Raw genomic sequence first — 52,846 nt, 5'->3', positions numbered from 1 at the left:
ATATATATATAATCATTGCATACCGCATTACTCTCATATTTGTAATCTTATTTATATATACTTTATTAGTTTTTTTTCAGTGGTATGATTTAGTGGTGACATTTTTTTGTGCCCCCCCAGTTTTGACTGTGGTATCTTATGTGCCCCCCCTATATATTGTTCCTAGAGTCGCCACTGTCCCACAGATATCAGACAGCTGTCTTCAAATCCCACAGACCTGCGAATGTCTCTGGGACACCTTGAGATAACTTACCTCCCAACTTTCCTTCATTTGGAGAGACCGGGGCCAGATTAACATAGGGGCGGGTGGAGCTCCCACTCTAGGCCCACTCCTGCAAACAGGCCTGGCTGACCTGACCCGAATCGTGGCTGGGCCGACCCGAATCATGGCTAGCCTGTCCCGAACCGAATCGCGGATGGCCCGATGGCAATCCGGGTCAGCCGCGACCAGGCAGCCACGGCCCTCTACTCAGGCATATTAGAGGGCCCTCTGATATGCCTGAGCAGGGAGCCTCATATGCTGCAGCCTCCAGTCTCACTGACCATCTGGAGCCCTCATTGACTTTCTGGAGCCTGCACTGACCACCTGGAGCCTGCATGACCATTTGAGAGCCCATACTGACCACCTGGAACCTGCACTGACCACCTGAAGCCCATACTGATCACCTGGAGCCCACACTGACCACCTGGAGCCCACACTGACCACCTGGAGCCCACACTGACCACCTGGAGCCCACACTGACCACCTGGAGCCTGCACTGACCACCTGAGAGCCCATACTGACCACGTACTGACCACGTAGAGCCTGCACTGACTGCCTAGAGCCCACACTGCCTGTCTGAAGCCCACACTGACTGCCTGAAGCCCGCTGCGACCACCTGGAGCCCACACTGACCACCTGAGAGCCCATACTGACCACCTGGCGCCTGCACTGACCACCTGGAGCAGGCACTGACCACCTGAAACCTGCTCTGACCACCTGGAGCCTGCACTGACCACCTGGAGCCCACACTGACCACATGAGAGCCCATACTGACCACCTGGTGCCTGCACTGACCACCTGGAGCCCGCACTAACCACCTGGAGCCCGCACTGACCACCTGAGAGCCCATACTGACTACCTGGAGCCCGCACTGACAGCCTGAGAGCCCACACTGACAGCCTGAGAGCCCGCACTGACAGCCTGAGAGCCCGTACTGACAGCCTGAGAGCCCGCACTGGGCACCTGAGAGCCCACACTGGACACCTAAGAGCCCGAACAGCTCCCTGAGAGCCTGCACAGCTCCCCTGAAACCCCACACAGGTCTCATGAGAACCTGGAGACATTAAGCCGTAAACCCAGAGCAACACAGAGTATGTAGCTTCATATTATTCTGCATTGCTGTAGAAAGTATTGCTGGGATTTGTAGTCCTCTATAGCTGGTGCCATTCTTCATTGCTTTACAATGTATTGCTGAGATTTGTAGTCCTCTATATCTGGTGCCATTCTTCATTGCTTTACAATGTATTGCTGAGATTTGTAGTCCTCTATATCTGGTGCCATTCTTCATTGCTTTATAATGTTTTGCTATGATTTGTAGTCCTCTATTGCTGGTGGTATTCTGAATTGCTCTGCAATGCATTACTGGGGTTTGTAGTCCTCTATAGCTAGCGGTATTATTCTGCATTGCTGTTTAGCTTATTTCTGGGATTTGTAGTGCCCTATAACTGGTGGTATTCTGCATTTCTGTGTAATATATTACTGGGATTTGTAGTCCTCTATAGTTGGTGGTATTCTGCATTGTTGTATAATGTTTTGCTAAGATTTGTAGTCCCTCTACAGCAGATCTACCAGGGTCACAGCTGCAACTGGGCTCTGGCACTCCACCACTAAATCCAAACTGTAGAGAGACTACACATCACAGACTGCACAGGAGGAAAAGGGCCCCAGTGACCGTCACCATTGCCATAAAAAGGTCCACCAAATTCCTAAGCACCAGGCCCCTGATGTTCTTAATCCGGTGCTGGGAGAGACTGTCCCTCATTTGGAAACAAATCCCTCTGTCCCTCTGAACCCTCCTCAGTTGTAAATCTTTTTTGGTCTGATGTGCACATACTGTATCTATGAAAAGGATCTATTTAACTACCAAAAGATGTTATTCTGCATTAAAACCTTTACCTTATCTCTTAATTATCATGTTTGTAATTTGGAAAAGCCAGTATAAAGGATAAGTAAAGGTAAAAAAAAAAACAATTCTGGGTTTAACCAATCATTTTTGGCAAAAAAATTCTTAATGCTATGCGTAACTGGTGGCGTGGCAGTGGTGTGTCCTTACCTAAGTACATCATGCTGGAAAGTCTCATTTCAAAAAGTTGGGAGGTATGAAATAGTCTTGTACCGCCATTTTGAAGGTATAAAATAGACAAGATGGTAAAATGTTTTTTGATAGCTTTTTTTAAGCTAAGTACATGGGGCACTAATGCACAGGTCCATGGGGCACTAATGCACAGGTCCATGGGGCACTAATGCACAGGTCCATGGGGCACTAATGCACTGGTCCATGGAGCACTAATGTGGCAAATGTGGCCATGGGGCTTTATTGTGGCCACTTTAGTTTAAAACACACTTATCTTTTACCATACAAACTGGGTTATTATTTGCTAGTCCTAAACTATCTTAATTTTGTGACAATGTGAACGTAAAAGAGAGGAAACATGTTATTCTGCTGGTCCTAATCAGGCTGAGGATACGGCGATATGGTGGTGTGGATATGTATATGGTGATAGTATGTAAATAACCTTTAATATGTAGATTTTTTCTACTGATGATGGAAAAAAATGTGTGGTCAATAGTTATGCAGGAAAATGGCGCTATATGAATGTGCCTAATCATAAATTTAGCCCTGCAAGCGTGTGGCTATTGTTGGAGATGCAACAGCATACTGATTGTGTTGCTGACTGTAACTATGCCTTTTGAGCACCAGATGGCGCTGTAGTGCAATGTTTCTGTATGATACAGAGGAAGTTATATCTGTATATATGTTTTCTTCTCTATGATCTATTTGTTTCCTGTTGATGCTGTATACACAGATGTAATCCTGTATACATGCATGCAATGTTCTTATAAGCAACTAAAACTTAATTCAGCATTCCTCAAGATCTCAGTCCTTCATCTAAACACATAACCAACAACTATTGCCATACCAAACTTTGTGACAGCTGTGGGGTCCAGAGGCACCGGGGGCCCAGCACTGTCCTGCTACACAGTATAGCGATAGGAAACACATTTGATGAATGAAATGTATAAACAATATAATGTGGACATCTATATGATATATATGAATATTATGAGAGCAGCTTGGTATTCTAAATCTCCAGAGGAAGCGTAGAGACAGGCAGCAATAATGGTTTTGCTATGGGACCCCGCCATACATAGTCACAGCTCTGCCAGGTCATATATTATTTTTGAATGGGGCTGTACTGGACTGTTCAGAGTGGCAATATATGATAATGCCACTCTGATGGGTGATATTGAGGTTCTCTGCGATGTATGGAAGTCTCGGAACACCCAGATACTGCTAAGCATTGAATGGTACAGATAGGGAGTGCCAGGAACAGTGGCGGAATTATCACCATAGCGACCCAGGCGGCCGCTATGGGGCCCCGGGCACAGGGGGGCCCGGCCAGGACGAGGAACAAAGGGGTCCACCTGATTCTGTGCGGGCCTCCTGGGTCACTATGGCATCGCAGGCTGCTGGCTGTCACTGGCGTCTGTGAGAAGGAATGCGCCGTTGTCCAGATCACTGACAACCTGTCAGTGATCTGTGCAGCGGCGCATTCCTCCTCACAGCCGCTGCTGAGTCAGTGACAGCCAGCAGCTACGATGGAGCAGGACGGGGCCCGTCGGCGGCAGCAGAGGAGGAGGCGGGGCACAGAGGCGGTGGAGGAGGAGGCGGGGCCCAGCTATGAAGGAGGCTGACAGGTAAGAGGTGTGCAGAGGTGTGACCAACCCACCTGAGACCCTGCAGAGCCCACCATAGAGAGTCTATGGTGGGCTCTGCAGGGTAACTCTGAGGTGGGCTGTGTGGGATCTCAGGTGGGCTCTCCAAGGAGCGTAACTAGAAATCACAGGGCCCCATACAAAATTTTGCTATGGGGCCCTGTGATTTCTAGTTACGCCCCTGGCCAGGATGTAAGACACTTGACACTTGGCAGCTAGACGTATCCACTCTGTGTTTGCATTTGCAAACATTGAATATCAAACAAAAAAGAACCCTATTATCCAACTGAATCTGTTTTACAGTATTACACCATAATTGTACATTTTTATTATGTTCCAACAAACCCTTGAACACCAAAAATCAAAAAACGAATGGGAAATGATCCAGACAGGCCCTACAGCAGTTCACAAAGCTGTACATTTACATGTTTCAGGCCCTGGCAACTGGCGGGCGAGTTCAGGCAGCTTACAATAGGAAGAGACTGCATGGAGCTTACAAGTGTGATGATGCTCATTTAGGCCTGATTCAGAACAAGGCGACAGCGTCGTTGCTGCACGTTGTTGCACATCTAATGCAATGACAATGACCATCAGGACAAAAAGAAATACAGACACAGGGAAATACAGACTACAATAAAAAACCTTGCAGAGATGTTAACCCCTTCCCTACTCTATACAAAATGAAAAAAATGTCTTTAAATACACATTAAGGTTTACCAAGAAACAGAACAGAGCAAAAGAAACAGAAACATAAATTAAAAGGTGTCTTTTATTTCCAACATATTGTTTCAGAACTTGAGCTCATATATACATTATAGTAGTAGTTAAATAAAGGCAAGATGGACACTGAAACATCCGGTATCCCGCCACAAGAGGGTGCTATGAGAACTAGCAAAAAGTAGCAAACCAAACTGCAAGAACAGTCAGCGTGAAATGACAATTGGTTCCCAATTTACAGTACAGCTTTTAAAGTCAGGATATAATTACATCAGGCGCCCTTATAGGACTGGCCGGGTATCCAGACAAAGTGGCAGTTTCTGATCAGCGTGGATCAAAATCTCTGCGATAAGCAGTTTATGAAGGCACAGTGTGGAATATTTTCATGGTACAATACATGATAGTGATTATATTAAAAGGGGGATCATTCTGTGTGCTGAATTTTACATTTACATTACATTAGACACAACAGGAGGACTGAGATATGACTGGAGGGAAGGCTGAGCTGAGTCCTCCGGGGAATATAGGAGTTTTTATGACAGGCTTGGGAGTGCATGGCCTACAGGTATGCCATTCGAAAGAAGCTTCCATTTAAAAAAAAATTGTTTTTTATGTACCAGGGATACAGGAATGCATGGGAAATTTTTTGGAAAAGGTAAACTAACCCTTTAAAGGAGAATTATGAGGCGAGTGATTCTCACTCAGCCTCATAATCTGAGATGAACTTTGACAATGAAACTGTAGATCGGGAAGTGAGCGAACACATACCGTCGCTCGCTCACTTCTCAATCTATTCCTGCAGAGAGCCGTGACTGTCACTCACAGCTCCGTGCAGGGATTCCCCCCCCCCCCTGTCTGATCCTCCAGCGCTGACTGGTGGAACGGACGGGGGAGGGCACAGCTGGCTCTGCCTCTGGATAAGCAGAGCCAGCTGTCAATCATGCAGCTGGGGGGATCTCGACAGTAATGTCAGGATCCGTTCGGGCTGCGGCGTCTCAGTATACTGCGAGCTGTAACTCGCGGTATACTGAGCTTTGGGTCACGGGATTACGCTAGTTTGTGTTCTACCGTGACCCTTAGGAGAACTATGGGGAAAGCCCTGACCCCATAGTTCTCCTTTAAAGTAGATCTAAACCCAAGCACTAAAATCTTTTGTCAGAATGTGTTTTTAATCTTTTTTAACCTGCATCATTTATGGAAATAATACCTGGTGACCCTGCCATTAAAACTATTGATCAGTCCCTCCCTGTTATGGGGCGACGACTGTCTGCTGCTTTTGTTCCTGCATTGTCACCCTGTCACATGCGTCCAGTTTTGGAGATTACAAGAGGCCATGCTGACTGACATGATCCACCTTTGTCACTGTCAGTAAGCTCACCCTAAGCAATCATGTGCAACTGACACAGCAATGTGTGCGTGTACACACCAAGTGACTGAAAGAGATCAGCACCACTGAGATGTACAAAAGGATAAATAAAAAAAAGATGAAAAGAGTATTTTATGGAAAAAAAGTGGCAATGGTTTATGATAAAAAAACTGCAATCTGCGCTTTTACTAATGCCTACACTGAAAGAAATGAACAAACCCCAATAGGCTGTGTATCAATATCAAACAGATATAATCAAAAAGAGTTTAAATTTAAAACATACAGGACATAAAACATAAATCGTTGTAACACATCAATAAAATAAAACATATATAAGGTATTCATCCACCATAATAGTGTCCATTAACAAAGTCAACACCCACAGACGAGTGGCCACATGCACAGAAGCAAGAAATGCGTGGGGTGCAGCATCCTGGACGTGTCTGAGTGCTGGGCTTAGCACTGTAGATAACTGCTGCACTCCTTACCAAATGCCCCCTGTGCTGAAAGGTGGGTGATGAAGCGACTGCGGATGGCGCCGCGCATCACAGTGTACATCAAAATGTCACCAGCACACCAATGGATGATGTCCAAAATAAAGCATCTTTTATTCACACATATTGTCACATCAAAAATGCAACGTTTCGGGGAATCATGTTAAGCTTGATAAAGGGGACCCTGCGTGGCCCCGAAACGTTGCATTTTGATGTGACAATATGAATAAAAGACGCTTTATTTTGGACATCATCCATTGGTGTGCTGGTGACATTTCTGATGTACACTGAATGGTGGGCTGAGCACTGTTTTTATGAGTTTTTTTATTTTCTTAATTATTCTAATAAAATATATTTTACTCTATGAGCACCTCTTCTTTTTTATGCTTTTATGTAAATTAGGTGGTCAGTAGCAAAGAACAGGATAGGACTCCATTGCCTGTGTATAACCGGATACATCATTAAACTTCTCATCTATATAGGGGGTCACTGGATTCTAGTGAATTTGCCCGCCATGGGGATACATATACATCCCATAGATTGAGGAGAGATACACTTTTTTTTCACAGAGTTCTCAAGCGTTGATTGTTCAGCACACCGCGATTATTTCAGTGGGACTTTGTTGCTGGACACTGGTGGATTGCATGTTTTACATGTTTTATATTTCATAGATGTGTTATATTGATTATAACACATGCACACACACTGCAAGGGTTCACTGCTCTTTTTTTATATAGAGGGATTCTGTAAAGCAGTTTTATTTACCTGATTCCCACTGAAAAGGTTGTTTATTTTGTTCTGGAAATAGGGTTTCAGCATATGCATTGCGTATTACTTTATTACTTACATATTAAAAAGTTGAAAAATAAATCAAGGCAACTGGACTTGCTGTATTTTTCTTGAAAATGTTTTGCTAGTCTGAATTGAGAAAGCTAGCCGGATGACCAGCGAAATGTCTTCAAGAAAAACACAACAAGTCCAGTTGCTTTGATTTACTTTTTACAGATATACCGTGACCTGGATGAATGAGAACCTTCACAGACATATTGATGGACTTGTGTCTTTTTCTTTCAACCTAACTATGTAACTTACATTATTCCTCGTTTTGGCACGCTCCAGTGCTATTCTCTTCTTTAAGGCACTCTGGCCTGTGGGCGGTCCCTCGGCATCATCACGTACTATACAAGACTGTTAGTCCTGCATTGGATGTGAGGAGGTAAGTGTTTGGCCACAAGCTGGAGCACCCTGGAGAAGAGGCTTCAGGGGAATGGTCACACACATGGAAGGAGTCAGTCGGAGTGAGAAATAAGGTATGTATGACAAACTATTATCCTACCCCTAGACCCTACAAGCATTTAACCCTTGCAGTTTGGGTGGGCACTGATGTAGGAGTATTTGTTCCTTGTGTTTAGAGCTGGGCTTTCAATGTCATAGAGTTAGGTTTTAGATCTACTTTTATTATATCCTCTTTGAAGGGACAGACTTTTAACAATTAGGAATGGGTCAGTTTTTCGAACTGCATTATGGGTCCAACGTTGCCTCATGTGCCATAACATCCTATGAACAGAGGCAGGAGCACCCCGAAATTGGAGCTGATATTATATTTGATATCAGGTTGATGTACAGATTGACTGCTGTCACCATGCTCTGGAGTTCATAATTCCACATGTTTATCCTTTGCTCAGCTGACAGTCACTGAGTCTTAGTTGAATGTATCTGTATTAATCATAAACTTCAAGACACTGCTGGTAGATAACCGTCACATAATTAATTTCTATTGTCTTGGATAACATTTACAATTAATACTTTGATTCTACTCCTAAAATAAGTTAATACCAAACTATTTCCTAAACACAGTTTTCTGGTTCACATTCTCTGTCTTCTGTGAGTATTGGGCAGGCCGTTCCATTGTTGGCTGCTTTCATGCGTATGTACCTGGTCCTGGTCTTCAACCCCTTGGACCCGCAGCTGCCTTTACAGAGACCCCAGGAGGACCAGACAGAGACCTCACAATCCAGAGGTGTTCCTGAAACACACAAATGATATAGAGATTGCCAGGGGTACAAGGAAATTAGGCACGCACCAATAAAATACTGCATCCTGTCACTGGGTGGAGCTGAAAACCAAACCAAAATAATACCACCTCATATAGTAAGGAACTCAGAAATATCCAGCCAGGATTTTGGTAAATGTTTATTTGTACTTTGGGTTTTTGTATGGGTGTAAAATTTAGATGACTTTAAAGCTGAATTCTGGGATAAGCAAATGTTGTCTAAATACAAAAGTCATGTGTATTCTTACTTGGGTCTTGGTGGGCTTTGTGTATTTCTTCCAGATTTGTGCAGCTATTGAAGAATATATTTGAATGAAAGTTTTTGTGGCCCGAGATCAGCAGTGCACGGCCCGATTTATGCTCTGATGGGCCTTAAGTCCCATTCTCCACCTTATCCAGTGCCACAAATTACCCAACTTGCTGACCATATCACTGATTACATGACCAGTAGGGTTTGCATTCATTTTGTGCATTGCATCCATTCGCAAACAATGAAGCCACTGGCCGTGCAAATTATTTATAAATAGACCCCAAGTGTATCTGGAATAACCCTTGTGTTCCATCTTAACCTAGCAGAACGGTAAGTGGTTTACCTGAGATATTTTCGTCTATTTCGTTTCCTGTATTCGTCACGTTTGATGTGATATCAAGAAAGGACATTATCTTGCCTTTGAGTTTTGTAAATGTCACTTTTGCAATTGGCGGTAGGCTCTTTAGTCGGGGATAAAAGAATGAGTTTGCCGGATGATTTGGTAAGGAAGATGTAATCTGCCAATGAAAGAGAATGATTTTGACATTTGCATTTTTATTTCACAAAGTGATAAGACGGAACTTCAAACAACTATGAATACTCTAGACATTTTGAAGCTCTTTCCGTGGTGAGCACGATAAAATTCTGCAGGAAACGCTCACATATAATTATTCTACAGCATACCACGCAAGGGCTAAAACAATCTATTCTGGAGCAGATTTATATGTTCAATCCATAAAATAAATGTACATGTTATGGAAAGTTCGGGAGATTTTCAAGGAAAAACTTCTGTTAGCAAAGAAAAACTTCATTTTGTGCAATGCATAACTAATGTGCAACCTGTAAAAAGTATTTCTGTGCAGCTCAATAAGACACAATACTTTCACCAGGGCATGATCATTTCAATGCTACCACCACCAAGCAGCCTCCAGAGCCGCCCCAGGGGCTGATTTGGTAATGCAGCCATTTATGGGCATCCTTTAAGAGACCCTGTCACCAACTTAAAAAGTTCAGGTAAAAATTACGGTTGGACCCTTGATTTTAATGGGGTTATATCCACGCGGCAATCGCTGAAAAGAGGTACCTTTTTCCACAACACACTTTTTTTGAGCCTCATTCCTGCGTGAGTGCAGGGGCGGAGTCGCGGCAGAAAACCATGCAATCTGTCTGCCGCAACTGGAGTGCCATTAGAAAAGAATGGCACCGCCAGAGTGATCAGCGGTAGTGTGCGATTCGGTGACAGCGCGGCCATCCACGTGGTTTCGTGCACAATTGCCACGCGGGCACAGATCGCCTAAGCGTGAGTCGGGCCTTACAGTGTTTATCCTTTCCATAAACATTTCTTTTACTTATAATATGCCTTTGAGTTTGCTAGGGTATTGACTTTCTAGAACAGCCTATCACAACCAGGCCTTGATCCTTCCTCAGGGATGAATTTTCAAACATCATCATTACTCTTATGTAAAGAGATCACCCAATTTATAGGGGTGGCATGATAAGAAAAAAGGGGGGAGCTTGAAGTGAAGGGGGGATCCTAATGTGAAGAGGGGCTTCTTTGTGAGAAGAGGTGACTCTGATGTGAATGGAGGGGGCTCTTGATATGAAGAAGGGCTCTTTGTGTGAAGGGAGACTTTCATGTCAAGGGGGGAAACCCCATATGTTTTGTGTTTTTGCATGTGGCTCCCCCTTAAAATCCATACCAGACTCATATCTCAGATAAAGGTCTAGTATGGATTTTTGAGGGAGGGACCACAGTTTGTTTTCTACATTTACTTTTTTTTACATTTTAGACTGGGACTGAAAAAAGGTTGAGAAATGCTGCTCTAGAAAGTGTCGGGTACCTAGCCCAGTGCCCTCCCTCCTCCCTCCATTATGAAACCATCAAGACTTATCTGATAAAGGATGCGTCACTGCTCTGACTAATTCACTTGTGTATGTATATTTGAGCTTGAGCTACTGGGCCTGTAAATAACAACATTTATTCAACAGGCAGATTGTAAAGGGATTAACATATGGAAACAAGTCCAAGAGAAACACTTGTTAGCTTAAAAACAAATTAATATAAAAGTAATAATATCCAACACGTAGGGATGAAGGATGTGCCATTGCTCTGACTAATTAACTTGTGTATGTAAATTTGAGCTTGAGCTACTGGGCCTGTAAACCAACAGGTTGTAAAGAGATTAACATATGGAAACAAGTTCAAGAGCAACACCTGCTGGTTTAAAAAAATTGTATAAAACTATTAACATGCAAAACTTCATATTTAGCAGACAAAAATGTCCATAATTAATAACCCCTATACATTCCTTTTAACGGAAGTAGAAAATTAAGTGCTTTTGATGCTTGTATGTTTTTCCGTACTTCATTTTATGAGCTTTTCCTGTACCTTGTTTGTACAGTTAAAGTGACTCTGTCACTAGATTCTTCTATGAAAGAAAAATGATGAATACTTGCAGTACCTGAACAGCCACCCACTTCACCAACCTTCACTCAAGCCTAAGCTTGCTGAAGAATTTTCTGAATTTGGCACTCCTGGCAGTGTCAGGTCCTGTCAGTTTTCCCTCCTGGAGCTGTAGTTTCTTCTTCCAGCTCCTACAGCACAACAGGATCTATGGGGACCAGACATCTGACACACCCGGAAGTACTGGTTGCAGAAGATACTTCAGGAAGCTTAGCTCTTCAGAAGAACATAGAACGGGGGGTGCCACGACCGGTACGTATTCTTTTCTTTGAAAGAACGACTTTAAAAAAAAAAAAAGTTTTTTTAATCTAGTCATATATTTCCATCACTGGAACCGTACACAATATTTGGCTTGTAAAAGGACACCTGTCTTTCGAGAGCACCTCTTTGATGCAGAACATTTTCTTTTTTTACCTGCCCAGAAAATCCTCCTCTTTGTCTCTACCGGCTATCAGGAGGCGCCTACTGTGCCTGATGGTTTATTATGGCCTTTACATAACATACCTCTGTGACAGTTCCCTGGGGGATGGTGGCGTAGTTTGGAGAAGAGAAGGTGAATCCACTGTCTGTTCCAGCATCGTAGGGATGGAGGTCTAGTGTTATGGACTGTTTCCATTGTTTCCCGTCACACAGGTTTAGGCTGTCCACTCCCACGAACCAGTCTGGACTCGGTACAATCCTCACCATGAAAGAAATCTAGTGGTGGGAGAACAGAGGATCAATGACTGAGATTTAAAAATGAAAAATAACACAATATATAGGAATTAGAAACTATTTAGAAATTATAGAAATTATGAAGGAAACCTTTCCTGAAACTGCCATTGATGACTTCCCATTGTACAGTCACGGTGATCCAATGGCTTCAACATCTTGAATTACTTCACCCAGGACAACTATACAAATAAGGAATTCTGACTTTGCTTTGGCTCCCTTGATCTGTATGCTCGTTTCAGGCCATTCTCAAGGTATTGAGTCAATGTTACCATAACAGGCAGGCAACTAGGATTTCCAAAGGTCAGCAATGTCAGCCCCTACTGCAACTGGTTTTGATGCTATAAGTATTTTGAAAATGGTGTAGCTATATATATATATATACACATATATACACACATACAGTATATATACACAGTATATACTGTATATAGTTATGAAATCTAGTTCAGATAACTGAAATCCGTCTATATGTCTATTTGCCACAGTCGAAAATTAAAAACAGGCTTGCAGTGGTTACAATGTGTGTTACTGGTCTGCTGTTTTTCTCCAGTATTCCTAACAGAAGGCTCGAGATCAGGAAATGGCATAGAGTCTGCAGAAGTGCAGGTTCTCAAAACTGTTGTCACCTTCCTCATCTGTACTCTGCAGCTATATAGCACTGAAAAGGAGGATGATTAACACACAAAAAACACATAACTTGTAAAAATATGAATTTTGTTATTGAGTTCAGGCCTTCATTGTAGTGGTGTAGTTGTTATGTACCAATGTTTCTCATATAGTTGTATTGGTGTAGTTTTGGCCACCATTGCGAGAGGGGCGTTCTTCCCACTGGCCACCAATGCAAAGTGGATTCCCCTCACTGTCCACCAATATAACGGACATTTCCCCCACTGACCAATGTAAGGGGCATTCAACCCACTGACCACGAACATAAGGGGCAATGTAAGGGGCATTCTCCCTACTGTAAGAAGGGCATTCTTCCCACTGACCACCAATGTGAGGGGCATTTCCCCCCCTGGCCACTAATGTCAGGGGCAGCCTTCTCATTGACCTCCAATGGATTCATTTTAGCAGGGTTTCACTGACACCTGAAATTATTTAAGGGTTCCTCTGGGTTAAAAGGATGAGAAAGACTGGTCTAATGTTCTTATTAGGAACTGGAGTGATTTCCCCACAGCCACCAATTAAATCCAAACTTCCAGGGCAGCTCTGATGCTAATTGGTGGCTGAAGAGAATTAAGAACACATTGCCCCTAAGTGACCACAGCACTGGGTTCTGAGTGAGTGACATTTCTTGAGGCCATTTGACTGTATTGGATGAATAGTGATGAATATCAGAGGAAGGAGATGCTTGGAGACAGTTGGTGAGCCTGGTTGATTGGTGTGAGCTGGCACCAATGGACCACAGCAATCAGAAAAGAGAATTTAGAAACCTAATGAAGTAAGAACAATGTAATGGAAATAGAGAAATAGACCTTCCAAGACACAGATGAGAATCAGCCTAATAATGGATCCTAGCAATGAAGAGCATCGGCAAAGTGCCAGTGGAAATATAGAGGAATCAGACGGTCACGTCTTCCTTCTGGTGCTGAATTTTACAGGATAGGAAATAAGCATAGGGGGCCACAGCTGGTCACAGGATCTGTCATTTGTTTAAGGTGGCCCGTGGACCACAGCATGTGAAGAATCACTAATACTGCTATTCATGTTGTCACAGCTCATCTGGCATGAATGGCGAATGAGAAGACGGAGAAGAATGTGCTGAGAGGGGAAGCTGATGAGGAAACTTCAGGAATTCTTAGTGGTGAAAGCACTGATGGATGCATCTTTTGCAATGTTTCCATCACTATTGTGTCTGTTGCTAGGTTGCCTCGGTGCTGGTGGGGCTGGTTTTGTAGTCTCAGCGTTATTCTATATGTGAAAATAACGAGGTCTGTATACTATATACATCTATTACAACCGAGGAATTTAAAGGGCCCATGAGGCTAAATTACAGTTTGCTTAAAGTTGAACTCCAGGGAGCTATAAAGGCACACAATAATACTGATCTATAGCCCTTAATACATCACTAAATGTATTTTGTTAAATGCAAGCTGTATAAGTACCAGGGTTTTTTTGGTATCTTCCTCGTGCAAACCCTGTACAACAGAGCTCAGAGAAGGAGAGGAAGAAGCAGCACAATGAGTCAATTAGGTGTGTTGTAGTGCAAGGAGAGGTTCAAAGTGAAAGATAAATGAGAACCTCACTGGTGTGCTGCTTCTCTTTTTACTAAACAGTAACAAGCTGAGGCAGGGACAAGACCCGTAGGGTTACACTCACATCACTCAAATACAGAGAGCTGTTGTCAGCTCTGCCCAATTCTCATCTGCTGGACTACAGAACACATTATTATGGAGATAAGGAGAGGGGAAGGTGTTATGTAGTCCAGTAGGTGGAGAACTCAGGTAGGGCTGACAACACTACAGCAATTTCTTACACTTCAACTACAAGGTTTATAATAAGTTTCAGATGGTATAACCCTTAGCAAGTGCTTTCTTGAATCTTGAATGGTTCTGAAAGTGAACCAAATGGAGTTTTATGTATTTGTTTGAAGTTGTTCTTAGAAGATGTAAAACTTAAAATTACTACACAAGTTATTTTCTGATTTATTATTATTACAATTAGCTTTATCAGTCAAAAGCCAGCCATCAACTCCTAGAAGTGCCCCAAAAAGTAGGTAGTATCTCATGTCTGTGGTTGGATCTCTTATGTAAGCCGATATGTCAAGTATGAGGCTGGATCTCTTGTGAGATAATGTATGAGGCTTGATTTTAGGTATGAGGTATGATCTCATACAGTATATGAGGCTGGAGCCCAAGTATGAGGCTGGACCTTTCTCTTGTGGCTGGATCTTTTGTGTAGTGCTGGATCTCGTGGGAGATGGATCTCATGTATGCAGCTGGATCTCTCATGTGAGGATGCATCTCACCTTTGAGGCTGGATTCCAGATGTGAGGCTGCAGTTCATATGTGAGGGTGAATCTCACGTGTAAGGCTGAATCTTGTGGTTGGATCCCATGTGTGAGACTGGATCCCATGTGTGAGACTGGATATCATGTGTAAGGGTTGGATCTTATGTGTAAGGGCTGGGTCTCATGTGTAAGGGCTGGATCTCATGTGTGAGGCTGGATCTCATGTGTAAGGGATGGATCTCATGTGTAAGGGATGGATCTCATGTGTAAGGGCTGGGTCTCATGTGTAAGGGCTGGGTCTCATGTGTAAGGGCTGTATCTCATGTGTAAGGGCTGGGTCTCATGTGTAAGGGCTGGATCTCATGTGTGAGGCTGGATCTCATGTGTAAGGGATGGATCTCATGTGTAAGGGCTGGTGCGTCTCTAGAGTGTTCGGGTTTCGCTTGAAGAAAAGGTGGCAACCCTAGCTGGATCTCATGTGTGAGGCTGGATCTCATGTGTAAGGGATGGATCTCATGTGTGAGGTTGGATCTCATGCGTGTGGCTGAATCCAATGTGTGATGCTGAATCTTGTGTGAGGCTAGATTTCCAGTGTACAGCTGGATCTCATGTGTGTGGCTGGATCCAATGTGTGAAGCTGGATCTCATGTGTGTTGCTGGATCTCATGTGTAAGGGCTGGATCTTGTGTGAGGCTAGATCTCCAGTGTACAGCTGGATCTCATGCCTGTGGCTGGATCTCTCATGTGAGCATGGATCTCTTCTATAAGACTGCAGTTCATGTGTGAGGCTGAATCTAAAGCTGGATCTTACGTGAAAACCTGGATAGCATATGAAGATTGATCTGTCATGTAAGGCTAAATCTTATATGCGAGACTGGATGCTGCATCTCAAGTCAGAGACTGAATATCTTTTGGAGGCTGAATACTCCCTGTGATGCTGGATCTAATGCATGAGGCAGGATCTTACATGTAGGCTGAAAATCATGTGTGCAGCTGGCTCTGTCCTGTGTTTCCCCGCATTTAAGCTTAGTCACAAGATTTGTTTTCTCTCTATTGTTCCATTGCATTATATGTCCCAATGTTGGCACTCCCATATGTTAGAGTAGAACCACAGTAATACCTTGCTTTGCAGCTTCAACATATATTTAGAAATGTATGCAACTCTTTTACACAAATGTGAGTAACGTCTGCAAAGCCTGCTTCCTTTATGTGATTCCATTCCTGGTATCCTGTATCCACATAAAGTAGGGTACACAGCAGCAGGTGAGGGACCAAAGGGCAAGCAAAGATACCATTGCCCACCTACAGATGAATACATTCTCACCCTGCTTAATGGTTGTAACAGCTCTGCATGAAGCAAACCCCCGGTACTTACATAAGGGTGCCTAGTGTGGACCTCCAACTCCGTTGATGAATGGCCGGTCCCACTGGACATGGATGGGGTAGAGAAAATGCCATGGACACTCTGGATCTTCTCTCCAGCTGCCTCTATCTCCTTTATTAAGGCCCAGGCTTCCCCTTTCTCTGTAAAGTCCCTCATTCCGTTGCTGGCATGGTCGTTCCTTTTCCACATGTGGTAGTCAGGGCTGTGACTCACTCCTGAGAGATGAGAGGAGTAGATGGTCATGTTGTACGACCGACCTTTTTCAAGATTAATTGTTTGTAAATCATGGCAGGCATCAACCGCCAGCACATGAGATAGTATCAAGGCAGCAAAACAGATTGAACTTGTTGGGAGCAGCGAGGTAAAATCAATAGAGACTTAACAACCGCTAACGACAAATGGGCACATCCATCTCGGCTTCACCACTCGTGTGTATTAACACTGCCTGCCTTTTTATATGTAACAGAGATCTCATGTATGGCCAAGAAACAAGCATGTTCTACATACCTACAGTATATTTAATATGAAGATATCGCATAATTCATAGTTCAGTATCCTAGCTGAGCAGATGCTAAAAAATCAGGTGAAAGTATAAGTATGGCCCAGCTATGAACATTCAAACATATCACATATCCCTATCAAGCATGACATAGGCTTTTTATTAAGCCTTCACGGACCTCCGGAGTTGCATCCGCTATGAAGCAATTCATGCTCAAAGTTCTCAAAAGAAGCAGCAATGTTGTTCACATCTGTTCCCAGTGTTCACATTAAAGAATAGAAGGCTGACAGGTTGCCGACTCACTGCTGGGAGGGGAAGTTGAGCTACTGGGAAAAGGTGTAAGTGAAATTGAGAAGCTTTAGCTTTAACTACACAGTGGTTGCAGCTACAGAGGTCAGTGAAGGCTGGTTTTAAAGTTTATATACTGCTTGTTAAAATATGTAAATATGTGAATTCCTGTAGCCTGGCCACAGTTCTATTTTCTACAGGATGTAATTTGTTTATTTTTAAGTTTTAGGCCTCATTCACACGAGAAATGGCTGGCACGTACAGCTCCGTGCTGCGTGCACAGCCCTATAAAGCAGCTCCCGGGAAGGATAAGTGTTGCATGTGATTAGTACGCAGCCCCTGTCTTTCTCTATGGGACTACGTGGCCGTATGCCGCTCTACCCTCACCCCAAGTGCAGGTCCGTACGGGTGTGGGTGTCCCAGCTCGGACGCAGACAGGGTCCATCCTGTCAGTGTATGAGTCCGGACACCCGCGTGGACGTGCAGGGCGGGTGAGCATAGGGCGGCGTACCCCCATAGAGAAGGACAGGGGCTGCGTACTAATCATATGCAGCACCTGTCCTTCCTGGGAGCTGTACATGCCGGCCGTTTCTCATGTGAATGAGGCCTAGAAGTGCAGACCCTGTGTTGAAAGAAAAAAAAAACAAATTTCTACCTACCCTCTCAACACTCCAGTGTTGTCCCCAACTTCCCACCAGGTCCAATGCTGGTGGTCCTCTTCCATTTCCTTTGAGCCCAGCCTGTCTTTAACATGCCCCTCCAGGGGGCACCTTATCACGTGGGCTGGGCTCACAGTACCCCAGAACTGAATGGCGCTCATGTGCCATTACATGACTGCCGCTCAGTCCCAATAGAATTCCTGCAAGGAGTAAGCTCTGGCCAGGAATGTTCTCAGCATTGCTCTGGTTCATGGCACATAAACCAGAGCAATCAGGAGAACATTCCTGATGCTGAACCCCTGTATGCTGTGTCCTATGGCTACCATGTTGGTCTTGTGTTTCATAAAATGTGTAACCTTTTTCCCATTTAATCTTTTCAAGTTATCAAAATTAAAGTGTATTTCCACTTTTGCAGTCATATTTGAGAAAACCTCTGCTATATGTTTCTTATGTGTTCCCATAGTTTGCCTTGGTGCACCTGTGTGTTAGTGGAGACACACACAGCTTACTAGCACACACAAGGGTGGCTCCATAGGGCGCTGCAAAGGGAAAGGAGCCGCCCTAAAACAGGATATCAGGGCCAGTGCTCCGGGGACCAGGAGATTCTAGGAAACTAACAATCGATGGCAACGTCCATTGTAAGAGATTTGATCAGCATTTGGAAAAGTTTAAAAACAGTTTGACTTTAATGTCACTTTAAGAATATAAAGACAATGGTTTTACAATGTATATCTATATTTAAGAAGAAAATTACATTTTTCAGGGTAAATACTCTTACACACGCCATGATCTGGCTTTTTATAGAACCTCCCTTAAGCTACGTGTCTTGCCGAATAACGAAGACTTTTGAGTGACACATGTGATAGGCCTGCTAATTACTATGGAAGGAGCTGCTCTGTGATTAGAAGTGATGGAACTGAACCCTGAGAGGTTTGGAAAAGGTCAGATGAGACAATTGCTGGTGTAATTGCTCCATTCCCACGTTATCTAGATGAGATCTTTGGCAGCCTAACACAGAGGTGTGCGGATAGTTCATAATCACTTACCTAACAAGGATGACCACTGTGCCGGGGGCCTGTACAAGGGGTATTGTTTGGGGAAGGACGCCTGGCTCCATTTGCCGGTAAAGATGATGCTATACTTAGCAATCTCTTCTGCGGTACAAATAGCATCTTCGCTCAAGGGAAGACAGCTGCAATAACCCGCAATCAATAGCGCCGTCAGGACGAAGTTGCAGAACTTGCTCACGAGACTCATGTTTTCCGTCCTCTGCAGAAACATAGACACACAAAGACACAGCAAGACATGAATAAAGACACGTGCCTCTTTCTGTGACTTCTCAGAACATCTGCAAAACATTTCTCCTTAGAAGCAGCCAGAAGTGTTCCAGCAGAGTCCTAGATTGCAGGGCATCAATTCCAAATGCAATCAATCATTACAAAGCTGCCCTTTGATTTCAGCTTAGAAACAGACATAATTTTCCATATTGAGACATATCCAGCAATTTACTTAAAGTGACACTAAACTCCGGAGTTAAACCTTAAAAATGCATTCAAGTACCTTAAATATTAGCAAAAATGTATCTTATTTGTGTATCACTCGGCTGTAGATCCTCAAATCATCTCTGAATTGGTGCTGACACTGTCCTTCCTTCTGGAGGGGGGCTACTTTTGTTCCCCATGGTCCCTGTGTGTATTGTAAAGTAGCCACCGCTCTAAATTCACTCCCGTGATAAACTATAACTTCAATACAAATTAGATACCTAAACATGAGACTGTAGTCTATCAAGGGAGTGAGCTTGGAGCGGTGGCTACTTTACAACCCTCAGGGACCATGGGGAATAAAAGTAGCCCCCCTCTAGAGGGGAGGGCAGTGTCAGCATAAAATTAAGAGATGATTTGAGGATCTACAGCTGAGTGATACACAAATAAGATACATTTTTGATAATAGTTAAAGAGGAACTTTACTAATATCTTCAAAATAACAACAAACACTCCTAGAGAAATGCTTAGTAATGACAATCTACAAACACCTAATTCTAGATAATTGGTGGCTTTGTATTCTTTGCATACCTTATTTTTCTTTTCTTCCCCATTCTTCTGACAGTGGGCATTTTTTTTAACTAAGGGCAGATTGATATATCTCACTTTACTTCCTGGAATTAGGTCCACTTTACTTGAACACATTTTTAAGATTTAACTCCTGAGTTTAGTGTCACGTTAACTTTAAAGGGCCAGGAAGTCTTAGTAGCCATTTAATTTTAGCCCAAGGGTAGGCTTAGTGCTTGTGCGTAATAAGCCGATACATCTGTGTCCAAAAGGACTATGGAGGCAATTAGTGTCATACAGATTGAACTACCTTTGGAGAGCAGATCGATATGCCCCCTTTCCTTTCCATTGTTGATCATTTGGACCTCACGGTAGATGGGACATGCCTCTGTAAGGATAACTGTGATGGGTTGCCTGTCTGGCCAATAGAAGTGTGTGAGGGGAGGCAAGTAAACTTCATCAGTACCAAGAATATCCTGGTATTTAGGTGTAGCAGCAGGTGTTTTTTCCCTTTCCCTCTTTCTCACTTCTTGTCCCTGTGACACCAGGACATGGAAATGAACAGAAAGTCACAAGCAGCATTTTGTTAGATGCTCTAACCCTTTTACCCCCTGCTAAAATTTGTTATAGAGATCTCATGAAAAGGTTCCTCATCACTACTTGAGCAAGTAGGAAGTGAGGACTTCATCTTGCTGGTGATCCCATGCAGAGATTTCTCATCGCTACTTTAGCAGACAGGAAGTGAGGTCTTCCTCCTGCTGGTGATCCCTTGAAGAGATTTCTTCAAGGGCCAGAGTTTGCCTACCCCAATGTAGATCTTCCTTACTTTGTCTTGTAACAATAAAGTTTAACTTTAAAAAATGTGCGGTCATTCCCAGGTTACCAATTTTAAAGTTAGCATTAGCACAAAGCAAAGCAAATTATTTTGAACATAGAAAATAAAAAAGTAATAATAACATTTTCAATTAATAGAGTAAAATCAAAAAAATCTGCAACGGCAGTGCCCTTGCTTTGAACTGAATGAAGGAACAATACAAGTAAAATTCCACGAAGTAAAGTTCCAAAATGTTCAAAAGTTCCAAAATGGCGGAGTTAAAGGGTTAAAGTTCAGTAATTTTCAAATATATGCGTTTATTTTTCATATAATGGAGTTATTAACTTCAACAGACTCAATTCACTAAACTATAACAGTTGCTACTCTCAACCACGTGACTTTTTTTCATCTTAAGAAGTTAACAAGAAGTCTCCGGCGCTCAGTACTATCTATTTATTAATAATGCATCACATTAGTCAAATAAGCCAATGTTGCGGGGCCATTCAGAGTCCCTTCCTCAGGGTGACATAGGTCAGTCACTATGTCACCCTGAGGAAGGGACCCTGCGCGGCCCTAAAACATTAGCTTATTTGTCTAATGTGATGTATAGTTAATAAGAGTAGTTTGGTGCTGGTGACTTCTTCTCGTTATATTCTGTGGATTCACACGGTGCCATCCATGACTGTCACTACAAGCACCACTTTACTCGACTTGGTCGCAGCGCTTTATGGGGTGCAGCTGGCATCTACACTTTCCTGTCATTTTCATCTGTCACTGCTGAGGATAAGGAACATTCAGGTTCAAACACTGCGGGATAAAGATCATTATTTTTTTTTTAAAGTAATGGTAATTTTCATCAGAATCCAATGGGACATAAAAATAACTTTCACATGACCAAACAATAAAGCGTGTCAAGCTAAGTGAATTAAGCTTTAAAGGAGAACTATGAGGTGAGTGAAAATTACTCACCCTCATAGTTCGAACCGACCTGTGACAATGAAACTGTCACACGTCGGCTCAATTGATCGGGAAGTGAGCGAACACATACCGTCGCTCGCTCACTTCTCGATCGTCTCCCTGCAGTGAGCGGTGACTGCCAGTCACCACTCCCCGCAGGGATTCCCCCCTTCCCGCTCCTCCAACGCTGACCGGAGGAAGGGGGATGGGGCGGGTACAGCTGGCTCTGACTCTAGATAGGCAGAGCCAGCTGTCCTTCACACTGCTGGGTGGATCTCAACAGCATTGTCGGGATCCGTCCCGGCTGCGGTGGTCTCAGTATATCTCGAGCTGTAGCTCGCTATATACTGAGCTTTGGGTCATGGGAGGAGGTTAGTATGTGTCCTCCCGTGACCCTTAAGAGAACTATGGGGAAAAACACTGACCCCATTATTTTCATGAGAGTTCAATGGGATTTAAAAATAACAGTCATGTGACCAAAAAACAAAGTAAGCTGAATTTGTCAAAACTGGAGCCAACAAAATCTGGAGCAGTTGCCCATGGCAGCCAATCAGCTTCTCTATTTCATTTTTGAAGCTTAACTGAACAAACTGAAGAGAAAAGTTGATTGATTACTATTGGCACCTGCGCCAGATTCTGTCTGCTCCAGTTTTGATCTAAATTTCCCCCCATTGTGTCCAGCTTTGTGAATTAAGCCTAAAGTCATATTGCAATTACGGTTTAGTGAATTGAGTCCAGCACGATCAAAATATACTGACTAAATAACACATATTTAGGCTCATTTCACAAAGCTAACACTGCAGGATAAAACTCATTATTTTAAAAAAATTGACAGTTATTTTCATCAGAGTCCAATGGGATTTAAAAATAACAGTCACATGACCAAAAAATAATGTGTGTCAAGCTCCGTGAACTAAGCCTAAAGTTATACTGCAATTATAGTTTAGTGAAATGAGTCTAGTGCTCAAAATATATTGATGATTACATAACGAATATTAAGTCTCAATCCATAAAGCTAACACTGCAGGATAATGATCATTAAACAAAAAAAAAAGTGACAGTTATTTTCCAATGGGATTTAAAAATAACAGTCACATGACTAAAAAAATTAAGCGTGCCCAGTTTCGTGAACTAAGCCTAAATTTATTTTTGTTAGAGTCCAATGGGATTTAAAAATAACCTCAATTCACAAAGCTAACACTAGTATAAAGATCTTTTTTTTTTTTAAGGTGACAGTTATTTTCATCAGAGTCCAATGGGATTCAAAAATAACAGTCACGTGACCAAAAAATAAAGTTTGTCAAGCTCCGTGAATTAAGCCTAAAGTCAAATTGCAATGATACTTTAGTGAATTGAGTCTAGTGCGCTCAACTATATTGTTGATTAAATAACGAATATTAAGGCTCAATTCATGAAGCTAGCACTGCAGGATAATGATCGTTAAACAAAAACAAAGTGACAGTTGTTTTCATCCAATGGGATTTAAAAATAATAGTCACATGACCAAACAATAAAGTGTGCCCAGTTTTGTGAACTAAGCCTAAATTTATTTTTATTAGAGTCCAATTGGATTTAAAAATAAGTCACATGACCAAAAAATAAAGTTTGTCAAACTTTGGAAATTGAGCCTGAAGTAAAATTGCAATTACAGTTTAGTGAATTGAGTCTAGTGCGCTAAAATATATTGATGATTAAATTAACAAATATTAAGGCTCAATTCACGAAGCTAACACTGCAGGATAATGATCATTAAACAAAAAAAAAAAAAAACTGACAGGTGTTTTAATCAGAGTCCAATGGGATTTAAAATGAACAGACACATGACTAAAAAATAAAGTTTGTCAAGCTGCGTGAACTAAGCCTAAAGTCAAATTGCAATGACAGTTTAGGAAATTGAGTCTAGTGCGCTCAAATATATTGATGATTAAATAATTAATATTAAGGATCAATTCACGAAGCAGGATAGAAATCATTACTTAAAAAAAGTGACAGTTATTTTCAGCAGAGTCCAATGGGATTTAAAAATGACAGTCACATGACCAAAAAATAAAGTTTGTCATGCTTGGTGAATCAAGCCTAAGTCAAATGACAATACAGTTGAGTGAATTGAGTCTGGTGCGCTTGAAAGAGATCAAAGTTAGCAGCTTGAGAGAACTTTAGTGGAGGTTGGCAGAGGAAGAGTCTCTTGAAATGAAGGTTGTAGCAATAAAGTTGCAAAGTGAACTTTGGAACTCTGAGTTAACTCAAAGCTAGTAGTGTAAAAGTTAGAGAGAGCACTTCTAAGCAGTTCTACAAAGGCAGAAAGTGACCTGGGAAAGGGTAACGAAGGGTTCATGCAGGGTGTGCTAGCCATGGCTTGCGGCTTGCAGCAGTGCTATGTACAAAGAGGAGACGATGGGATCTGACTTACTGGTGTTGTCTTGCAGCGTCCTTGCAGGCTGCGGGCTTTTGTGTCTGCTGGCAACTGAGCTCTTCTGATGAGGGGAAATAGGAGGGACCGTGCTATTTATGCCTGCAGAGGGTCCTCTTTGTCCAACAATGACTTTAACCTTAAGACCCGACCGTTTACATGCAGCTTACATCCACCACTGACTGGGGAGGGTTTTTTTTTTTTTTTAGGAAATGATTGGAACAGTCTGTGTGCCAGTTGGTGGAAGTTTCTGCAATAAAATAAACCTCACAAACGCTGACTAAACAAATTAGGGTTTTTAAAGGGCCCCCCCCCCCCCCCCTGCTGTAAGATTTCATGTGATACATTAGGGAAACGTGTTCTCGTTTTAAAGCTCTGTATTCCCTGAAGCCAATGACACGCCAAGTTTAACCATTGAAGGACCTCAGAAGGTTTAAATGATAAAGTAGATGAAAGAGCGGCGCACAATATTCGCTGCTCGACGTGCTAAGCACATGTGCATGTTTAACACGCATTGGCTGAACTCCAGACAGATGAATGCGGCTCTGTGATCATTAAAGTTGTAGGAAACGCTCAATTTTTTAAATTATTATTATTATACAGGATTTATATATCGCCAACAATTTGTGCAGCGCTTTACAATAGAAGGAAGACATTACAATCACAATTCAATTCAAGACAAGATGGTAAGGAGCAGAGGCTTTCCGAGGCGGGGTGACACCTCACAGTGACGTCGTCGCGTACGTGTATGACGTCATCGTGCATGCACGTGATGATGTCACGCGCAGTACCGCTGTTATCGGCAGAGAGGGGAAGGGACGTCAACCGGCAGGATAAGTTACGCCGCCGGGTCCCCTCCTCTCTTGAGCAACTGTCGGGCTCTCAGTCCGTGACCGAGTGCCCGACTGTTTAGAGGGGGGTGACATCAAAATGAATGTCAGTCATTTTGGTGTCACCCCTCCAATGGTGTCACCCAGGTGCGTGCCGCACCCCTCTTGTGACGCCACTGGTAAGGAGGGCCCTGCCCGTGAGAATGCATGGAGATCAAGCAAATATACGTTCCCAGCAATGCATTTCTAAAACATGTCTGTGAAGGTTCTCATTCATCCAAGTCATCTATTAAAAAAAATAAAAAATAAATCAAGGTAACTGGACGTGCTGTGTTGTTCTTGAAGACATTTCGCTGGTAACCCGACCGGCTTTCTCAATTCAGAATGACTTGTACAAAAATTATCTGGGAAATAATATGCTGAATGTCACTCCCATCAACATAATCTGTTAATCATATCCAGCATGGGGTCAGAGACCTCGTGGAGGTAAGGTGTAGATTGAATGTATTCAGTTGATTTGGCGGTTCATCCAAATCCGAAATAACAAATTTATTATATGCCTGAATATACTAAAACTATATTCAGGAATACATAAATTCATTTTCAGGCCATATTGGCTGCCGGCGTGTTCTGCGCATGCCCGCCGCCATCTTGGAGGTGGAGTGTATGACCTTACATGACAGTGACGTCACAAGCTGAACGAGCGGTGGCCATATTGGCCGCTGGCGCATTCTGCGCAATGCGCACCACCATCTTGGAGTATGTCTCAGTATACACCAAGATTGCGGCACTCGAACATGCGGGCGCCGCCATCTTGGTGTAAACCAAGATATACTCCAAGATGGCGGCGCGCATGAGCAGAACGCGCCGGCGGCCTATTTGGCCGCCACTCGTTCTGCAATTTCAGTGTGCGGTTTCGGATTCGGAGGCTCGTTGCAGCAAAGGGAGCCATTCAGTTTCGCTGCAGCATACATTTTATTAGGAGGAGAGAGCAGAGTGATGAGCTCATCAGTCTGCTGCTTCTCCTTTCACTGTCCATTCACAGTCTGGGGGCATAGACAAGACCTGTACGTTTTACTTAACTTCAGCAGAAAAAGACCAGGTCTCCTGCCTTGCCAAACAAGGCTGTGCTGTGTGACAGAGCTGTGTAAACCTCAGAACTGGATAGACAGAATTACAAATCCCTTATGTATATTTTATCCATTTATTTAGCTATTTGCCTTGAGTACAACTTTAAAGCGTAGTCCACGTTTCTGACCATGTTTCATGTTACACCTATATTTAGGGTATAACATGAAACATGGCCAAATTCCCAATTTGACAAGGGTCAAATTGTGATGGCTACATGACTGGGTCAGAACAACTCCAAAACTGCAGCTCTTGTGGGATGTTCCTGGTCAGGACCTACCAAAAGTGGTCCAAGGAAGGAAAACCGGTGAACAGGCGACAACACTGCAAAAATGGGTCAAGAATAGTTTGAGGAACACAACAACGAGTTTGAGGTATTGACTTGGCCTCCAATTTCTCCAGATCTCAATCTAATTGATCATCTGTGGGTTGTGCTTCAAAAAAAGTCTGATCCATGGAGGCCCCACTTTGCAACTTACAGGACTTAAGGGATCTGCTACTGAAGGCTTGGTGCCAGATACCACAACATACCTTCAGAGGCCTAGTAGAGTCCAGGCCTCAGCGGTTCAGGGCTGTTTTGGCAGCAAAAGGGGCACCTACTCAATATTAGGCAGGTGGTCATAAAGTTATGGCTGATTGGTGTGTGTGTATAAATATATATATATATACTTATATATATATATATGTGTGTGTGTGTGTGTTATATAAAGACGCTATAGATTCTCCTTAAAGGTTATGTGTTATGATTTGAGGGGTATTGTTACGTTTTAGGGCTGGTTGAGGACTATGGTGAAGGGGTCTAAGGTTCAAGTTAATGTCAGGGATCAGGGCATTTTACTGGCACTGGGAACCCAGAACTGAACACTACCAGTGCCAAATATACAAAAAATGTCAAATAAAATAAACCAAAAATCATTCTAGGTTCCCTTTAGTTGAGATGTCTGGATCTGATTTCACATCCTCTGCTTTTGCTCTCTCTGAAAATTGAATGACACAGTCCCCTCACTGACATTTCCAATAATAAAACATTGATGTGAAGAAAGTGTTTCAATATTTGCACAATATTGGAGATTTCAAAACTCCAGCACTGGTAGGTTTGGAGCTCTTATGAAATCTTTCCTTGACTGTGATTCCCATCATCTGCTAGTTTATAGACCGGGCGTCATTGGCTCTGAGCAGGAAGTGTTCTAGTGGTCATTGTAACTGACATAGAAATTCCAGGGAAATCCAACATTTTACAGAGAAGAGGGTAAATCCTCCAACAGAGGCCCATGTTCCTCTGACAATTGTCCATGAGGGGATTTCCCTTACACACATTAACCCCTCACTACTCTATCCAAAACTTAGAAAACAAAAGATTTGTCTAAGCATATGCTTTAACCCCTTAGTGACCGGGGCCATTTTTTTACTTCAATTACTTCAAACCCCCACACATATATTTTCTGAAAGCCAAGACCCTGTAGAATAAAATGGGCGCAGTTGCAAATTTTTATGTTGCACGATATTAGCACAACATATTATCAAACCCCAACATTTAGTGAAAATGTCCTTAAATGCCCCAAAATACAATTAAATACCCATTGTTTAAATAAAATATAAAAGATGAGGTGACAACGAGTAAATAGATACCCAACATGCCCAGGTTAAAAATTGTGTGCGTCCGTGAAACTGCAACAGAATTTAGTACCCCAAAAAGTCCGTAGATGACGCTTTAAAAACCACCAGAGGTCATCAGTTTAGAGATACGCGTAAATATTGGCCTTAAAATTATTGCTCTCACTCCGGCGTCCGCGGCCATACCCAACATGTGTAGCGCGATTGTTGTTTTCATTCGTAGGCGTACCCGACGCGTGTTTATGTGACGACACGCGTGCTTGCCGGGCGGTGGACTTTAAAACATTTTTTTTTATTAATGATACATTTATGTAATTTAATATTCATTTTAAAAACTTTTTTTTTTGTGTGTACTTTAATTGCTTTTTATCATGCCTCTGGGAGTCATGGCTGTTGCTGTCAGAGTCTTGCAAATGCCTCATGGGACCTCAACTGTTCCACAACAGCTGGAGTGCCGAGGTTGCCTACTCCTGATCTAGAGAGTACTACCCAAACATTTTACAATTTGTATGAATCTTACTATGAGGGATTTGGGGATTTTAAAATCAAAGCAGGAATGGTCAACTGCATAATGTAATGTATATAGTACCTATTGTAGTATAATGGAAGACTATGGGGTCTATTCACTAAGCTGCCGTAGGCAGCCGAGTGAAAGACCGACCTGAAGTGAAGTGAGCTGAACACGTTCGGCTATTCACTTCAGGCTGGTACGGCTGATTTCAGCATAGAAAGAAAAAAATAAAGATTTTTGCCCATAGGAATGCATTGCTAGATTCCTATTGGCTATTTCAGTTTGCAATAGTCAATAGTAAACCAGCATTGCAGCCGCCCTCTGCTGCAGTTCTCCATCAGGTCCATCAGCAGAGGGCGGGTGCAATGCTAGATTACTATTGGCTATGGCAAATTGAAATAGCCAATAGGAATCTAGCACTGCATTCCAATGGGCAAAAATTTATTTTTATTTTTTTCTATTCTGACACGGCTCCGCCCAGCTTTTTTCTGCTTCTGACAGCTCCGCCCAGCTGTCAGAAGCAGGCTGTCAATGGCTGGCCGCTCGGCCAGCTTCGGCTTTCAGCGCGGCTCAGCCGAGCCGAGGCATATGTTCGGGAGCTGTACGCGCTATAGTGAATAGCCCGTACAGCAGCCCTTCGGTTCTACTTTTGGGGGCCCCCATTTTTTTCCCCACAATTTTTGGGGGTGGGGTTCCTACTTAAAATTCCTAAACGGTCTGGTATTGTTTGGGAGGGGGAACTGCACGCTTTAAGAATAAAACGAACACACGAACTAGCAATGTTCGAGCCCAACCGTACTGAAGAGAGAAGCTGATTGGTTGCCATGCACAGCTGCTCCAGTTTTGATAAATTCCCCCCAGAATATATTGATCTGTGTCTTTAGCCTGTTTACCTGGAGTTCAGCTTTTAGGTTAACATTTGAGTATATATCCACTTTAACATATATAAATCCTGGAAGATGTGCTTAGTATACACTTTCTTATAATAATATATTTGTTCGGGTGAATACATTTGTAGACAGATTGGAATGGTGTTAAAAGACAATTATAAAAAACAAAAATCACTGCGCTAGGAGTGTGTACCTAACAGTCTAATTGGACCAGCCACAACACTGTATATAAATAAATGTTTGAATTGCAAGTGTGTTGCACTCGGTCTGAGTGAGCAAATCCACCCTATAGGTGTGTATATCAATCTGACATCAAATTATTTCATGTACCAATCAACGAATATCAATGACTTGGCATGTGCATGATTTATATAGTGAAAGGTAAGAATATTAATGATAATGAATCATAAAATAAAAACGTGATGGGCCATGAAACACTAAGGCCTCCTTGGTCAATGTGACATTACAAACATTGTGCCAATTATCAACATCAATGGCTTAATATATACATACTGAATACCATGATATTAACCCCTTCATGACTGAGGCCTTTTTTTCAATTTTTGCACCCATGTTATATTCCACATTTTAGGCCTGAAAATGACGTAAAACCCCCCAACATTATATATTTTCTGAATGCCAAGACCCTATAGAATAAAATGGTGGTAGTTGAAAATGTTTATGTTGCGCAATATTAGCGCAACTCCTTATTAAACCCCAAAATTTAGTGACAAATTTAATTAAATGCCCCAAAACACAACAAATTACCCATTTTTTTAATGAAATATAAAAGATGAGGTTACAACGTGGGGGGGCGGCCCCTTCTTCGGGACGCAGAAGCGATCTGGCGACAGGTAAGTTGAAATAACTTATTAAGAGCGTATTTTAACCGTGGGACAAAGGGGCCTCTTCAGTTGATGATCACCCAATTCCGCCTTAAGTGATATAAATAAAACAAATTAAGGCCCGTAGCTTCACCAATACATTTCAATGTAGCTGTTCACATCTCGTCGCTCAATATCGCTTGACCCTTTTTTAGAGCGATTTTGAGCGATATTGCTCCTGATTGCATACAGCCCAATAGGAAGAAGTCGCGCAATATCGCTCAAAGTCGCGCGATTTCCATTTTGCTCAGTGTGAATGGGGCCTTAGTCTCTAAGATGATGGCAGCAATAAATCAAACAGTCATTTCAAGGGGTCTAAACCATTTCGTGCATATCCAGCAAGTGGGATTAAATGGTTACTTCCCTTCTTTCAGCGGCATTTGGCTAGTCTGTCCAATAATCCCTAAAATATCCACTAGTTTGTCTCCAGGCTGATCTTTGTGTTGGATAGACTTTATTTCTAATTTTCCACCTCCTTCTTTTGTCTCCTGGTCAGACAATCAGGCGTGGTTCTCTCCTTCCACTCCGGTTAACTGGTCTCACACTGCGGCATTCACCCGATGGTATCCCACAGGGGAAATGAGGGAGACAAAACGAGGCTCTCTAAGTGGAGTAACTAAAAATATTTATTCATAAAAGATTCGAATGCACTTACAGAAACAATGAACATCAAAGCTTTTGAGCGTTAGCAGCACTCAGCTGTGAGAGGCGAAGGCAGTTCTTCCTTTGACGCGTTTCGTTCATTAACTTTCTCATTAACTTTCTTTTTGATTCTTCTTGATTCATGGTCCATCACGTTTGTATTTTATGATTGATTATCATTAAAAGACAATTGTCGCCCTTAAATGCCGTGATTGCACAGCGCCGTCCTCCAGATGACTAGGTGAAAAGCGGCCCTTTAATTAAGCAGTCACGTTTCTGTGAATTTGTCCCGTTTATGGTCATGTTTTTTATTTGGTTTCTTTAGAATTTGCTGGCTGTAGAAAATGTTTTCGTTCTTTTTCCATCATTAGCAGAAACTATTGTGCTGTTTGTAAGTGAAATCTGCTATACAGTCTGGAAACACATATGGTTCTGTTTCCAGTAAACCGCAGGTCTCTCCAAACACTGACTGCTGTGTTTTATCTTAATTTCCCTTTAAGTACCTTTTAACCGTGACTTCAATGGAAAACCAACATTCACACAATCAGGCTTATTGTAAGATATCGCCATCAAAGGGGAGCAGAGATAGACAGACGTATAAGTTCTAAACACACCTTCCAGGACCGCTCCATGGACGCTATCAGAACGAATGTCGAAGTCACACTAATAATTTAACATTTTATCTGCCAGGGGGCCAAATGCATATAGCACTTGGTCCTGTTCAGATTGGTGTCAGAATAAAATAACCTCTTTATGGTAATGTTGGCTGTAGCTCCACCCCAGTCTGAAGCCTAAAATATGGATGTTCACAGCCAGCCCTTAGCCACCAGCCCCCTCACTAAGCTGACACTTAATTTACTATTATGAATGAACAATCAGCACTGCAGGACTGTGTGATAGATCTGCCGACTGCTAGTAAACATAAAAGGACACCGGCAGATCTATCACACAGCCCCAATGGTGTTGATTGCTCATTTCATAAATCTCAATCAGCGCTGAGTTTTTATGAATCAATGCTCAGCTCTCTCGGGGCCAGTACAGTGTATGACATAGCCCAGACAGGCAGCGCTGAGCATTCATTCACTCATGCTCAAGATCACTCATCACTGCAGGGCTATGTGATCTATGTACTGAGGCCAGCCCAGCAGATAGATCATAGCCCTCAGCACTGAGTAACCCCTTATGAATGGCAGCGCTGGTCTTAGAGTGGCCCTTGCTCCCAGAGGCCAGCGCTGTTACTCAAAACTCCATCTCCTAAGCTGTGATACTTACCTTATTTCACGCTCCAGCAGGCTATTGGCTCTCTCCTTTTGTCCCCAACGCTCCTAGTTCTGGACGGTCCCTCGCTGTGCTCACTCACAACGCAGGACAATTAGCCCTGCATTGTACTTGATGATGTAAGCGCGCATCCACCGGCTGAAGCACTGTAGAGGAAAGTCCTTGGGGGACGGGTCAAACAGATGGAGGGAGCCTGCCAGAGAGAGAAATAAGATTAATATTACAGCTTATTCCTCTACCCCAAGACTTAACCAGCATTTAACCCTTGCAGTGCAGTGAGGGGGGTACTGCAACGGTAAGTTTTTTGGAATTTGCAGAGTTCAGCTTCAAATAGTCTCCACCAACCCAGAGCCAGAATGTAGATCTGGAAAGTCAGAAGCTCTTATCTACTTGTTCCGGGTCAGTGACTCAGAGTATTGAACCTAGAAAGTCTTTATGATAGACAGTCAACCTTCATTGACAGGGGCAGCTTTAATGTTTCAGGTTTGCTTTATGTTCACCTTTGTTTATTTTTCTTGATGTATTCCGTGCTGATATATACAGCGGATAGTCCTGTGCCAGCCAACATCTGCTGTGTAGTGTAGACAGTGTGGGGTTTGCTGCCATCAGGCTGTCCTTATGAAGGCCACGCTGGCATAATGGAATGCTGTGCACTCTTCAACTTCCACTTGTATTTCCCTTACATCACTGGCTTACTCCAAGTAAGGAGGGATATTCTGTGCCAGCTATAGAGGCCTTAGTGATGAAACTGTTTCTTCCTTAAATCATACACTATAAAAACTCATGCTTAAAGCTTAAAGGAGAACTATGAGGTGAGTAAAAATCACTCATCCTCATAGTTCGAGCCGACGCGTGACAATGAAACTGTCACACGTCGGCTCTATCGATAGGGAAGTGAGCGAACACATATCGTCGCTCGCTTACTTCTTGATCCTGTCCCTGCAGAGAGCCGTGACTGTCACTCATGGCTCCCTGCAGGGATTCCCCCCTCCCCTGTCCAATCCTCCAGCGCTAACTGGCATAAAGGACGGGGGAGGGGGCGGGTACAGCTGGCTCTGCCTCTAGATAGGCAGAGCCAGCTGTCAATCACACATCTGACTGTATCCAGACAGTAATGTCGGGATTCGTCCCGGCTGAGGCGGTCTCACTATATTGCGAGTAGCTCGCGATATACTGAGCTCTGGGTCACGGGAGTTGTACAGAGGAGCTTACACTCTAATGAAGAATGGCACCGGCTGTAGGGGGACTACAAATCACAGCAATACATTTTACAGCAATGTAGAACCGTATATATGAATTATACCTTGGACATAGCAACGCACTGCATTCTGGACATAGCAACGCCCTGGACTCTGGATATAGCGACGCACTGGACTCTAGACTTAACAAAGCACTGGACTCAGGACATAGCAACGCCCTGGACTCAGGACTTAGCAACGCACTGGACTCTGTTCCCACCTGAGGACACGCAGAGCCCACTGGAGATCCTGCAGAGCCCACCTGAGACCCCACACAGCAGGGCCTCAAGTGGGCTGGTCAGGGTCCCTTTACAGTCACATGCAGCTTCTTACCTTCTGCTGCTGCCTCCTCCGCTGGACTTGCGCTGCTGGGTCCAGCCTTCCCTGCTGCTGGGACCGGCCTCCTCCACCTCCTCCCCTGTCAGTGGGCCCCCCTGTTCATTATATATCTATTTTAGTGACATCATTACTGGGTCTGTGCTACTCTATGCACTGTAGGTAGATCATGGCTGCTGAGAGGGGCTGGCAGGGTGCTATACATGAAAACATCACAGCACCCTGGCTCAGTACACCTCTCAAGAGCCCTCAGTCCTGATGCAAGCAGTGGACTTGCTCTTGGGGAAAGTTATGCAAATATTAAACTTCCTAGATTAGTGTCAGTCTAGAGGAGTGAAGTTTCCTAGGATGGCTTCATTTTCATGCAGGCTGCCCTAGGTAATGCCTGCATGCTATGGTGAGCCTCCATGAAAGAGCTGAAATCCAATGAATCAAAGGGGTGGGCCTGGGACAGTCAGGTTAGATGATGCTGGACATCCTCCAGCAAGGAAATGAGATGGACTTTATATGACTTGCTGCAGCTTCTAATGCACATTGTGAGAAGTTCACAGTGTGCTGTGAGATCAGAGTAAGGCATTTCAGTCCAGGAGAGGAGCCGGTACAACTGTGCTGGACTGAAAGTAGGGCCGGAGTTAAGCATTAGGTTCTTCTTGGGTTTCTACAAATACATGGATGTCTATCACTGCATAAAAAAATACATCACCGCTCCATCCAGCACCCAGGCATGTATGGGTGCAGACTAGGAGCTCTACACATTCCAACACAACAACTCAAAGAGGAAAGTCATACACCACAATCCACCAACAGCAAACCTTTAATCCAAGAAGCTAAAGGATTCCAGCACAATGGGAGAGCAAAGTGTCACCAGCACACCAGACAAAATGGTCAAGTGATCGTCCTTTATTGACTCATGATGTCACATTGAAGCAACGTTTCAGGGCCACGCAAGGTCCCCTTCATAGGCTCAGTATGACGGGGATCCTGTGTGACTCCAAAACGTTGCTTCAATGTGACAACATGCGTCAATAAAGGACGATCACTTGACCATTTTGTCTGGTGTGCTGGTGACACTTTGCTCCCTCATTGAGTCCAGTGCTGCTGTCATTTCAGCACCCAATTCCAGAGGTTTCCAGTATGGAGTGCAGAGGGACACCTATAGGATTCCAGCACAATGGGACTCCCCGTCTAACGCGTTCCACTTGTCTCTTCCACTGGGCCAGGCTTCAGTATCTTGCTCGCTCTCAAAATACCTGATCAATGCCTGCATCCAATCATATTGTCCAGGTATTTTGAGAGCCAGCGGGGCCGACTAGCAAGATACTGAAGCTTGGCCCAGTGGGAGATTCCTCCATCCACACAGTTTAGCGTAGATGGAGGAATCTGTTGCACTTCTTCCATCTGACCGTAAAAAGTCTGCAGATAATCTATCGGTGTATGGCCAGCTTAAAGCACATTAATGCATAGAAGTAAGTGAGGTATGTTGCAGCACCATTCATTTTGAATGACACGTCAATGCACCTAACTAGCATATAACAAGGCACATGTCTTTTAGCACACCGCAATGCACAGATGTGAACCATCTACAGTAGGCATTGTGGTGGTGCAATGAAAAAAGGGCAGTTGCTTTTTTTTTTTTTTGCGAAATGAGGTTGCTGCCAGCTCTTTCAATATAAATAGGCTGCTTTAATGCTATGCACTTCGATATGCAATAACGCAACATATCCAAGTTCATTTATACAATAATTGCATAGCTACTTGTCCAGCAAAACTTCATGTACATTCATTATGTGTGATTTCACCAGCTCGTGTGAGAATGGGACATTCCTGTAGTAGCAATGGTTACATTTATATGCTTATTCCTTCCAGCATTCGCAAGAAGTGTTACATTGTTGCTAAGATGCCTTTATTTTCCATGATCCTCAGCTCCATCTGGAGGCCATAATGTGGTATCTTCCTCCATATTCTATTTGAAGCACATTTGACCAGAAGAGCAAATACTCTAAGAACCTTCAATTTTGCCCGATTCTCACAGCTACATAATTTGCAAAGAACAAATGTGCATGCGGTTTCACTGGACAAATAGCTATGCATTTGTTTCAAAATAGACCTTCAATGTGTAATAGGTCCCTAAAGCCAAACTGACCTGCTACAGTTGTAATCAAAATTATTCACACCCCATTGCAAATCAGGTTTGTGAGGAAGCTAAAGCTTGGGCATCATTTGACATTCCAATAGGACAGTGATCCCAATCATACCTCAAATTCCACCAAGGCTTGGTTGCAGAAGAAGTCCTGGAAGATTCTACAGTGGCCATCACAGTCACCCTTCTTGAATTCCATCGAAAATATTTGATGGGATTTGGAGAAGGAGTTTGTTGCATGCAAACCGAAGAATATTGGTGAACTGAAGGACATTTCTCATGAGGAATGGGCTAAGATTCCTCAGGAACACTGTCAGAAGCTGGTGTCTGGCTCCGCATCTTGTTTGCAGCAGCAAAAGGGCGCTCTACTAAGTATTGAAGATAGTTTCCATAAAGGGGATCAATAATGTTGAGACAGCAGAAGTCATTAAAAGTTGCATTATCAGTTGAATTTGGGGAACCATTTGAAACATCCATTGTGCTGACCTATTTCAATTGCTTTTGTGTGATTTGTTTATTGCAAAAAGCTCTGTAAATGTTGCTATTACACCTGATTTGCAATGGGGGCTGAATAATTTTGATTACAACTGTAGATGTTTTTGGAAGGGAAACATAACATCCAGAAATGCATATAACATCACTGGTTGGATTTGGACCACAATATTACAAGTCATTAATGGCAACTTCTAAAGCACCTTTGCTATCCATGTCTGGTTTTTGATACTTCACCCTACTCCTTGCCCTCTCATGACAGCACTGAGTTGAAAAGGACAACGGGTGTAGACTCGGAAAGATATACAATAGGCCTTAATTTCTGACATCCCGAGCGGAAAATGTAATAGTTAGCAAAGCCAGACAGGAAACAGAGCCGGCTGGGGAAGTGTTGGTAACTCCTTGGAAAGAAAGCCACAAGAAAGTGCCATAGCAGATGACAGGAAAAGTCCTACTTTACAGAATCAAACGTACGCACGGCGTGTTCTTGCAGACAAAAGCCAGTTGGGTGAACATTAAAGGACCAGAAGTGTTAAAACACAAAGAGGTTGATATAAAATATATACTGATAGCATAGAGATAGAGGACAATGGCAGCTTGAGCCACATGAGGTTTCTCCTGGAAAGCTTCATCTGCAACAAATGTAGCCATCCATTATGATGGTGAAATCTGACGGATATGGGCAGCCTGGGTAGTGCTGACTAGGCATATTGTTCAGGGAACAATGTGCGCAACTGTAAGGGTGGCCAAGAAATCAGCAGATATCGAGGCTGTTGAGTGGTTAGATATCTGCCCATCAATTTTTTTACCCACCACATTGAACTCTGAAGCACAGTCATCCCATTTCCATTTCCATCGCTCTTCCCACTGAAGAACCAGCCATGGCCATGGCCAGAATCTGTGTGAAGCATAGGCATTCATTGGTTGCCTCTGTCAAGGAATCCAAGTCACATTTAGTGAAGCTGTCCTTTAAATGCCCCCACCCTCCTTAGTGGCAGTCACCTACCAAAATATTTACATTTAGCCCTACTCCTGCATTCTTTGCTGTGTGGCCATTCCCGACGTTGCACAGCCTTTACAAAAAGAAGCCCCTCATGTGTCCAGCTCCTGAACCACTTGGTCCATTCATTCCTATGGCTGGTCCATACTTATAGTACCCCCACCAATCCAGAGGAAAACGACCCCAGCCATAGGGAAGAGTGGGCCGTGCGTGCAGTGCACATGTGCAGTAGGAGCTGAGAAAGTTGTGTGACTCTAGGCAGGGCCGGATAAAGAAAAGTTTGGGAAGGGGAGTTGAAGGTAAGTATTTTGACAAGTGGTTGCCACTTAGAGGAAGGAGGGAACTTTGGAGTTATGGATTTATCCTTTAAACTTACACACATTACAATTACATATTGATTGTAAAATATCTGTGCAACCTACTCCAAATATACAAAAACAATGTAATGTGAAGACCTAACTTACCAATCCAATATGTTTTAGATATGTGCGATCCATTTAGTTCCGAATCAAAATGTGTACGAATTTTCCGAATTTCCCGTCCCATCCGAATTTCATTCAAAAACGAAACTGAATCAGACATGTGACTTTTCTGGCCAATCAGATGTGTTTTTCGGTTTAATGCATCCAAATGGGTCTGAATACGAATTTTCGTTACGGCAACATGGGAGCCATATATACATATACATTTAATACTAAAGCTGAATCTCCCAGATCCGAATTTCCGAATTGCATTCGGGAACTTCCAAATGCCATTTGGATCTGGAAGATTCAGCTATAGTATTAATATCTGTATATAGTTTTCTGTGGAAGTGGTAACGAATATTAGTTTGTAAACTTATCCGAAACTAACAAAATTTTGTCCGAATCCGAAACCCCGAACCGAATTGAATTTTGGACCCAAAATAACAAAATATCCGAACCGAGCCGAATTTTTCCGCAGCTTACATGTCTATTATATATATATATATATATATAATATACCCAATCAGACCGACCCTACCACTACATAGATCTAATGCATATTGTACAATCAGATTGTTATTTGTATAGCTGGCTTTAGACGGACCCTGCCCTTTGCCACAGCTGCAACTAGTAAGCGAGGAAGGAACGGGTAAGCACTTGCATTGCGGTTTTTGAATAGCAGGGTGGACAGCAGGGGACAAGTTGTAAACTGACTTTAGAGCCACTTTAATATTTTTAAACAAAGCAGAAAAGTAATAATATTTCTCCATCCACTAACACATACACCCACTTATTGATAAATGCTAATTATTTAAAGGTATTCTAAAGTCACAGCATGAACTATCCTGCTATACCATCAGCAGTGTAATAGGAATACATACTAGAGTTGTTTTTGATAATACAATCAAAGCTTACTTGAAAAAATCCCTTTTATGTAGTGAGTGCCGCCTTCCGCCTGCCCATCACTTTCATCAACTTCCAGGATCCCCATTGTGCTTTGCGTCTCTTTACCTGCTGCTTGATGTAATGTAATGCAATCTTACGTTCTCAAGACTACATATCCCATCATACATTGTTCTAGCAATCAATGAAGATGTTACATTGTTCAGATGCTGCTTTTTAGCTCATATGGCAGATTTAGTTAGTGGTGACACAAGGATGTGCATATTCACAGGGCTGAGCAAAATGGTGTCAGTGTATTGAGGGAGTACTTCCTATGGACATCTTCAATAAGTAAGTTTACAGACTTCTAGATCAATATGGTTATAAGACATGGAATAGAACTTTAGTAAACAAATAAAGATGTATTTTTGATCATAGATACCTGGGGGTGCATGGGACAGGGCGGAGAGTGTATTATTTTATATGTGGGGGCAGGGAGCTTTATGGTAATATTGTTGAAGTTGTTAATATTTATTTTTGTAACTTTATTTTGCATAAAACATCTAACAGTGTAATTTATAAGATTATTTAAGAGGGCGTGTTTAGGGGTGGAGTTAAGGCCGATGCAGTGTAGGGGTTAGGTGGGCAACTGGTGGCGAGTAACACCTAAGTCCTGGCTGGTAGCTCAGGACTTGAAATTTGGACCCCTGCCCTATAACTTATTGTAAGGAGCCATTGAATTCCATTCCATAAATATAACCAAGCATCTTGCCTAGCACAAGACGCCCTTCAGGTTTACAAGTCTGGGCTCATCCACTTATTCTATTAGTTAGCAGCATATTAGAGCATTACATCTGCAATTATTTTCTGGTGTTACATTAACAGCAGTGAAACTTAGGAAAATCCAGAGGAGTTTTCCTTCAAGCCCTCAGGGAGCATGACTTGTCCGTAAGGAAAGTTATTCTACATAGTGCAATGCTGGAAAATTTACACAGTGGAAAACATAAACTTAATGTAATTTGGGAATTCATCTTTTCCAGATTTACAATTGTCTTCAAGATTTCATTGTACATTGGTCAACATGTATATTAACACAACAGCAGAACTGCAGTGACTAGATACTCAGAAAATGCATGAAGAGAGTATTAGGACAATGCGTACAAATACAATCATTTTTGTATATTTTCCCCAGGGTTCAACGCTTTTAGAGTAAACTTGAACTCCATTTTTTTCAAACTCTTAAAGGAGCAGATACAACAAGCTGGCAGCTATTATTTTTATTAACCAGAAAAGCATCCTCTGTGCTCCAGGTTGCTAGGAGCCAATTGGGGAGATGTGTAAGGGCCATACACATTGATAGTGTTCTGCTTAGCTCCTGACGACTAGTGATGTCACTGGTTTCCAGATGATGCAAAAGCCAAAATCCCCCAACCCCCACCTGGTTAGCGTGCACCACAAGCAAACCCACCACCACCTCAGGAGGTGAAAAGGCTAGGGATGCCCTTGCCTGTGAATGCACTTTATGAATAGGGTGAATATCTCCCCATCAAATGAACAGAATATGTCTTTGAAATAGGGATGCACCGATATCACTATAGGTGCCGGTACTCATACTCGTACTTGTGAAAATGCCACGATTCTAAAAACCAAAAAAATACAAATTTTCAAATAGAAGCGCTGCCTTAGGTCCTCTGCTTGCTGGGGACCTCAGCAGCCTTCTTGGGAACCATGCAGTGCCTGTTTGCAGCACTTCCGCCTGAGATCCTCCAGACCCCACCTGAGACCCTCTACCCAAGACATCAGGGCAACTCCCTGGAGCAGCACAGAGCATGAAGCAGCATATTATTTTGCATTGCTGTATAAAGTATTGCTGGGATTTGTACTCCTCTATAGCTGAAGGTATGATTCTGCATTGCTGTATAATGTATTGCTGAGATTTGTAGTCTTCCATAGCTGATGGTATTATTCTACATTTCTGTATAATGTATTGCTGGGATTTGTAGCCCTTTATAGCCGGAGCCATTCTGCATTGCTGTATAATATATTGCTGAGATTTGTAGTCCTCTACAGCTGATGGTATTCTACATTGTTGTATAATGTATGGCTGAGAATTGTAGTTCCTTTACAGCTTGAACTCAGTGACAGAACTACCAGGGGCGCAGCGTTTGAGGCTGTGACTGGTTCCTGGCGCTCCACCACTGTCCTAACATCATTAGCCTGTATTGGTTTCAAAAAACTGTAACATGACACTGAAAAAAAAGGTATCGGTAATTGGTATCAGCGAGGACTTTGTTGAAAAGTATCGGTACTCGTACACGTTCTGGAAATGGTATCGGTGCATCCCTACTTTATAAATATGCTCCACTTAAAGTGACATTAAAGTCAAAGATATTTTTTTCTCCCCCCAATGTTAATTAAAGCACTTACCTTAAATTATGTTTCTTAATCCGATCTTCTTCTTTCCTGTCGTTTTCATCTGTCCCTCCAGCGCTGACTCCTCTTTCCTTGCTGGCACTTCCTGTCCCACAGTGTCTGCATGCGGGTGCACGCCGTCCATATACTTACCTTGTGTCTCTCCTCGTCTCCCGGCTGAAAATGTGAACTGCACATGCGCCCGCCTCAAGATGTTTTGCGGCCGCCTGAGAATTTTCACTTTTTCGGACGGCAGCGCGCGGGGAAGACACAGGTAAGTTTAACCCTCTTTTAAAGCATTTTTTTTTACACTGTTTGCGTATATCTACTGCTTGCTAGCAGTAGATATATACAAAAACACTGGAGGGTTTAATAAACCTTTAACTATTAATCCAGAACTCCAAGCAAAGGCATACTTTTATACTCTATTATTTATGCAGATAGTATACAGTAACTCCCGCTATACTTCCATCCCACTGCAGATATGAGAGCTGCGGCTCTCATTCATGAAAGCGGTGGTGTTGTTTATCCACTACCCTTTTTCCCTTGGCCAGAAGTCATAACTTAAGCCAGGTGATGCATAAACTTAAGCCTCGCTGATCACTCCAATGTTTTCAAATAACTGGGGACACATAGTACTATGTGTCCCCAGTTATGAATGATCAGGAAGTGCTTTACATCACTTTCTGTTCATTCATGAGTTTTTGAATGGGGAGAAGCAGCTCAGTACAGAGGCTTCTATCCATTCATAACTGGTTTATAGTAAATATTTACAATCTCCAGTTTGTGAATGGGAAGCCTCTTCCCCCCCCCCCCCAACACAGTAAAATAAATAAATGAAAACAAATTAAAAATAATAATAAAGAAAGAAAGAACACGCCCCCCCACGGACACACACACATATTATACATGTGCAACACAACAGTGTGTACCATGCACTTTATTTTAGTGAACAGTATGCACTATCTCACATGTAGTCTAGGTTTTGTGTTCTGTTTTTTGTTTTTACTTTTCTAGATGCACTTACTTGAAAAAAGGGTCTGCATGGCATCCCGACACTTTATTTTTATAGACTCCTCTTTTAGTTTGATATTTACTGTTTACCACTTGTTTGCCTTCTGTTGTTATATTTAATAAGAATACTTATATTGCGCCTACACGTTTAATACCTTTGAATAAAAGTGTTATTTTTATCATACTTTTTAACCTGTTTCTGTGGGGCTTAACAAAGTAGGAGGCTTTAAACGGGGCTGGTATTGGAGAAATGGGTGTGGCCACTGAGGGGTGTGTGGTTACTGAGTAGTGTGGTCACTGAGGGGCACTGTAAAGCTTTCTCGCGCAGGGCGCCTAAAGGCCTAAGGCCGGCCCTGGTCACAGTGCAGACTGATCACTACCACACGTGTTCAGGATATCACTTCCATATTACTGTTGACTTTTTTGGAGCTGTGCTCCCATTGTGTATTTTTTATTGTACATATGTGCCCATCCTGCTGCATAGGTGTGGGTAGCGGTGTCCCTAAACTATTTACTGCCTGAGGGAGGGAGCAAGGGGGGCAGCGTCCAGTGACCTGCCCAGCTCACCAATGCCCCTGGTTACCACTAGCTGGGCGGGGACGCCGGCCAGAGCATCACAGGTTGCTTAGAGCTCTGGCCGGAAAGGGGGTGTCAGGAGCACTGCCCCCCCCCCACATGACCTTATGAGATGCCGTCTGAGGCAACTTCCTCAGGCTGTCTCTTTATAGGGATGGCCATGGGCGTGGGCAAATGATTAAATACTGAAAAACTGGACTTTTATATAGAGAAACACATCGTAAAATGTTTACCTTAAACCAAGCCATCATTTCAGATTTATTACCAACTGACCTATTGATTATCTTATATGTGTATTATGAGCACGCATTATGATATTCAACCAGAAACTAAGGGGGAAAAAAGAATGCCATTTTACTGTCTGTATTGTCCTTTAACATCACTAAGGATAACATATTGTGACCCAGCTGTAGAATGATGTGTCAATAGGTTGCTACTGTTCAGACGCAGCTCATGAAAGTCATAACATTGGTTGAATGTACTTAATAAACACTTAAAGGAATCGTGATAGAAATAGCTGTGTTGTCTTTATTCAACCTCAAATACTATGTAACTATGTATATATATGCCACAAATACCGGAGGTGAAGATAAATGGCTCTCACATGCTTGACCTTTATATGCTTGTGATATATAAACCTGGGTTACACCAATGGAAAATTCTTCAAGCTGGAGCTCAAAACTAATAGCAAGACAAAACACAAGACACAAAGTCACGCCAAGTGTAATCCTCGAGTCCTGTAATGTCTTATCCTATATTCTGGAGCTGGAGCAGAGGAATAGCCAGATAACAGGGTCACATTAACAGAGCTGGCCAACGTGATGTATTGTAATATGTCCTCCCTAGCCTTCTTGCCCCCTGAGACAGCCGGGAAGGGGGAGATGGGCGGTGTTGGTAAATGAGTGATGTCACCCTCTCAACCTGGCTCAGTGCCCTGCCAGTGAAGTCACTGGTTCCCAGGAGCTGGGTGGGACGTCAGTCAGAGTGTCCCAGGTTGCTAAGAGCTGAGTGGGGAGATGTGGTCCTTACATGCAACTTACATGGTCCTTACATGCAATCTTCCTGGCAACCAGTAGCTTCACTGGTTGCCAGGAGCTCAGCGGGACGCTGAGCTCCTGTGCCCCAGGTTGCTAAGAGCAGGGTGGGAAGATGTGTGTGGCCCTTACACATCTCCCCACCCGGCTCCAAGCAACATGCGACGCTCTGGCTGGAAAGCCCCTTATCGCCCCGACAAGTACACTGCCCCTCCACATGACCCAAAGTGATGCCTTCTGAGGCCACATCTTCAGGCTATCTTGTTTAGCTCCCAGTCAGCCCGCCCGCCCGCATCAGCCCCCGGCTCTCTAATCGGCCGCCGCTTGTTCCTGAAGAGGGTTCTCTGGAGGCCCCCGCAATCAGGCAGAAGCGGCCACCTAAACAGGCACTGTAGAGGGCCGCCCGCAGGGGCCCTCCAGAGGACCCACTTCAGGAGCGAGCGGCGGCCAATTAGACAGCCGGGTCTGATGCGGGCGGGCTGACCGGGAGCTGCGGTGACGACCACCACCGGATCGTTTGTACCGTGTGGTACCCCCGCAGTGGCCACTGGGTTGGTGGGTCTCCCCGCAATGATCAGAGAGAGATTCAGCCGCTTCCAGCCGTTGATCTTTCCTCCGATCACTGGATGCGGAAGTGCTGTGTATTACATCACTTCCTGTGTCACTGTACACATTCTCCGGCTCTCAGAGCCAGGACAAGAAGCTGGGAAAGCAGATCTCGGCTTCCTCAGCTTGTTTGGGGTCTCTAGGTGACATTAGGGGTCTAAAAGACCCCTGATGCCTCCATAAAGAGGACCTGTCACACCCTATCTGCTATTACACAGGGTGCTTGTTAGTCCCCTATGTAATACCAATAGGGTTAGTGTACAAAAAAAAAAGTGTTTAAAAATGAATGTAACATTAAAAAAAAAATTTACACAGTGACAGAGAGAAAGTAAAGGGCGCTCATTGGGGTACTATGACTTATGTCCAGACTTCCCCTGTCAGGATACAAATGAAAATAACAAAAAGCTCCCCTTTTCAGAAATACAAAAGCCTGTGGGGAAAATGTGTTAGTCATGGCTATATATTTTTATATTTCCCATTACTTCCATGTTTTCGCACTTCATAAGATGCTTTATGGGTATACATATCCCCAGTTGACATGTCATGGTAATTTTTGACCGCAGAGTAGAGGTCTGGTGAAAATGATGATGTCATTAAACCCCTCCAATTACTCACACCAGATCATTTTAATTGGGGTCTGCAGAAAACGCTTGTAACATGAAATGTAAAATGTAACACCTGCCCAGTAACAGGATGGCTGTTATTTTCCACCAAACCTTTCCATCAGCTGCAACTCGAAAATCCATTCCCAAATTGTAACTGAAAAAAAAAGTATAGAAAAACTCATTTATTCAGCGGACATCTGATTTTCATGTTGAGGAAACACTTGTCGCTAATCCTTTCTCCACCTTCCCAAGCGTGTCTCAGAACGTGTTCTGTAATTTCCTTCTTCCCTGCCAAGAAAGTAAAAGAGTTTGTTTTATGCTACTGCATAGCACTTTACCTATGAAGTCATTATTTAGGGGAGGCTAACTGATCAAATTAAAAGTTGACGTGAACCTAATCACCAAAATCTCATTGAATCTTTAACATGTCAATGAAATGTCAAAAGTCCTTTTTTATTTTAAATTTACAGCTTTCATTTAAATAATGCCCATTAGTCTGGCCATGAAGGCCCATCTTCATGGACTTCCTGTGAGAAGGTGACAATGCTCTGTCCTTATATCCCAATTGCTGTCTTGCGTTGCTGCCATGTCACATGTGCCGTCTGTGTGCCACTGGGGAGATATTCCTCGACTAAGGTAGCTCATAGGTACCACTTTAACTAAAAAACACCCCCTTTACCATAGATTCCCAATCCCAATCTTACCAATTAATACGCTACACAAGGGATGGGGTTTAAATGGCCACAGCAGCCTTTTATTACAAACCTTATAAATAACATTTTGTAAATAACAACAACAATAACCAATAACCGTACAGTAGGAATTGTTTGGTTTCAAGGTCCTTGAATGCACTATAACTCTATAAAAGGACCAGTGTCTGAGGGCACTTTTCTTGTACCTTAATGCCCCTAGCTGCCATACACCGCCTCGGGGACATAATTAAATTGCCAGCAGACCCACATTGGTCCCTATTACCAGGTCATAACCGTTTGACCTTACCACCACAGAAGGACACCCACACCACAGATGGGCCCCAGCCGTCAAGTTATCCAACCCAGGCAAATGCCTTCAAGGATTCAAACCACCAGGCCATCGCTGTGACAAACATCAACCAACACAGAATCATACCAGGGCGGGCGGGTGGGAAGTTTGTCTCTTCTCCTGGAACTCCTCCTTCCTGGATACTCTCCGAAGCCCTTCCTAGGAGACCACTTACCTCCAATCCTGTAAGTGTCCCTCATCTAACCAGCTTCTAACTTTTCTTGAACACTTTCCTATCCTAGTTCCCCTTCCCCCTTGTCATGTAGGCCTTTTGCGTATTCCTTTCTTTCCATAGCTCCAGGCCTATATTTCCTTGGGGACATTCCCAGAGAAACAGCGAGAAGTGAGAAGGAATCTCTCCAAAGAAAGGGAAATCCTTTCTTTGTGTTCACCGGAACAACTGTTCTCTTTGAAAGAGTACCCCTCTAGTCAAGATAGATCTGGAGTCAGGAAAAGAAAACGAATGAGCAGAAGGCCTACATGACAAGGGTGGGAAGGAGAACCAGGCCATGATTGGGTGAAAAGGTCAGCCAGGAGGGGCTTTGGAGGGTGGTCTGTGAGGAGGAGTCACACAGGTCCAATCGGACATCGGCAGACGAGAGGCTAGCTTAAGTCCCACCCGCCCAGAGATTGTTTTACATTGTATTATAACTGTAATGTCCTCCGTATATTGTAAAGCACTGCGCAAACTGTTGGCGCTATATAAATCCTTTATAAATGTATAATAATATTAATGGGGGAGCCATCTTTGGTGTGGGTGTCCTTCATGTGGTGAGGTCCACTGGTTGCGACTGGGTAGTAGGAAGCAGTGTGGGTCTGAGGTCAATTAATAACGCCTTCAAGGCGGTGTATTGCAGCTGGGGGCATCATGCACAAAATGCAAAGTTTTGTTTAGGGTTCATAGTGCCTTCAAGGACCTGAAACCTGATATTTCATACAGTCTGGTTAATGTTTGTTATTTATAATTATGTTATTCATATTGTTTTGTTAATAAAAGGCTGCTGTTGTCATTTGAACTCTATCCCTGGTGTATTGGTATTTTTATAGTGCAGGGTGAAAATTTTAGGGTTGATATTGTAAATGTGGCCTAAGTAGATAAAGGGGACCTCGGAATTACCTGAGCCATGCTCCAGTGACTCCAATTCCAAAATGTAGATTTTCCCTCACCAAGACAAACAGGGTGGGTAAATCACCCAAGAGGGGACATCTACTGTTCTGTTTCAAATACTGCTTTATGCATTGACATACCTCCATATATCTCAGTCAGTATGGCCCTTTGTTGATCAAGCGCAATCCAAAGACAGCTTAACTCTCCAGTAAGACACAGAAGTGACACTTTATAATTTCACATATCTTCAGAGATCTGGACAGTGTGCCCACTTGCTGACATAGCAGAATCCACAGACAGTTCTCCAAAAATACAGAATTTTAAACTAATGCTGTTTCACTTCTTACAGTGCAGCACAGAGGATGAAACATACACAGAGAAAAGGTTTTAAGAGAAGCTGTATAAATCCAATCACTTGATTAGGCAATAGATAAAGGCAATTGCTATTGAGCAACTACAAAACCCCCAGTAGAGAGGACGTTTTTTCCAGTGTATTGACTAATTGAGGGAACATGCAGAAGAAGGAAGGTTCTATTTAGGACTGAACTAACTTACCTTAAACAAAATTGGAAACAGAGGGAGGAACCAAGGAAGACAAACTATAAGCAGATAAAATGTCAGCTTTAAATCTGGCATTAAAGGAGAACTATGGGGTCAGGGCTTTTCCCCATAGATCTCCTTAGGGTAACGGGAGGACACAAACTAGCGTCCTCCCATCACCCTAAGCTCAGTATACCGCGAGCTAGAGCTCGCGGTATACTGAGACACCGCAGCTGAAGCGGATCCCGACAATTATGTCTGGATCCGCCCAGCTGCGTGAGTGACAGCTGGCTCTGCCTAACTAGAGGCAGAGCCAGCTGTACCCGCCCCCTCCCCCGTCCGTTCCGCCAGTCAGCGCTGGCGGATCGGAGCGGGGAGGGGGGAATCTATGTGAGCGGTATGTGTTCGCTCACTTCCCGATCTACTGAGCCGACCAGTGACAGTTTCATTGTCACAGGTCGGCTAGAACTATGAGAATGAGTGAAAAGCACTCACCTCATAGTTCTCCTTTAAAGTAAACCTTATTGTTGACTTGATCATGTAGCTTAAGGCAAATCATCTTCTATTTGCCTTGGTAATCTCCTCAACCAAGGCCCTTGAATTTAGCCTTTTCACCCTGTCATCTCACAGTCTATTTTGATCACCTCTTTTGGCCCATAGAGAGGTGCCCAGACTGAATTTTCAGATAACAATACAGCAAAAGTGTGTGGTCTGGCCGCCTATGCTTATGTTACACGACCTCCTTACTTTGTTACAAAAGTGTCATGAAGCAAGACTTCAGGCAAAACACAGTAACGTGAAAAATACAAATCTTTTTACCCTTGTCTGATTTTTGGATTCACCATAAAAAAATAATAAAAATTATATAAATAATAATTATGCTCCATAAAGCTTTGAGCCAAGGGTAAAAAGAAAGCCTTTTTTTCTGGCAACTTCCATTTTTCTGTGGCTTTTCGAAAACAAACTAGCCATTGAGCAAACTTCAATTCCATCTGTCATTAAAGCTTACCCTCAGTTGTGGGGAACTGATTTTTTTTATATGGATACTCAGAATAAACAAAATAAATTGAATATGCATATTAGTTGCAGCCAGCAGGCCTTCATCAGAGGCTTGTGGTTCCTGTGTGGAGATCGCTGTATACCCTCTAATGATAACAAGCACAACCTTTTCTAACAATGTCATACAATCTGGTACGCTGAACTGTAGGCTTCTGTGTAGAGGTGCATGCACTCAAGGGCTTTAGCATCATTTTCAGTTAATGGTGTGTTAACGGTTAAGGGTGGAGGCATGCACACACAGGTGGAGAGAGAAGTTATCCCTTTATGACTTTACATTGTCAGTGAATCTATGTAGTGCACGAGTACTGCTTAATTATTATTTTTAATATCTATTGCTTTGCAATTGTATTATAGCTGCCTGGAATTCTGCTTTAGGTTGTTCCAGCATGACCCATAGGCCTTCAGGAAAACATTTCCCTTCATGCACCTCGTTTTGGAAGAAGGAAAGGGAATGGTACATTAAGAGCAGTTAACTTTACAAGTTACCATCTTGAGAACACATTTTTCAAAAATTGTGGGCCTATAAAACAGCTTTCCAGATGCATAATTTAACAAGCAGAGAAGAACAGATAACTGCCTAGAGAGTAGCCAAGTGGATGGCGGAGGAAGCAGAGATTCCCAGAAAGGGATTAGGGTGGAAAGATGACCCTGTTATATCACAGCAGAACATTATGGAAATTACATTTTGGTTTTCGGCTCAAAACAGACGACATAAAATGAGGGTCATTAACAAGCTGAGAATGAGGCAAAAAGAATTGTCAAAACACAGCATTAACAATCACCTCATCATTCCAGGTTCATGTTTATCCTGTATATAGCAGAACTTGATCTTAAACCTTGTTCCCTGCAATCGTTTTGTTGCATCTGGTTATTTTAAAAGATCCTCCCTGCTTTACTTTACCTCAAATAGCATATTACAGTCCATGCCAGTGTTTGGACAAAGTCATCTAGCAACCAAGGCTCAGGTAGCCAGGACAACGACCTCTGGCAACAAAGTTGGAAAAGTTGGACGTGAATCCAGGACAAGGTCCTCTAATACTCAAGGGGAAGATAGTTCAGGTACAATGTCCTCTAGTATCCAAGGTGAAGATAGTTCAGGGACAAGGTCCTCTAGTATCCAAGGTGAAGATAGTTCAGGGACAAGTCCTCTAGTATCCACAGTGAAAATAATTCTGGGACAAGGTCCTCTAGTTTCCAAGGTGAAGATAGTTCTGGGACAAGAAAGATCCATGGCAATCTCCTCCAGCTTCCAAGATAATGATAGTTTCAAGACAAGGTCTTTTGGTACCCAAAGTGAGGATAGTTTCAGGACAAGCTCCTCTAGTATCCAAAGCAAAGAAAGTGTTGGGGCAAAGTCATCAAGCACCCAAGGCTTAGTTAGTGACAGGACAATGTCCTCTAGCACCTATTGTGAAGGAAATGCCAGGACCTTATCCTCTGGACCACTTGCTAGCAGCTAGAGTTTTCTTGGTCGAAGAGACTTTTAATGTCTCTTCTGCCCAAAAACTCTTTTACTTTGCTGCTAGCAATTTTGTTTTGTACACTGACTGTAGCAATGCACAGTGTAGTTCCAGTCCATTCCTGGCATCTGTGAGGTGCCAAGAATTGAGCCAATATAACTAACACTCAGTGACCTGCTCAGTGGCTAAATAAAAAGGTGCTGGACCCAGGAGAAGAGCAGAAGAAAATGCCAGGAGTAGTGAGAGAGCAGCGGTTGGGAGTGCATTCCTCACAAGGGCAAACCCAGAGGTAAGCATAGCATATTGTGTAAGTATGCTGCACATACTTGCACATTATGGCAATTCTGATATATAGCCACTGACACCAGTAATCATTTTAGCTATCTGTAAGGGGGATATTCTTCCCACTGACCACCAAAGTATAGGAGATAATCTCTCTACTGACCACCAATGTAAGGGGGATATTCTCCCCACTGACCACCGAAGTATGGGAGATAATCTCCCCACTGAGCACCAATGTAAGAAGAATTCTTCCCACTGACCACCATTTGTCCCATTGACCAACAGCTTAATGGATCCCTTCTCCCAATATCCACCAATCTAGAAGGGCCCTTCTTAACTGTCCACCAGTCTGAAGGTGCCTTTCTCCACTGAACACTAAACTAGGGGGGCTCTTCTACACTGACCACCAATCAGTGGTCAGGGAGCATTTCCCTGACCACTAATGTAAGAGAACAATGTGAGCGAACACGCCAATTGTCACTGTCTCTCTTTTTTTAATGACAATTAGTAATATTATTTGATTAATTGTATTACTATATTATGATTATTTTATTATTATTGAAAATTAAAAAAATTTAGTTGTACAGAACAGTCTAGGTGGTGAATATGCTAAGTGCGCCACATTCCGTATGCTTTTACTGCAACTTACTGTACCACGAGCTGTAGGTTAGACAGTAATTATTCACGGGGGTTCCATGAGGCCTAAAAGTTAACTGAAGGGATCCACTGTGATAAATAGGTTGATAAAGGCTGGCTTAGACCTACATTCTATTACCTCACTCCATTTTCATTGTCTTACCACCACTTTCCTATCACAGCAGTTTTGCATTGGGTCTAAATATTTCTGTGCAGTCAGATAAGAGTTTGTGCCGTCCGTTTACTAATGTCTGGCAACAGAGTTTGACCACACTGTCCAGTGTACTCCATAATCTATCAGACCTGGTCAGACATGCATCCTCTCTTTCTCAGCACTACAATTAGGCGTGTGATGAGGCGTGTAGCTGTTGCTTACCAATGACAGATGTGGTAGAGCAGGAAGTCCATTTCCAGTAAGACAAAACAAAAATATCTTTAGTAATTTTTAATGAAAATTAAAATCTTTCAAATCATTAGCTGGGGAGAAAGTGGGCTATACAGAGCAAGAAACAAATGTGTAGAGTCTGTAGACACTTGTCTATTTTCAGCAAGCAAATCTCATAAATGTTGCTTAAAGGAGAACTATGGGGTCAGGGCTTTTCCCCATAGTTCTCCTTAGGGTAACGGGAGGACACAAACTAGCGTCCTCCCGTCACCCTAAGCTTAGTATACCGCAAGCTACAGCTTGCGGTATACTGAGACGCCGCAGCCGGAGCGGATCCCGACATCGATGTCGAGATCCGCCCAGCTGCGTGAGTGACAGCTGGCTCTGCCTTTCTAGAGGCAGAGCCAGCTGTACCCGCCCCCTCCCCCGTCCGTTCCGCCAGTCAGCGCTGGCGGATTGGAGCGGGGAGGGGGGAATCCATCCCCTCCCGTCACGGCAGAGAGCCATGACAGGATCGAGAGGTAAGCGAACGCTGGTATGTGTTCGCTCACCTCCCGATCTACTGAGCCGACCTGTGACAGACTCATTGTCACAGGTCGGCTAGAACTATGAGGTGAGTGAAAAGCACTCACCTCATACTTCTCCTTTAATGTAGAAGCATCACATGGAGAAATCCCCTTTTTTCCTACGAGGCTAGTTCACATCTATGCCCTGCAGTTTGGTGTGAAGGGGAAACTATGGGGATCCATACACACCTACGTGTGTATACAAACAGTATAAACCTAAAGAAAGTCAGTGCCGATCCAAAGAACCTGCACAGTGTGCGGTGTGGATGCAGGACAGCCTGTGGCACCGTCCGTCTCGCAGTTTGGCATGTCCATGTGTCTTTGTCCCTGCTAAAGACTTCACTAAAGACACTTGTGCGAATTTTACTTTGCATGGACAGCATAGTTTTACATGTTACAGATAAAAGAGCATGTTTATATCCCCATGATTCATCTAAGACCACCGGCAAACAGAATAAAACAAATGTCTACAGCACCAAACATTTTCATCTGTAAAGATAAACTTTTAAAAGTCATCCATCACAATCTAAAAGCCAAGGAGGAAACAATAAAAAAAACACATTGTGTATAAGACTCCACATTCATCTTATTTTAGCCAATTAGACCAAAGTAAATATACAGACAGAGCATCCTACAAAGAGCTCTAGATTAAGATGATTATGCCAGGATATTTGTTGTATGCCCTGCAGATGGTGGTAATTTCTATGACGTCAAAGACACAATAAAAGCAGCAAATATAGGGCATGATAATTGAAAAAGTGATAGAATACAGACCTCTGCAATATAACATTAATCTGATCTGCTTTACCGTGTTTGTTAAACAAGAACCCTTTTTTTAGACTTTCCTCTTCCCAGTCACTGTTATGGTTTTTCCATTCATCTTGTTGTCCATGTCATTGCCTTGTAGGCAGAAGATATATTTAGTTTAACGTTATGCCTTTTTTAAAAGGGTGAATAATGGAGAGCTAGTATAGTGCACGCTACAAACTGTAATAATCTTAAAGTGAACCTAACCTGGCCTATAAAAGTGCCTAAAGTAACAACATTGCTGAGGTGTAGGCGTCCCGTGTTGACTGCAGATACCTGTGTTAGTCTTTAGATTGATCCCTAATGTCCCTAAGGAGGCTCAACCCCCCCCCCCCCCGCA

The 52,846-nt window shown here is 43.1% G+C and overlaps 1 protein-coding gene across 2 annotated transcripts; it reads right to left on the bottom strand.

Moving 5' to 3' along the window:
* Positions 1–8,271: 8,271 nt before the first annotated feature.
* On the bottom strand, positions 8,272–24,204 carry SPON2 (spondin 2). Of its 2 annotated transcripts, none has more exons than XM_018554760.1 (6): positions 24,043–24,204; positions 18,864–19,086; positions 16,363–16,586; positions 11,828–12,019; positions 9,203–9,377; positions 8,272–8,582 (listed from the first exon to the last, which is right to left on the bottom strand). In XM_018554760.1, exons 2-6 carry the CDS (start codon positions 19,072–19,074, stop codon positions 8,404–8,406), a joined length of 981 nt encoding a protein of 326 aa, XP_018410262.1. In that variant the 5' UTR covers positions 19,075–19,086; positions 24,043–24,204; the 3' UTR covers positions 8,272–8,403. The 2 variants fall into 2 exon arrangements, with proteins under 2 accessions (XP_018410262.1, XP_018410261.1); XM_018554759.1 differs by having other exon boundaries at positions 24,047–24,202.
* Positions 24,205–52,846: the final 28,642 nt, after the last annotated feature.

The sequence above is a fragment of the Nanorana parkeri genome, unplaced genomic scaffold, assembly GCF_000935625.1.
Source record: "Nanorana parkeri isolate BGI_ZX_2015 unplaced genomic scaffold, ASM93562v1 scaffold172, whole genome shotgun sequence".
Lineage (NCBI taxonomy): Eukaryota > Metazoa > Chordata > Amphibia > Anura > Dicroglossidae > Nanorana > Nanorana parkeri.
This window is presented reverse-complemented; position numbering and strand designations above follow the sequence as displayed.

Excerpts from the sequence above, each read along its gene's own strand:
- SPON2 (XM_018554760.1), bottom strand. The coding sequence starts at position 19,074 with ATGAGTCTCGTGAGCAAGTTCTGCAACTTCGTCCTGACGGCGCTATTG. Across the intron at positions 12,020-16,362 it reads TCCACACTAGGCACCCTTAT|ATTTCTTTCATGGTGAGGAT; the intron begins GTAAGTACCGGG and ends TCCCACCACTAG. Across the intron at positions 9,378-11,827 it reads CCCAGGGAACTGTCACAGAG|ATTACATCTTCCTTACCAAA; the intron begins GTATGTTATGTA and ends TTTCATTGGCAG.